Source organism: Hibiscus syriacus, unplaced genomic scaffold, assembly GCF_006381635.1.
Source record: "Hibiscus syriacus cultivar Baekdansim isolate YM2019G1 unplaced genomic scaffold, ASM638163v2 tig00110307_pilon, whole genome shotgun sequence".
Classification (NCBI taxonomy): Eukaryota; Viridiplantae; Streptophyta; class Magnoliopsida; order Malvales; family Malvaceae; genus Hibiscus; species Hibiscus syriacus.
In genome coordinates, this window is record NW_024062674.1 from 1,467,806 (window position 1) to 1,539,894 (window position 72,089).

At 34.2% G+C, this 72,089-nt stretch overlaps 2 protein-coding genes and 1 pseudogene across 2 annotated transcripts; 2 read left to right on the top strand and 1 right to left on the bottom strand.

The window, feature by feature from the left end:
• The first annotated feature begins 23,029 nt into the window (after nucleotides 1–23,029).
• Nucleotides 23,030–32,759, top strand: LOC120116939 (annotated as a pseudogene).
• Nucleotides 32,760–33,451: 692 nt separating this feature from the next.
• LOC120116940 (60S ribosomal protein L3-1-like) lies at nucleotides 33,452–35,721 on the bottom strand. The gene is made up of 3 exons (XM_039137315.1): nucleotides 35,485–35,721; nucleotides 34,822–35,159; nucleotides 33,452–33,523 (listed from the first exon to the last, which is right to left on the bottom strand). The coding sequence occupies exons 1-3, from the start codon at nucleotides 35,633–35,635 to the stop codon at nucleotides 33,452–33,454; spliced, it is 561 nt and encodes a 186-aa protein (XP_038993246.1). The 5' UTR covers nucleotides 35,636–35,721.
• Nucleotides 35,722–37,560: 1,839 nt separating this feature from the next.
• LOC120116909 (NDR1/HIN1-like protein 6) lies at nucleotides 37,561–38,428 on the top strand. The gene has a single exon (XM_039137290.1). It carries the CDS (start codon nucleotides 37,637–37,639, stop codon nucleotides 38,384–38,386), a length of 750 nt encoding a protein of 249 aa, XP_038993221.1. The 5' UTR covers nucleotides 37,561–37,636; the 3' UTR covers nucleotides 38,387–38,428.
• The last annotated feature ends 33,661 nt before the right edge of the window (nucleotides 38,429–72,089 follow it).

Here is a 72,089-nt window from a genome sequence, read left to right on the forward strand (position 1 = left end):
AAAATGTGATGAAATTTTCTAATGCTTCATCTTTAGTACTTAAAAATAGAACCCAAGTATACCTTGAATAGTCATCTATTAATACAAAGGCATATTGTTTTCCACCCAAGCTAGTAGTTCTAATTGGCCCAAAAAGATCTATATAGATCAATTGTAATACTCTACTAGTTGATACACCATTAATGGATTTAAAGGAAACTTTCTTATGTTTTCCTTTTACACATGCATCACAGATTTTATCTTTATCAAATTTTAGCTTTGGCAACCCTCTTACTAAATCGCCTTGAATTAGTTTTTGCAAAACACTCATGCTTGTATGTCCTAGTGTCTTATACCATAACCAACTATCATGCTTATCCTTGGCAACTAGACATAAATTAGTCATATTGATTAAAATCTAAATGCACCATGTATATGTTTCCTATTCTATGACCAATAAGCATAATCCTATTAGATGCAATGTCAACAACTTTACAAACATTTGTTTCAAATAAGACATTGTATCCTTTATCACATAATTGACTAATACTTAGTAGATTATGCTTTAACCCATTCACATATAAAACATTTTCTACTTGTATGGAAGAGGTATTACATATAGTACCTATACCTTCTATTTAACCTTTTGAGTTGTCACCAAAGGTTACCACTCCTCCATTTTTGTCATTAAGCTTAGTAAACCGCTCTTGTCTCTGGTCATATGTCTTGAGCATCCACTATCAAGGTACCACGTATTTTAACTTGCATTTTGTTCCTTGAAGCAATTTCCTTTCCTACAAACATAGATTAATTTCTAATTTTTGGTACCCAAATTCTTTTGGGTTCATATTCATTAGTCCCTAAAAGCCTTATCCCCTTGGGTATCCATTTGTTTAGGATATCCTTATCTTTAGTAGTATTGAGTCGTTTAGGAACCCATATACTCCTAATGATTTTACCAATTGAGGTTCTTTGGGGACCACTATGATTGTAAGATTTAAAATTCTTTAAATATAGTTGGATTTTAAACTTTCTCCTTTTCAAAAGTTTTGGTCCAACTTTATTGAAAGAAGATTTAAGATCACCAATTTCTTTTTAATGATAATCATAAACTCTAGAAAGTAAGTTTTGCAAATCAGAAATTTTCTTTTCAAAATCATCGATTTTGACATGCAAATTTTTAATCTTACTTTCGAGCTCAATGTTGGTCTTGGATATGAGATCTTTTTCATTTTTTAATTTTGAAATATATTTCTTATATTTTGAAAATCGTTTCTCATAATCTGAGGCCAAACCATATATTACTCTAATAAATTATCAAAAGAATAATCTTCTAGATCAAATGAGTTAGAGGTTACCTGAGAATCCTCCCCGAAGGCCATTAAGCACAAGTTAACTACTTCTTGTTCCTCTTCTTCGGATGTATCATCATCGCTCCAAGTAGCTACGTGTTCTTTGTGCTTCTTCTTTGAAAGACTATTCTTCTTCAATTATGGGCAATCATATTTAACATGCCCAGGCTTTTTGCATTCATAGCAAAGTATTTGGTCATTCTTCTTTGATCATTTTTGAAGCCTTCATTTCGTTGGAATTTTCTTCCTCTATTTGGTTCATTAATTTTCTGAGTCTTCTGGCCATTTCTTCATCCTCTTTATCATCAGAATCACTCTCATCTTTGGTGATTTAAGAGCAATACAACATTCTTCTTCTTCTCCATCTCCTTATGTGTGTCATCCTTCTTCTCATGATCTACCTTAACTTGAATCATCATTTCATGAGTGAGGAAAGAACCAATGAGCTCATTGAGAGTTAAAGACTTTAGGCCTTTAGCTTCGATAATTGCATTCTTCTTTGATTGCCAAGTACTTGGAAGAGAATAAATTATCTTCTCATAAGTTTCTCATTAGGGATTATTTCTCCGAATTCCTTGAGATCGTTGACAATTACAGAAAATCAATCCTTCATAGCTTTGATATCTTCATCTGGTTTCATCCTGAAATTTTCATAGCTATGAGTAAGAAGACTAATTTTGGTTTTTTTACATCGTTCCTTCATGTGTAACATGAAGTTTATCCCATATCTCCTTGGCGGTTGAACAAGATGATATTCTCTCGTATTCATCTGGTCTAAGTACACAGAAAAGAATATGGATAGCTTTTGAGTTGAGCTGGAATAATCTTTTCTCTTCTTCACTCCATATGTCTGGATCAGTGGATGGTTCAGAGTATCCTCTCATCATGATTTTTCATGCTCCCATCTCATATTCTTGAATAAAGAACTTCATTTTATTTTTCCAATAGGCATAGTTAGCACCATTGAAGAATGGAGGCTTGTTGACGGACTGAGAATCAAGAGTGAAGTCAAAGTTTGATGCAGAGGCCATTGATGACTTGAATATCGATTGAACTCTTCCCGATCTTATCAAGATGTGGTAAAACCTTCAAATGAGTGTAGCTCTGGTACCAATTATTGAGTTAATCGGTCGGATGAAATAGCCAAGAGGGGGTAAATTGACAATTAAAACTTTGGTGGAAGCTTTGACATAAATTTAAAAAGATTTGCACAGTGATTTAGAGTGGTTCAAATTTCTCAACCAAAGTCTACGTCCACTACCTTAGTTATCCACACTAAGGATTTTCCACAAATTCACTAATTTGTCTTTCTTTGGAGGACAAAAAGTAACCTTACAACTCCTCAATAATTATACCCCAAATTCTTGAGACACTCTCTTCTCAAAGAGAAAATTACAAACTTATAGAAAAACCTAACAAGGTAGAATGTTTGTACAATTCTAGAACAAAGAAAGAACACTCAAGAATGAATAATTAAGAACAAATAGTGTTCTTGAAAGCAAAATGAATATTGAAAGGATTTTGGCTTGAATTGATCAAACAATAAGTTTAAGGCCTCTCTCTTTGAATTCTTTCTCAAAACTTGTTTCTTGTTGTTCATCAATATCTTCAAGACTTATTTAAATACCCCTTGAATGAATTCTGATAATTGGGGATGATTATAAGGTCAATAGAGCCGTTGTTATATGTTTTCCACTTCAAAAATCTATTGGGAGCATATGGGTATTGGTACTCCTTAATAGGGGTATTGATACTACCTGTATAAAATTCAAATATTTCGATTATTGCAAAACTGATGGTATGGTACCTCTCAAGGGGGTATCGATAATACTATGTAAAAGGTATCGATACGGTCATGGTATCGGTACCCTATTTTGCATTCTGTTATTTCTCGGAGTCAAAATCAAAATGAGGGGTATCGGTACCTTTTGGCTAGGTCTCAGCACCTCTATATAAAGGGGTATAGATACCCTCTAGGGTATCAGTACCTTTTTTGCATTCAATGTTAAGGGTATCGATACTCGTTAAAGAGGTATCGGTACTTCCCTATTAAAAACTCAATTTTGACTCGATTATGGTTCGAAATACTTTGTAAAAATTGTTTCAAAAATATTTTAAGAGTAAATCACAATTTTCCATCTAGTAAGGAGTAAAAATTGATATTTGAAGACTTGAAGTATTATTTGTGATATTCGAATAATTGAATCGAATATAATATTTAAATCGAACATAAAATCTTAAAATTCATTAACACTTTATTTGTTATATCGAAACATCAAAATGTTTTCAACAGTAATTCCTCATAGGTAATTGGAATTAGATAAAACTGACTCTCTTCTTGGATCATCCTATAAGGCTTAGCCCAACGACCAGCTGAATAAGCTCACATGCACTGACTTCAGCTTCTTCCTTTAATTGTTCAAATCTTGCTTCTATTCTCAATGTGGTGTCACGTGATTAGAATCACTTCATCGAATCCTCCCCAAATTAATCCTCATGTTTTCATGAATGATGCATGTGAAAATGTTTAAATAAATGTAGTGTAGATGTAAAAAGTATTGATCCAATGATGAATATCATAGAACAATTTTCACTAGAGATAAAAGCCTTTACATTACAAGATATCCATTTTACAAACATGTTTTCGCTTAAATGTTCAGTCTGAAGTGGGTCAATGCTTCATCTCAGATCTTCATACTTGAAAATTATGCCCCTCAAATGCTCTATAACCTAACTAGGTTAATTCCCCTACGGTACTGAATCAATGTGTCATTCCTTGGTGGTTAGCGATGAAACGATAGTAGACAAGACTCTATTGCTGGATTACTTCTCAGATCAATGGGTATTTTTCCAGTTTCGAATATTGCATGATTTTTGAGCAAATCTCATTCTTCTACTCTCTAAACTTCTTTAAGCCCTCGGTGCATGTCTATGTATGAGACTGATTGATTGAAACCTTTTATCTCTTCTTATGAAATTTTCTCTTGAATATCCCCTAACGGATCAACACTTTTGCATTATGTTATGTTGATGAAATACAATGCAAAAAGGATGAAAAATGACACAAACAAAAGAAAAAATATAAATTAGTACGAGCAAGATAATCAATAAGATTAAAAGATGCTATATAAAAATAAATACAACACCTACCCAATCATGATATCTACCTGAGCATGCTTTCATTAGATAGTAATCCTACCAGGACATGCTTTCTACCCACAATGATTTATTTTCAAGAAATTGTTCCTAACCGTATGGTATCTAATTCGTATGCTTTTATTCATCAAAATTTAAAGCAAAAGGTAAAGGTTCAGAAAAGTTCCTCTTTGTGTACACTTATTTTGGGTACCTACCGACGGACAGAGGTTCGGTATGACTATACCTAGGGTGACCGTTCTATATTTCACTATACAGGGTTTCAGCTATATGAGAAAAAGGGTACTCGAATTGTCCTTGATGTCAGTGCCCCCTTGGGCTACCAAACCCTCAATCCTAACCCATTATAGGCTTAAACGGATTGAGTTCAATTCAAGGGGATTCACTTTCTTATACCTATACAAGGAATAAATCCCTACGAAGGTATAAGGTATATGTATCCCAAGGGTTATTTGCTAAAACTCATACGAAGAATAATTTTTACGAGAGTAAAGCATTCACCCCGACTTATTTGGAACAAAGCTCAGGTATAGAGCTTATTTCAATCAAATGCACATGATGTGTGTGAGGTGAACATACAAACCTTTGACTAAAAAAATGGAAAAGTAAAAACTCTCACTAGAAACTTTGACAGAGCTAAAAATAAAAATTAGATCGTTAGTATGAAAAATGAAGAAATTAAAAACTTCAATAAATGGATCATAAGTTAACTATAGACTCAAACCATAATTTCCATCACAACGACAATGTGTAAGCAACTTGCAGCTTGACTCTCTAAAAAATATCCCCAGCGGAGTCGCCAAGCTGTCATAACTATTTTTTGAAAACAATTAAGTTTAAAAAATAATTATGACTTTTATTTGAAAAATTGGGATTTTGAATTAATTTGGATGGGAGTCGCCATCGACCTTTAGGTTAGGAAATCATGAAATCTATGGGTATGGGGACAATTTTTTGGATTTATAGGGATTTTAGGGTATTTTTATGGGTTTTTCATATTTTGGTTGATTTTCTCTGATTTTGGTATTTTTTTGTTATTGTGGATGAAGATAGCGTGGGATGTTGTTAGTACAGCTCACGCGACTGGGGAGACAAATGGTGAAGCCCACGCGCTGGTTGGATGAGCGCGTGCATCACACGCGTTGGGCGGACGGTCCATATCCCTTGATGGCGGCAGTGACAACTTCTCCTATGGGTTAGGGTTTCAGTCGGGTCATATCTTGGGCCTGAAATGGGTCATTCAGGTGGGCTGAGGGATCTCTATTGGGCTTGGGTTGGTACTATTGGGCTTTTGTAATTTGTGGGTTTCAGGTTGGGTCTGTGTCTTGGTCTGCAAAATGGGCCAATTTTGTAACCTGTAAAATAAAAATAAAATAGATAATAATAATAATAATAATAATAAAAATAAATTAATAAATGTAATTAAAACTCGAACAAAAACGGGTCTACAGTGTCAAAAACATTAACCCTATTAGAAATCATGTAATGTTTAAACTTCTTGCCCCCTCTCAATCGTTGTGTATGTAATCTTTTGTGGATTGAAATGGGTTCTAAGCCAGTGCATATATGCTCCAATTTCGGCTATCCCTGTCAAGGCAATCGAACCCCTAAACTTTCGCCGTTGGTTTGATATCAAAAACTTACCCGAGCGCAACTCCCTTTTACTGAATCAGATGATGAACATGAGGATAAGCCCAAAGGAGGCAGTATCAGTGATAGTGATGAAAGTAGGGTGACGACTTTTTCATATCCAAAGTAAGCATCTTGTATTAATGGGTTAGCTACTCTGCTCGACGGCGACCCACAAAAAAATGGGGCAATAACACTACTTGTGTACGACTTTCCTCCACTACAAACCACCTTGTTATATTTCGAAACCAATAGCCATATTATAAAAACAACGTGTTAAGGATTTATAAGTGCTCACCAAGTGGATGCTGGTAAACATATTTTTAGCATTGAGATGTCGTCATTGTTTATGGGAACAAACCTTAGTTTCTTAACAGGGACCTAATGGGGTGGTTATTGAAGAAGTTGTTTAAGAGACCCAAACATCGTGGTTTTAGGTAGACTAAAGTCTCTTCTCGATTCGTAACCATAACTACATCGGAATGGAGCTTCGCATCTCCTTAGGCTCATTCCAATCACGTTTTTTTTGTTGGGGATAAAGGAGAAATATGGGTGTTAGAGTTTAGGTAAGCGAAGGTAGTGCTACGGTGGAAGTGAGAGAAATGAGTATTTTTTACATATTATTTATTTTCTTCTTTTTAATTAATTTTCATTTATTTAGATAATAAAAATTAAAATTAAATGTTGGTGTGTTTTGATTGGCCAGAAGTTTTCTATTTTAATGGAGTTATGATTTGGGACAAACGAGGAACGATTTAAACTTCAAGAGACAAAATGTCCCGAACAATATTTTAGGGTACAACTCAATTCAAATGACATACTTTAAGGGGTTGTTTGAACGGTGAAAAAGATTATTACTAGGGGAAATATTTTACAGAATTTAATACCCATGTTTGAATTGAAAAGATTTCCAATAGGGAGTAATAAATCATTCAAACAATAATATTTTAGGAGTGTTTTAGTGGGAATGTCAATCCCACTCATTGCTTAGGTATTTATCAATTCCTATCAATATGGACTAAAATACCCTTAAAATAATATAATTATTTCAAAAACAGGTCTCCCTTTATTCCTTATCGTTAAATCCATAGTTTTATTATTTGTTTTCTCTTTTAATCGTTGATTTGGCTTCCTTTTAGAAAGAAAGATCAGTTCTCATTTTCAATCCTTTCCTCCTGGTAAGTTTTCTCCTCCCCTCTTTTTTTTTCATTTTGATTAATAATACTTAGTTTCCATATATATATATATTTGCTTTTGTTTCTGTTGGAAAAACCTTTTGATTCTTATCCTGATGGTCCATTCCCATTTAATTTCTTATTTAAGTTTCTTTTAGAAAGAGAAATACTTTTGTTTCTGATCTTTTTGCTTCTGTATAATTTCATGGATGTCATGATAAAAGCGACAAGAAATTTTCTTCTAACAAATTACAACTTTGAAATATCTGAGCAGTAGAGAGCGCGAACCTGTATAATTTTATGATTTAAAAGACATTGAAAATGAAGCGTTTTTATTTATTTTTTTATTTTATTTTGGTGGTAACAAAATTTGACTGTAAATATATTGAAGAGAATAAAATGTTAAATTGGAAACGATTATGAATGAAAGCAAACTATAATTAATTGTAAATAGACTAAAATTTACTATAAATAAACTAAATAAAAAACCCATAAAAGGTTATGAATGAAAACGATCATGACTATAAACCGACTAAAGAAAATAATTTGATTAAAAACGCTAAATTTTGTAGTAACAAATTCCTATTAGGTTAGTGTTTATTTAAAAATTATATTTATCTAAAATACTTCGATTTATTATTAACTGTAAATTTAAATTAATTTAGGATTCAACAGTTTTTTCTTATTATTATATATATTGTTAGAGTTATATGAAACAATTAATTTATATCTAGAACAAGGAACACACCAATTTTACTTTTGGTTAAACTTGATGAAAAAGACTACATTAGGACCCTAAGGATGCAAATGTACAGTTAAAGAAATAGTCAAAACTGCCATAGTTTAGTGACACTAATTCCATATTTCAATACACCAAGCTACTTCATAAGTTTACCATTAGTTGATCTTAGATTTTCTTTAATGTTCTAAGCTTCAGTCAAAATCTTGAATTCACTTTTCAATTACTTTGAGAACTGTTAAATTAGTTTATCATTTGTTTTTATTGTTATATATTGTTAGATATATATTTATTATTTGTCTAAGTCAAATATATGACAAACAATTATTCTTGTTCAATATTATTATTTTTCTAATATTAAAATATTTGTTCATAAAAATAGTTATGGCTCGTTTACTAATACTAACGAAGACGTGTATCGTCATAATTCTTATTTTACAACTGTAGATGATGGAAATTGTATTTTAAATGCTTGTGGTTATTTCACTTATTCTTAGAAAATATATAAATAGCCTCAACTTTGAGATTGTACCTAATTCTTTTTTAAAAAACCAGAACCATTACAAGAGAATTCAACAGACGATGGATGAAAATGGTTTAAGGTATTATATCATAATTCTTAATTTACATATAAATTAATTAGTAAAATTTAATACATGAATAGATACTATAATGTAATTTAAATTCATTTTATGAATATAGGGATGCTTGAGTGCTTTAGATGGAACGTATATTAAGGTCAATGTTGCTTTAGTCGATAAACCTAGGAACAGAACAAGAAAAAATGAAATTACGACAAATATACTTGTTGTTTGCACATCAAACATGTAATTCATTTATGTTCTACCTGGGTGGGAAGGTTCTGTAGCTGATGGTAGAGTACTCAAAGATGTCATTAGTAAGGATGAAAAAAAGTTGATCCGACCTACAAAACTTATTGAAACCGACTTGAGTTAAAATTGTTTGTAACCCGAGTGGTGGTGATCCGAAACCGGTTCGAGTTCGAACCGACGTTGACCTGAACCTGAGTTGGACTTGAAAATTGTGGATCTGAACCCAACCTGATTCCAATATGAGAATGACCTGAACCTGAATTGATCCGATAATTTGATAACAGAACCCAACTTGCATCCAAGTGATATGAACCCGAACCCGAGATTAACCTGGTAAATAACTGGTATTACCCGACCTGTTATCAACTGACCTGTTATGAACCTGACATATAATTGACTCAACATGTAAATGATTTGACTTGTTATTGAATTGATCTGATATTTACCTGACTTATAAGTTAAAATTGATGAAGTTGTGAGATTTTGAATTTATAATAAACTATGAAATTAATATTATTATATATGTATTTATATATATATTTATATGTATAAAATTATATATATACTTTTTTTTTGAAAACTCAATCTTATTATATTAGATCCATTACAATATATACAAATACATATTACAAAAAATAAACTTGTTGCAAATAAATTTATTAAGCTCAAATACAAGCTCAATCTATATTTTGAAATTTGAAAAGTTTGATCCCAATTGTTTTTGGTTTTGTTGCCTATGCCTTCATCTTTGGAGGGAAGCTTTAACTTTCTTTTACTTAAAAGGATAAACAAGCGATTAATGTGATGTAACTTTTGAGGAAAGCATTGATTGCTTTGTCACCTCATCAATCTATGTATAATGTTTTTAAATTTAATTTTTTAATAAGTATAGTTTTTATTATTTTTAATTTTTAAGAAAAATTAATTTGATTAAATTATAATTTGATTAGTCTTATGTATAATGTATATATACATTACATATATACTCATGTACATACATCATATATATACACTTATGTACACACATCATACATATATATACTTATGTATATACTTATAAATATATATAGCCCATATTTCCTTTAGTTTTAAATTCATATTTGTTTAATTTAGTCTTTAAAATTATATTTGTATCTAAAATTGGATCATACTTATTTATATTTTTGTAATTTACTTCAAATCCTATAAATCACATAATAAACTACATTTCAAATTCTATAAATTATATCATAATCTCCAAATCCTATAAACTCTTGTTCAACAACTTTTTAAATGTATGCAATTTAGTCCATTTTATATTAATTTCAACTTCACATTTTAGGATTATTTCGATTTGATCTCTCATATATTGTGTTGTTTAATTTATTTAAATTTTTATTTATAATTTCATGTTTGTTCAATTTAGTACTTCAAATTATATTTTTATCAAAATTGACCAATAAATATTTATATTTCTTGTAATTTATTCTAAATCATATACAATTACAAATTACAATTCGATTTTCATGAAACATTGAAAGAAAAAAAAATAACCCAAAAATGACCTAACCTGAAGTCAATCTATATCTGGTAAGATTCGACCTGAATTTTATTTGTCAATGATATGACTCGATCTGAACGAGATCTGACTGAAGTGCATCTGAACCTGAATTAACCTGGTATTTAAATGCTTCGAACCTGAACCATTTTGACCTAACCTGACAGGATCCGACTGAAACCTGAACGATTACCTTGTTTTACATCCCTAGTCATTAATAGAATAAATGGTTTAAATGTTATACAAGATAAATGCTTAAGTAATGAATATATAAATAAAAGAAAGTAAAGTTTTTGTAAGTTTTGTATATTAATACATTTCTTAAATTAAAATAATATAGGGTGTTACTACTTATGTGATGTTGGATACACAAATGGAGAAGGATTTCTTGCATCGTATAAAGGTCAAAGATATCACTTGAATGATTGGAGACAATGACACCAACCTACCACCCCTCAAGAATATTTCAACATGAAACTTTCTTAAGCTAGGAATTGCATTGAGAGATGTTTTGGCATATTGAAAGCAAGATGGGCTATTTTAAGGGGGAAATCATTTTATCCAATGGAAACACAATGTTGACTCATTTCCACTTGTTATCCTCTCGATAATTTCATTAGAGTTGAGATGCTAATTGATCATATTGAATCTGACTATACAAATGATAATAACCATGTTGAAAAAGGTTAATGAAGTAGAAATGATCAGGCATTATGAGCCAAGCATTGCTTGGACTAAGTAGAGGGGCAAATTAGCACAAGATATGTTTATAGTTGGTTGGCCTCACGTAGTTTAGAATAGATTTTATTTTACGTTATGTATGGATTGTCATCTTGTATTTTATACAATGTTAGTAGTAGTTAATTTCATGTATTTAACTTCTTTATATTTCATGTCATTAACTTTTATTAACTTTTATGTATTTCTCTTCTTTAAAATTTAAATTACCTTTGTTATTGATATTCATTACATATTATGTCATTCACTACATTTTATTTAGTTTATGTTACTACTATGAATTTCATTTATGATTGTTATTGACAATGATGGCATGTTTTATGTTATGTTATACATTTTTTTATATACATTTTCTTTGATTTTTTGGAAGTGCAATATGTCAACATCAAATATGGAATCTCAAAGGGGAAAAAGCGAAACTGGAAGGATTAAGTCTATAGTTACTAAAATGATGTGGACTAAACAAGAGGATGTTGCACTAGTTGAATGCTTACATATTTTTACAGAAGACCCACATTGGAAAGCTGACAATGGAACTTTCAGAGTAGGTTATCTATCTCATCTTGAAAAAATGTTAGAGATCAAGCTTCCTACATCAGAAATTAGGGCCAATTCACATATTGAATTTATAGTGAAGTTACTAAAAAGATAATACAATGCTTTATCGGAAATGCTTAATACTGGAAGTGAATTTGGTTGGAAAGAAAAATGTTTGACTGCACCAAAGGATGTGTTTGATGATTGGGTTAGTGTAAGTATTTTAATTAAATTTATCTTCTTTGTGTGCTCTTTGTTATATATTTATGTAATTGTAAAATTATTTAAGTTTAATATTTTATTATTATCTTATAGAGTCGTCTAATTGCTGCTGAATTGAGAAACAAGCCATTTCCATTCTACAACTTTGTTCAAATATTTGGAAAAGAAAGAACAATAGGAACAATAGTTGATATAACAACTGATCTTAATGTAGATGACAATGCATTTATAGATGCATTTATTGAGGAAGAGGAAGTAAGAGATTTTGAATGAAGAGAGGATGTTGGTGCTTCAACTTACCAAACATATGCTGCTACTGCCTCTACCCCTGCAGAGGAAAAAGTAGCTGGTAAAAAAAGGTCTCGAAGTGATGATGGGTTATCCGATCTTCTAGAGGAGATAAGTAAGTTTGGTGCTGCAAATAAAGAAACTGTCCAAAAATTAAGGATATTACTGCATAATTAAAAAAGAAGAAAGAACAAAATGATCGAAAAATGTTGATTTTCACAAAAATCATGAAAATTGAAGGCCTTTTTGTCCGCGAATTGTGACCACTATATATGGTCGTAAAAAATATGTGCAAGTATACACAATAGAACAAGTAATACAGTGATGAGTGAGTATCGTATCCAAGGGATTGGAGGAAATTTATAAGTTAAGTCAAAGCAATTTACTATTTCACCTAAGTATAGTTAGTAATGGTATGTAAAAATGAGAATGTTGTGGCAAAATGAAATGGATGTTAAGGAAATGGAATTATGGTAATATGGTAGCAAATGGAGATGTCGTGGCAAAATGGATGGAAATGTCGTAACAAATTAAATTGTGTTTAGTGCAATCAAATGAAAATATAAAGGCAAAAACAAAATGTACACACTGGATTTGATTATTAGGACTTTAGATTCCTCACACAACAAGCTATTATGGGAATGAATGATAGGAGTCACTTAGGAAATTTAAGTCTACTTCTCAAGATGGTCTTACTTCTATGCCTTATATGCCTGATAGAGTTTACTAAGCAATATACTAATGAATGACTACTCTCATAGCTCTTACAACCTTAAGCATTAAACACCGTAAACAAAACATATATTAACATACAAAAAACCATCCATTTAAAGTAAAACTTAAATATCTATAAGGAACTCCCACCAAATAAGACTAGTTCATTGTTTGTTAGGTATGACTCATAAATATATTGGTAAGAAAGAAAGCCTCGTAGTGGGGGTTACGATTATGTGGGTTGGGGGTGCGGGGGCTATGGCCCCGTGGTACGCTACAGGGTTATTTTTTGTAAATATGTACCAGGGTTTATTTATTATAAAAGGAGATGTAACCTAAACCTATGAAACATTGAATTGAATAAAATTCTAGCGCCGCCTAAGGCACCGAGGACGTAAGCACATTACTGAACATCGCTAAAATTCTTGTGTTCTTTCTGTTTTCTTTACCCGATTATTTTCAACAATTGGTAGAAGATGTTATGAGCCAAATTCAAAGTTGCGAAATTTGATGGCCAGGGTAACTTCAGATTATGGCAAACAAGGGTGAAGGATCTGTTAACGCAGCAAGTGATCCTGAAGGCTGTGCGACCTACAAAGCTGGCATTGATGGAAGAGAAAGATTGGGAAGAATTATAGCAGCGAATAGTATGAACCATATGATTAAGTTTGGCGGGCGAGGTCATGTATCACGTCATGCATCTGCCGTCTCTAGACGAAATATGGAAGAAGTTGGAAAGTCAGTTTGTGTCCAAATCCTTAACAACTAAACTATATCTAAAGCAGCGACTGTATGGGCTGAAGATGCATGATGGTCATAATTTAGTGCAACACATGAATATCTTCATTCAAATCATTTCTGATTTGGCTTGGCTTGATGCAAAAATTGAGGATGAAGATAAAGCGATGATTTTGTTGTGTTCGTTGCCTCCCTCTTACAAATACATGGTGACTACTCTTACATATACGAAAGAGACTATTAAAGTTGATGAGATTACTGCAACCTTGTTGGCCCACAACCAGTGGAATCAGAATGCAGTGGAAAGCTCTCAAGTTGATAGCTTATATGTCAAGGGTAATTGAGACCGTGGACGGAAGCCAGAGAAGGTAGGGTCTGGGAAGCGAAATTTCAGATCCAAATCTAGGTACAAGAAGACAATTCATTGTTACAAGTGCAAGGAGGCGGGACATATGAAGCAAGACTGTCCGAAGTTGAAAAATCAGACTGATGAGAAGCTTGATGACTCATCCAAGTTTGTGAATGTGGTCGAGGATGACAATTCTGATTGCAGTGAGGGTGATATGCTCTCTATTTCAACAAATCAATTGATAGATGCTTGGATTATTGATTCTAGATGTTCTTATCACATCATGCCAAATAGGGAATGGTTTTCGACATATAGGTCGGTTGATTCTGGTTCTGTTTATTTGGGTGATGATCGACGTCGCAATATTGTTGGTATTGGTGATGTCAGAATTAAGATGTATGATGGTTCTGTTCGGACGTTGTGTGGAGTTTGGCATATCCTAGATTTGAAGAAGAATTTGATTTTTTTTGTCACTTTGCACAATAATGGTTTTATCCCTAAGGCTGATGAGGATAGGGAAACCATTCGGATTGTTAAATGAGCTTTGATTGTGATGAAAGGAAAGATGACTGCAGGGATTATTTACAGATTGTTAGGGAGTACCGTTATAGGTGGAGTTTATTCTGTTTGTCTTGTGATGATACTACCAAACTGTGGCATATGCGTCTTGCTCATCTTAGTGAATGTGGTATGGCTGAATTACATAAAAGAAATCTGTTGCATGGTATTAAAAGCTGTAAGATCAATTTTTGTAAGTATTGTGTTCTTGGTAAACAGACTAAAGTTCGTTTCAAGACAGGGAAGCACACAACTAAAGGGATTCTTGATTAAGGGCATTCTGATGTATGAGGGCCTTCCACGACATCGTCTCTGGGTGGATCTAGGTATTATGTTACTTTTATTGATGATTTTCACAGAAAGTTTGGGTGTATTTTTTGAAACAGAAGTCTGACATTTTTGAGATGTTCAAGTTGTGGAAAGCTGAGGTAGAAAACCAAATAGGATAAAAAAATCAAGTGTTTGTGGTCTGATAATGGTATAGAGTACATAGTTTCAAGGTTTCTAAACTTCTATAAAGAGCATGGGATTAAAAGGCATTTAACAGTGCGCAAGACACCACAACAGAATGGTGTTGCAAAACGGATGAACAGGTCGTTGAATGAAAGAGTCAGATGTTTGCGGTTGAATGCGGGGCTTCCCAAACACTTCTGGGCTGAGGTTGTTAACATGGTGTGTTATCTTATCAATAGATCGCCAACGGCATCATTGGCTGGGAAAGTTGCAGAAGAGATATGGACTGGTCATGATGTTACTTTTGATCACTTATGGATTTTTTATTGTCCTACTTATGTGCATGTACCTGCTGATGAGAGATTAAACTTGATGAAAAATCGAATAAGTGTATTTTTCTAGGTTACAAGAAAGGTTTCAAAGGATTCAAGTTCTGGATCTAGTTGCGAAGAAAATTGTGATCATTAGAGATGTTGTTTTTGATGAACAACCCATGTTGCAGTAGAAGAAAGACACGACAGTGGTGGATTTCGAGCAGTTTCCAGTTGAGAAAATAGAAACTTCTCAACCGAATTCTAGTAGTTCAACTATGGTTGATTTACAGGATTATAGTCTAGCCAATGACAGGGTGAGACAGACGAATATAAATCCTCCGAAAAGATTGGATTTTGAAGACTTGGTCTCTTTTGCAGTTACTGTTAGTAGTGATGACCCGGTTACTTTTCACGATGCTGTTATTTGTCAGGAAAATGACAAGTGGATGGTTGCCATGGTTCAGGAGATAGAGTATTTGAATCACAATCGCACATAGTAGTTAGTTTGCCTTCGTGAGGATAAGAAGCCTATTTGGTTGCAAATGGGTGTATAAGAAGAAACCAACAGTAACAAAAAAAGAGGGGGAGAAGTTCAAGGATCGTTTGGTAGCAAAGAGTTTTTCACAACAGAAAGGAGTTGATTATGATAAATTTTTTTCTCCTATGGTCAGGCACACTTCAATCCGAGCAGTACTTGCATTGGTGGCTAGTTGGGATTTGCATTTAGAGCAAATGGATGTTAAAATTGCTTTTTTGCATAGTGATTTAGAGGAGCATATCTACATGCAGTAGCCTGAAGGTTTTATTCAACATGAAAATGAGTATTTAGTTTGCAGATTGAAGAAATCTTTGTACGGTTTAAAACAGTCTCCGAGACAATGATACAAACGGTTTGACTCTTATATGATCAACATTGGCTACAAGCGATGTGAGTATGATTGTTGTGTTTATGTTAAAAGCCATGATGATGGTTCTTTTATTTTTCTGTTACTGTACGTTAATGATATGTTAATTGCTGCGAAGAACATGGATGATGTTATTAGTTTGAAAACTTTATTGAGTCAAGAATTTGATATGAAAGATTTAGGTGCTACAAAGAAAATTCTTGGAATGGAAATTTACAGGGACAGAGACTCAAGGAAACTGTGGCTATCTTAATGGGGTTATGTTGAGAAAATGCTAGAAAGGTTTGTGATGAGCAGCACAAAACCAGAGAGCACTCCATTGGTGAATCACTTTAAGCTCTCACCAGAACAATGCCCTAAGACAGAAAATGAAGCTGAAGATATGGAAAAGGTTTCGTATTCTAATGATGTTGGTTGCTTGATGTATGTAATGGTATGTACTCGTCCTGATTTAGCTCATGTTGTTAGTAAAGTTTATAAGTACATGTCTAAACCTGGTAAGCAACATTGGGAAGCAGTCAAGTGGATCTTTATTTACTTAAAGGGTATTGTGGGACAGGTTATGTTTTTGGTAGTCAGTAAGATAATCCTTTGGTTGTAGGATATGTGGATTCAGACTATGAGGATGACTTGGATAATAGAAGATCTACGATAGGGTATGTCTTTACTCTTGGTGGAGGGCCTATTTGTTGAAAGTCAATTGTTCAATCTATTATGGCATTATCTACAACTGAAGTTAAATACATGGCAGCGACTGAAGCTACAAAAGAAGCTTTATCGCTTACTGGTTTAGTGAAGGAGTTCGCTGTTCATCAAGGTGGAGTTTAGTTTCTTTGTGACAATCAAAGTGCTATTCACTTGGCTAAGAATCAGGTATATCGTGCTAGAACTAAGCATATTGATGTAAGGTTTCACAAGATCAGAGAGTTGGTTGTATCTAGAGATAATTTGTTTCAGAAGGTACATACTGATGAGAATGTCGGTAATATGTTCACCAAGCCAGTTACGATAGACAAGTTCATGCATTGCTTGGACTTGTTGAATGTTTCGAGTTGTTAAAGAAGTAAGGTAACCTAACCCACATTGAATAATTCTAAGGGGTAGGATATTCACCAAGGTGGAGATTTGTTAGGTATGGCTCATAAATATACCGATAACAAAGAAAGTCTCGTAGTGAGGGTTACGATTATGTGGGTTGGGGGTGTAGGCCCCGTGGTACGGTACATGGTTATTTTTGTAAATATGTACCAAGGTTTATTTATTATAAAAGGAGATGTAACATAAACCTATGAGACATTGAATTGAATAAAATTCTAGCACCGCCTAAGGCACCGATGATGTAAGCACATTGCTAAACCTCGTTAAAATTCTTGTGTTCTTTCTATTTTTTTACCCGATTATTTTCAATATGGGGTTCGAATATTCCAAGCAACAAGACATGAAATTAATTCATTCCATAAAACCCAAATATGATAAATGAAAGTAAACAATAAAGGGATAGAGAAAAACCTTCAACTGGTGCTGTTGAAGCTCCACTCGACCACCACGAACTGCCCTAGCTCGCTAGCTCTTCTCGGACGCCTAGCTCGCCACTCCCTCTATCTTGTTAATAGAGGAATACCACAACAAAAGCGATTGACGAAAAAATGAGGAACCATTTTCTTCCAGTCGTCTCTTCACTCTTTACTCAAAATTCAAGTCTCTTAATCTGCTGGCTTCATCTTCTATTTATAGTGGGGAATAAACCTAAAGGTTTATGTCAAAATTCCTAATATACCTTAGGTTGGTTCCCTTCACATGAGGGATGATACAGAAGTGGCAGTGGTCCCCCTAGGCAGCTGGTAGTGGTTCATCCTGGGAGGCTGGCAACTGGGCATATGTGCAGATAAGATCAGCCGACCAAGGTGGCAGATGTTCCCTCCTAGGTGTCTGGCAGCTGAAGTCACGTGAAGACAAGGACAATTGGCTCTTAAAAAATATCATCTTTCATCTTTTTCGCTTCCAAAATGTTGTCTGATTTTGCATGTGCATTCCGCTCAACAGTCTCATCATGTCACAACAATTCCTTTTTGCTTATCCTTGCTCCTAAATCCTCCACATCATCAAACAAAACACTTTCCCCATAATGCAGCATCGACTTTAAAATAAAATGCCACAAAAAAATATACTTCCACCACATGTAACTAAATGCTCCTAAATGCAACTAGATAATTATACATGGACTTTTAGACAGTCAGTAACTTAAGTGAAAAATCCCTAAATATGGCCTTTTTACGGAGTTATCACACCTTCAAACTTAAGCTATTGTTTTTCCTCAAGCAATGAATAGTATTAAGCAAAATAAAAATACCATGGCAAGTTCAGGTTCAAGCTAGTCATGTGGGATATAATTCCAGCCCTCAGAATATTTGGCTTCAACACGCTAGACTATTTTGAGAAATCAAGTACTTTCCCCCAGGATAAGATCCTTTGTGTAAGTGTGTGCGTGTTTATATCAAGTCCATGCTTAACAAATCTAGAAAATTTTTAAGCAAGCTCTCTTGTTTTGCCATGACATTTATAAGTTTACTCCTACGTTGTTTTATTTCTTTTTTTAACTGTTACAAGGGGAGTCATCTCATCACACCTACCATTCCACACTCTAGGTAAAAGGGAGCATACCTTCCACCCCTGAGCTAGTCCGGTAGAGTCATCCCGTGACTACTTTCATTCACTCATATGTCATGGCTGCCATTTATTTAAATGCAGTTTCCAAGCAATGTCGTTGCATAGTGGAGTGTCACTCTACAGATATGTCAAAGCATTTATTTGTAAATTTTTTTATCATTTTCAATTTTTTTATTCATTTTTTAACATATGGGGTTTTCATCATTCAATGATATTATCGAAGTTTTATGCCAAGACATGCAAGAGTTCTCTTATAAAAAAATTTCTAAGTTCCTTAAGGATAGAAAACATACAATCGTGTATCAAAAGTTACAAAGAAGCAAGTGGTAAAGTTGGTTTTATCATCCTTAACAGTCATGTACATTCAATTCTAACCATACAGAGTTCATCATCATTGGGCATCATTAATTTATTCTAGGAACTAACTCAAACACTTACTAATGTCATGGTATATTCATTTTACTAATACTATCAAGCAATGACTTGGGAACCCTATCTCCCCCAAACTTGAGAGAAGCATTGTCTTCAATGCTAAATAAAAATTAAGTAACAAATAGTCCACATATTATGAAATGCAATGCAATGCAAGGTACCTTGACTATTTATGGTGGTGGTGTTATGGCTATCGTGCGGCTATGCGATGCGGGCGCTTACATAATGGGGGTGGGGCTGAAGTGTTTAGAATCTGATGGTGGTGCAGTAGGGTGTCCTAAGGTCTTCTGGGATCAAGGTGAATTGAGGTTCCTCATATTCAAATACCTTCTTCAAACGGTGTCGACTCCTGTGCAAAGGGAATTGCTACGACATTTCCGATTATGTTGGATTGTGTGGCTTCGTGAGCTGCGGCGGTACTGTCAGAGTTGGTAGTTAGGGCTCAGTCTCTTGTCGCTTGGTTGTAGGCACAGTATGGATTGAGTTAACATCTTTTGGGTTATCCTCATTATCTGGCTATTGATCATATTCTGATGTCATGGCATTTATAGATGTTTATAAAAGTGTATCATTGAAGACTGGAAGATCAAGAGCTACATATGGAAGGAGCTCCATGAAGGCTATTGCTACATCCTCATCCCATTGCTTTATATAAGTAAAGAAGGTCATCAGCTTGCTGGTCATATTCACCACTTGATCTAGGATCTGCTTGGCCAGAAGTGTTACAATTTATCGTGGCATTTGTGTAGATGGGTGGACATCATCAGTAATGTCATCATTTGTGCCAACACCAATTGAGTCTTCTTTCTAAGTAGGTGCAGCTATTTTAGGGCCTTTACCCTTGTCCACATGTTTGGGAGTCTGTTCTTTCCGAAACATCTTAAATTGTTATGGCAGTTTTGTCGCATTTGATCAGAGCATTAGTATAGACCAAAATGCCCCACACATATAACAGTTCCACCTTCAGAATATTTTGGCATGACGTTTCGTGTCTTTCACATCTGAATTATAGGACCTTTGCAGTGGTCCTCTCTCCTTCAAAGTGCTCTTTATATGAAGCTGAATGATAGTGGAATGAGATCTCTTTTCGCTCCTTTTTGCGGAGGTAACTTGTAATCATTTGGGAATCAAATTTTTTAAAGAGGTCAGAGTTATCCCTATGACAATAGTCACCATCGTGTATGACCTTGTTCTTTCCTAGGCTATTCAAGTAAAGAAGCAAAACAACACTAACGAGAAAATTGACAATGTCAGCATACCACAAAATTATCGTGACAAATAATAATTTTTCAATAGGGATTTTTCCTTAATCTCCATTTCATTCCTTAATTCTTTTATAATTTTTAGCCTAGACAGATGGGCAGTTACTTAGGGTTTAGGATGAGTAAATTCAATATAATCCAAATGTTCAAATTTCATACCTGGTCTAGCTATGGGTAAGCTAGATTGACTCATGTCCTTTGGAATATCCTCGAGCTCATCTTTATCTTCTTCATCACGCTTCAAGTGAATATCAGTTCATAAAAATTTGTGTCGGCAAAATTCTAGAGCTTTCCTTTGGTCATCAACTCCAACTGATGGGGGCTTTTCTTTTACCGTGGAAATTTTTTTCTTGTCTTCATTGGCTGCACTCTTTGAACCATTATCCTTATTTTCTAGCGAATGTGAATCTTCTTGCACATTTGGATCTTCATGCACAATCTCGTGGTCGGGCTCTTCGAGTGTCTTCCCCTAAAACTTAGCATCATTATAGAATTTGGTGTCACTTTGTAAGATAAATGTACCACAATGCTCTATGTCTTGAGCCTTAGTGACTTCATTATCACTAGGTAGACTGTCATGTTGGAAAAAAATGTAATGTTGTGGCAATTTGGCCAACCTGGCCCTCCAAGGCCCTCAAAGACGAGTTGTAGCTTTGAAGCAAAGCTTCTTGGCTTTTTATAAAGGTCGTATGGTTATGAACTATGTTCTTCATGGTTGCTAGAAAATCTTGCATTGTGGCCTCCAAAGAACTTGTGTTAGATGAAGATGGCACTCTCTCATTAGAATTATTTCATGGCATATTCATTTGAGAACCTTAGGAGTCACTGAAGTTCTGCTGCCCAACGAGCTGACTAGCATTGCTGGTTCCTTGATTTCCCAAAGAGAAGTTTGGATGATGACACCATCCAGAATTGTAGGTGTTAGAATAGGGGTTGTTATTTCCTCGATTATAGTTCTCTATATATTTGATGGACTCCTGATTGGTCAGACACTCACTCTCATAGTGATACCATGTCATAATAGACATGTTGAGTTGGCTATCTTCACTTCTTTTACCTCACTTGATTTTTGTAAATTCTTTAACATATTGATGATGGCATAATGTTGGCCGAACACGGAAACTGAAATATCTAACTCAAATTTCCCAGGCGATTTTCGCCCGTCTCTAAACCTTGAATATGAAAACTGATAATCATTATTGGCAATCCTATCCAAAATGTCGAATGCCTCTACAGGTGATTTATTGAGCAAAGTCCCATTTGTTGAGGCATCTAGCATCATCCTCGTGGGTGCATTGACTCTATTGTAGAACATCACAACTTGAGTATAGTCATGGAATCCATGATTGGGGCACTTGCGAAGTAAACTTTTGTATTGGTCCCAACACTCATACATATACTCTTCATCGCCTTGACGAAAAGATGATATGACATTCCTAAGATGGTTGTTCATATTCGGTGGATTAAGCAATAGAATTTTTTTTGCACAAACCTCCAAAAATACCCGAACATGTTACCTTACATCCTCATGAGGAGTACCACCAAACTGTCCAATCAAGTCCAACTTGTCGAACGTAACCGATTTGAGCTCTAAGTGGGCTGCCTAAATCTTGGGCACCACAATTCCAGGATTTAGGTCATCTATGATAAGGTTTAAGTTATCTCGAATAGTACGAGGCCTACTTGCATTCCCAGCATTCGAAATTACCTTGGCATTCTGATCTTTCTCTTGACCAATTCCTTGATTTCCGATCTGATACATATTTGCTTGAGCACGTTGAGTACGTAAATTAAAAAACTGAAAAAGACAAGGAAATAACAAGTAAAACTATACCAAAAATGAACAATTAAAATTAAAATGTTATGACAAAACTAATTAACTTCCACTTGCCAATCCCCGACAACGGCGCCAAAAACTTGTCCGCGAATTGTGACTAATATATATGGTCATGAAAATATGTGCAAGTATACACAATCGAATAAGTAATACAGTGATGAGTGAGTATCGTATCCACATAGATTGGAGGAAATTTATAAGTTTAGTTAAAGCAATTTACTATTTCCCCTAAGTATAGTTAGTAATGGTGTATGTACAAATGAGAACGTTGTGGCAAAACGAAATGGATGTTGTGAAAATGTAATGATGTTAATATGGTAGCAAATAGAGATGTCGTGGGAAAATGGATGAAATGTCGTGACAAATTAAATTGTTTTTAGTGCAATCAAATGAAAATGTAAAGGCAAAAACAAAATGTAAACAATGATTTTGATTATCAGGACTTTAGATTCCTCACACAACAAGCTACTATGGGAATGAATGATAGGAGTCACTTAGAAAATTCAAGTATACTTCTGAGGATGGTCTTACATCTATGCCTTATCTGCCCGACAGAGTTTACTAAAGATGCCTTATGCTATCTCTAGTCAAGGGACTCGACAGGTTTCAGAAACCATGGAAAACCTATTGGTGTTAGCTAATGCAGGGATCATATTTGTCCAGATAACAGGATATGTCACGGTAATACCTTTTAGCGGCAGCACTAACATCTAACCTCTCGATCAAGCACTACTCATTTTAATCGACTGAAATCCTAGCCTTATCTCTAAGGTTGGATCAGGCCTAGTTACTACCTAGAACCCCTTGCTTATATAGATTCTCCCTAGTTTCTCTCGTACACTAAGAATATGCTACTTAGCCATTCTCTCGAACACTAAGCAATCTCCTAAGGAATGGCTACTCTCATAGCTCCTACAACCTTAAGGCATTAAACATCATAAACAAAATAGATATTAACATACAAAAACAACCATCCATTAAAGTAAAATTTAAATATCCATAAGGAACTCCCACCAAATAAGACTAGTTCATGGTGGGGTTCAACTATTCCAAGCAACAAGGCATGAAATTAATCTGTTCCATACAACCCAAATAAGATAAATAAAAGTAAACAACAAAAGGATGGAGGAAAAGCCTTCGACGTGCGTTGCCGGAGCTCCCTTCGGCCACCACGAACTGCCCTAGCTCGCTAGCTCCTCTCAGATGCCAGCTCACAACTCCCTCTAGCTTGTTAATGGAGGAATGCCATGGCAAAAGCGATTGACGGAAAAATAAGGAACCTTTTTCTTCCAGTCGCCTCTTCACTCTTTTCTAAAAATTCAAGTCTCTTAATCTGGTGTCTTCATCTTCTTTTTATAGTGGAGAATAAACCTAAAGGTTTGTGTCAGAATTCCTAAGATACCCTAGGTTGGTTCCCTTCACATGAGGGTGATGCAAAAGTGCCAGTGGTTCCCTAGGCAACTGGCAATGGTCCATCTTGGGAGGCTGATAGCTGATCATATATGCATGCCGACCAAGGTGGCAGATGTTCCCTCCTAGGTGTCTGGAAGCTGAAGGCACATGAAGACAAGGACAACTAGCTCTTAAAAATATCATTTTTCATATTTTTCGCTTCCAAAATGACGTCTAATTTGGCATTTGCATTCTGCTGAGCAGTTTCATCATGTCACTGCAATTCATTTTTGCTTATCCTTGCTTCCAAATCCTGCACATCATCACACCTTCCCCATAAAGCAACACCTATTTCAAAATAAAATGCCACAACAAAATATATTTCCACCACATGAAGCTACATGCTCCTAAATGCATCTAGATGATCCTATATGGGCTTTTAGACAGTCAATAACTTAAGTGAAAAGACCCTAAATATGGCCTTTTTTCAAAGTTATCACTTTCCAATGATGAAATGCTTACTGCATGAGAGTATATTAGCAAAGATGCGCACAAGGTATATTTTTTCTTTTCTTGGCCAAAAGAATTTAAAAAAGATTGTGTGATCAAGCAATTACTTGAATGCCATCCCTATCGATCATCCTTTTGACTTTGGCCCTTCTATAGATGTGTAGATCTCTTTTTTATTTTGACTTTGGAATATGGACACAAATGTTTTATCTAGTTTCACTAAGTATATATTAAGATGCTTTTGATTTTGACCATTTTTTGTGTATATAATATAGCCAACATAGATGCTTAACTTTAGATTGTCATATTATCTTTTGTAAGTTTGAACATTATTGTTGCTTTTGAGGGTTAATGTTCTACTTATTTTTGTTTTGTAAGCTAAACAAAATATGTAAGCTTATAAACATTATATGGGGAAATTTTTTTATATAACATGGATAGTTCATATGTTTAGAAGATTTCCATTCAAGTATTTGATGCACATTTTATGTTGAATGTCGACAAATTTAAATGAAATATGGAATGTGCATGTACAAAAGTTATGGTATCTTTACTTTTTCAAATTTGCTATTTTTACTTTTCCAAACATGCTATATTTTTCCTTGTTTTGCTATCGATAATAATGAACTTTGCAATGTGAGGCTTATCAAGTTTTATTAGGTATTTACATTCTATTTATTTATTATCATCACTGTTTAAATAAAAAATAAGTTAAAATCCAAACAAAAAATACCAAAAAAATACATTGGGTATTTTATTTATTATCATCATTAATACTACTATTGTTGCTAACATAAACAAAGACGAAGAACAACACCTCAAATTCAATATACTCTGAAAGATCATGAAAATAAATTGTGTTCATTGTCCAAAATTATTTCAATTTAGTAACGAGAAAAGTGTTTTACATAGTTTCATTCATAAATTATTCAAATAATTAAATTCATCTACATTACATTTCTAAATAAAAATTGTTACTCTCATTAATTCCTAAATAAGAATTGTTACTCTTACTAATTCTTATTAATTACAAAAGCACCTTACTATAAGGATAAACAATCAAGAAAATGAACTTAAAAATTTTAATTTATTTATATCAAATCAAGACCACCATGAAATATCGATAAATTTTTGTATAACTAATAAAAAAATAGTTAAAAATGAAAAGAAAATACAATAAACTAATCAATAAATTATAGTTAAAAATATCGATAAATTTGTTTATATCCATTGCTCTCCTCATATGCTCAAATATTATGATATTAAATTGGTATTGTGTATATAACAGTTTAAAAATTATTTTGAAAGATTAGATAATATAGATATTAAATGATTTTAGATATTAAAATTAAAATTATTGTTATTTTTTAATAATATATTGATGTGTTTTCTAATCAATAAATTTAAAATAATCTCTGGGGAAAAAATAAAGTAACCCTTGTACATTTTGGTAAGAGTAAAATGATTCATCTATTAAAATTTTCGTATTCTTCTTTAATTAAATGTTGATGTAAAATTTTAATATATTTTTAGATAAATAATGTAAATATTAATATTAATTAGAATTAAAAGAATATATGATATATTTACTCTTTTATTCTACACATTTATATTTTAAATTTTGTAAAAAATATATATATATAAATTTAATATATTTAAATTTTATAAAAATATATATAAATTAAAAAAATAATGTATTTCCTATGAATTTTTATATAAATATTTTCATTTGAATATTCAGAATTCAACTTATTAAAAAAATATATTACAAGGACAATTTTGTAAAATATACATTTCAATAAACATGACCAAAGTCATACTTAGCATCTTTGAAAATAAAAAAAATAAAAAATAAAACAAAGAAGAACTTTGAATTCAAAGAAAAGAAATTTTTTTATTAAAAACTAGAGAAAGAATAAGAATGATTTCTAAATGTGTTTCTAGGCTTACCTTGAGAAGGTATTTATAGACTTTAAAATTCTTAAAATAAGGAAAATATAATTCTTAAAATAAAGAGATAAATCCTAATGAAAATACTTAAAACTATTTAAACTAAAATACTAAAAACAAAGATAAAATATAATATAATATTTAAACTAATATTCTAAAACATGAGTTTAACTCAATTTCGAATTGAAAAAACGCGTGGCTGATCCATTCGTTCTTCTAGAAGCGCTGACTGGACCTTCTAGAATGTGCTTACTCATCGCCTCGTCAGATTTGTCATGTCTGGAGTCATGCCCACTAATCCAGCCTTGATTTCGAAAATAAAAAAATTACATAATTTATCCTTTTAATGCAATTTCTAAAATTTAGTGCCTTGTACAAAAAATGAATTAAAACGATAAATAAACCACAAAAATCATCGATTAAGGAACATTTTAAAAGTAAAATAATAACAAAATAAGGCAGCTATCAATTGCTTTTATTATAATGAATAGCGGGTAGGCATGTGACTGGATATTTGCACTTTATTGGTAGAGGAGGCTGTTCATATATTTGTGAACCTTGTTTAGAGGAGATGACTGATTATTAGCTCTAGTAAATTTTTTGTTGAGCAACGAAATCAAGAAAATTAAAAATCAACACGAATTAAGTAAAACGGTTCGGTTCGGATTTACCTTTTACGGTTCGATTTTTGGGTTGATTTAGAAATTCAAGTGTTTTAATTCGGTTCGGTTCGATTCGGATTTTCCATATGGAACCCACTTGTTCCATATTGAACCGAAGTACAAGTTTGAACTTCAAACTAATGTCCAACCGGTTATCCACCTACCCCTAATGGCTTAATATTTAGCCCAATTAAAGTACGTCTAAAATATTTTCGGTTTATCAAAAACCGCATTACCGAACCGAACTGAAAAATTCAATTTCACATATTTCGATTTTTATACCATTCGGTTTCGATTTTAATTTTAAAAATCATTTATTGAGGTTCGGTTCAACTTTTATTAAAAAATCGAACCTAACCGAACCAAACCAAATACACTCCTAATTATTTTCATTAGAGTTTAAGTTAAAGGAAAGACCATGAAGATTGTGGTTTGTAATCTCGTTCCAGATAGATTCATGATGAGAGTTTTGTCTGGTGATATACTGAGATGAAGGTGTCAAGTGTCAAGTGTCAATAAGGAGAATAGTAAATAGAACCACTAAATTGTAGTCAATAGGTTCCTTGCATGAATGCACACTTTTATTTTCTATCTATAAACATGAAATGTGTATTTCTGCTTATTTATTTGGATAGTTTTGTAGTAGGAAGCTTTTGTTTTGGTAAATAGTAATAAGGAAGCTTATTGGCTAGCTCTGATGTTTTTAATCCATTTGTATTTTCATATTCTCGAGCTCTGATGTTTCTAGAAATCTATTTTGTCTTTACAATCTGCCCTTCTCGGTTCACTATTCATCCTCCACACTTAAATAAGTCAACATTACGTGGCCTACTAGTGGCTACCCTTTTTTTCTTCTAAATAATATATAAGCCAACCTTAATCTCTTTTATAAGAGCCACGCACCTCTTTATGAAGCTTCACTATTTCTCCTCTGTTCGGTTCCACAGTTTGACTCGATCCATAACAACTCTAACATTCATAACTTTCCTTATTCACAGTTTTTAGCTCTTCTAGCCCAAAAGCCCCTTATTCCGGGGTCTTAAACCTTTATTTTCAGTCTTTATAAGGCCTAGGAACAGATTATTTGTCTTGATAGTTCTTTGAGTGGATATGTCAATGACCATTTCACAATTGAAAACAGATACCCGATAAGATTTGTTGTCTTTACTCGAGTTTTATGATCCTACTCATTTTAATCATTACAAGCCCTTCTATATTAGGGGTCATTGCATTTGAAATTAGACCTGTAGGGTAACTGAATGAAACTGAAATCACATCATGGATTGAACCTTTGAGTCGAAATCAGCTCTTATGTTCAGAATTGAATCCTTAGTTTTAAAAGGCGTACCGAGACGCAAAGGGTCGTTGGAGCCTAGGCGCATGCCTTTTGTAGGCGAGGTGTACTTTTATACTAAAAAACTTATAAATCAATTATAGAACATATCTTACACTCAAAACTACATGACAATCATGTTATAGATGCTTAAAGATCAAAATATTCAATATCATTATACTAAAAAAATAATATAAACAAAATTATTGATACATTAAAATAAACAACCAAGAACCACAAGTCAAAACAAAGGAAACAACAATTCAAATGTTTTGAGCATCACTGCCATCACATCCATGTATGGCTCTTCTAGATTTTGAATTCCCACCCATCTCTTTCTAGATATAATTTCTAAGTTTTTTGATCTACTTTTACTTCTATAATGAATAATCAGTGGATTTTAGTAAAAAATAAAATCGAGTTTATGATGAATTTAATTCTTGCTTTCGATTTGGGATATTAAAAGAGTACTACATGTTACTTCAAAATTTATCCTTCAATTTTTATTTTTATACTTTTTATAAATAATGAATCAATTAGGAAAGCTGAAGAAATAATCAGCGGAATATACTTCCGATTTGGGACATTAAACTACAAGCGGGCACCAAACAGTCGCAAGACAAGAGTATTTAATAAGGAAAGCTGAAGAAATATCGGGAGGCAGGGTGGCATCTTAACTTTTGCATCCTAAAACAATTTGAAGCACAAGTGGGCACCAAAATGTACCTAGCGGCTGGTGGCTGGCAGTGGCTGTGGTGGTGATGGCTGGGTTAGGGTTTTCTTCTGTTGAAAGTTAAAAGAAATATCGGGAGGCAGGGTGGTGTGGGTAAAGATGGAATGTTGGGTTTTTTACTAAAAAATATATTATTTTTATTAAAATAATTAAAAAATCATTATTATTATTTAATTGAAATCTGTCCCCTAAAGGCGCAGTAAGCGCGCGTCCAATGCTCATGTAGAAAATCCCCAAAAGCGGGGGAAGCGCACGCCTGCCGTTCTGCACTGCACCTGCCATTCCGGAGGCATTTTCTTCCGTGTCCAGCTGTGCCTGGCGCTTTAGGCGCGCTTTTGAAACTAAGATTGAGCCTCCTAAATTTAGATCTGCTCCCATCCCGAACACACTTTTTAGTATAGTAAAATAGTTTTGCAGAGAAGTTGACATATTGCCGCAGCTATTTAATTAATTGTTTTCTAATGTCTTGAACATTTTCTATCAACTATCAGAGCAACATTTAGGAGGTTATATTGATGAACATTACTACTGTTAATGGAGTTGTTTATTTATATGCACTCTGCAGGCAGTTACTGCAATGGTTCAGCAAGCAATGCAATACACTGATGAGAAACCAAATCTTGAAACTCGTATTGAGCTGATCAAGACACTGAACAGTGTGTCTGCTGGAAAGGTGGTTCTGATGTTATCTTTTTTTGGGATATCTTATGTACTGTGTCTATTGTTGTAATGTTCTGGCTAAACAAACTTCTTTATTCTGTAGATTTTTGTTGAAATTGAGAGAGCAAGCTTGATCAAGAAACTTGCAAAGATTAAAGAAGAGCAGGGCCTTATTGCTGAAGCTGCAGATTTAATGCAGGAAGTTGCTGTTGGTTTCCTCTATAATACGATGATAGCTTCTTGGATCTTCGCATTTATCTCCCCTTTTCTTTCTATTTGATTGGTGGGAACTGCAGGTGGAAACTTTCGGTGCCATGGCAAAAACTGAGAAAATCGCCTTCATTCTTTAACAAGTTTGGGCATCTTATTTTGATCATGCCCTTTTTTGTTTTTAACATCATTGTATCTTTTAGATTTAGATTGAATGATAATTCTGTCAAATTGTTTATAATTAATTTTGTAGGTTCGCCTATGCTTAGATTGTCAGGATTATGTTCGTGCTCAGATTCTTTCAAGGAAGATCAGCCCTAGAGTATTTGATGTTGACACCTCAAAGGAGAAAAAGAAATCGAAAGAAGGTGACAATGTTGTAGAGGAGCCTCCTGCTGATATACCTTCACTATTGGAGTTGAAGCGTATATACTATGAAATGATGATACGGTATGTTACTGTTAGAGAAGTCGTTAAATTGGGTCCTTTACTGGGTCCAAGGGTTTCAGTCTCCTTTTGACGAGCTGAATTAGCAATATGAAACGTAACTATTAGGTATCATGAATCAACGGTCCACAACAATGGTAGAGAAGCGAGTAAAAATATGCAAGAAGCTTGACCACATGCAAACAAATATAGAACAGTTTCTTGATCGTATATTGTAGCATGTTAAAGAAATAACTACTAAAACAAAACTTTTTAAGTGTTTGATGAAATACCTGAAGGAATAGATAAATTGATTGTTGGTAAAATGCTTTGTAACTCTACGGTAGATGAACAAAACCGAACCATGAGAGCTTCTATTGATCTCCTTTTCTTATCCTATGCATCAAACCCTCTTAAACCCATTTCGACAAAAACCATGTCAATGACAACCCACTTAATTGGCTTGTCTTATTCATTAACCCCTTAGAAGGACACATCCAACAACTCGTTATTTTCTTTATATTCAATCCAAAAGAAACCTTCAACTTCATATTAGCAAAGTTTAATGGGTCTAAATCTATTGGGTTATTTTTGAAAATACTGAATGCTGGTGAGAATTTTGATTAGATTTATTCAATGGTGTTGATAACTGATAATAAATTTCTGGAGGTCTATGACCCCAATTGGTTTCGACTTTTAGCAATGGAAGGGAACTTTCGTCAAGTTTTTCCTGACTTCAAGCTTGAGGACAAGCTTTTTCTCTAGATGTAACGTTATATGTGACATATATGTCAGAAAGGGTTCGTTATTAAGCCTTAGATTATGCTTTCATTTCTTTCCTTAAGTTTTTTTCATTATGTTTTTATTTCAGTTAAACTATTTCCCTTCTAGAATAGGTTTCTATTTATTTGATAAGATTGATCCTTATTTAAAGGGAGTATGAAATAATAAAACCTTAAGCAGAATTTTTATCAAAAACCTAAAGAGATCTGGGTATTACTTTAATGAGTCCTAAGCTTTCAAACCTCCAATGGAATGCAATGTTATGTGGAAATTATGTTCTCAATTTGGTTTTTCTATGTAGTTATCTTATCAAATATCCAATGCACTTTCAAGTCATTGGAATAATTGAGATTTATTTGTGATAGAAATTTGAAAAATAGATATATCAAATTTAAAGCTGTTATGGGATGTAAATTAGTTCTGTTATTGGATGCAAGAATGAGAACCATAGTTTCTTTATTTCTCTTTAGGGTCTATCTAACTGCAAAGTGGTTGGAGGTGAAATGAATTTGTGAATTACCTCCTCTTTTGATTTGTGGTTGCATTTTACTTACCTTATGTTCTCCTCATCTCTATAGGTATTACTCCCATAACAATGACTACCTTGAAATTTGCCGTTGCTACAAGGCAATATACGAGATTCCTTCCATCAGGGAAAACCCCTCTCAATGGATACCGGTAAAGCACATCTCAATATATCTCCATTTCATGCTCCATTGAGCATTTCTCATACATTTTATTACTTGCAGGTCTTGAGAAAAATCTGTTGGTACTTAATCCTGGCTCAACATGACCCAATGCAGTCAAGCCTTCTTAATTCCACATTGGAGGATAAGAATCTTTCTGAGATTCCGAAATTTAGGTATTTCCTTGGTGAATTTATTGCTCATGAATGTTTCAAGCTGTACGTTTTGTGAAATGAGTTCAATCTGAATACAACAAATTGTTTTCTTCTGTGTTAGGTTGCTATTGAAACAGCTAGTTACGATGGAGGTTGTCCAGTGGACATCCCTTTGGAGTTCTTATAAGGACGAATTTGAAGATGAGAACATGCTTGGAGGCTCTTTGGGTGACAAAGCTGCAGAAGATTTGAGACAACGCATTATTGAGCATGTAATTTGCCTTCCAACTTGGTGTTATATGATTTTGTTCATTTGTGTACTTCTTATCTCATTCTTGATGCCGACCCAATTTGGTTTTCAGAATATCCTTGTTGTTTCAAGGTACTACTCAAGGATTATTGTTTCAAAAAAAAAAAAAACTACTCAAGGATTAGATTGAAGAGACTTGCAGAGTTGTTGTGTCTCACTGTCCAGGTTTGTATGCTTTCAATCCCCCCAAGCTATCTGAGTTTGCTAGAATTAGTCGACAGTTGCATAGGCTTGTGCTCAAAATGCAAAATAAAAAAGATTCACGTGGAATCATGTCGTTTTCATCCTGATTAGTAAACTGATTCCTTTTAATCCAGGAAGCTGAGAAGCATCTGTCTGAAATGGTTGTCTATGGCACTGGTGGCGAAGATTGACCGGCCAATGGGGATTGTGTGCTTCCATGTAGCAAAGGATAGCAATGAAATTCTAAACTCATGGGCTGTGAACTTGGAAAAACTTTTTGATCTTGTTGAGAAGAGTTGCCACCAAATACACAAAGAAACCATGGTTCGCAAAGCTGCTCTGAAAGTGTGAAAAAATGATATTCTTTTTTGTAGGTAGTGGGTTCTCTACTCTGAATGTCATTTTTTACTTGATGCCTTCAAGTTGGCATATGAAAAGTGTTTTCACAAACGTAACATTCGTTTGCATTTTGAAATTCATGTGTGCAGGTTGGGCTGGTTGAACTGTGTTTTCGAATGCAGGTGGTGTAATTGCTGGTTGAATGAGGTGAGTGCCTTAATTCTCACTTTGGTTTCTCGGAAGTTAGATAGCAAGTATAGAGAACCCATGTCATGGCAGGAGGAAAAACAATGAAGTTTAGTTTGGTTATTTTGTATTGTTCAATCTTTGATCCAATTCTGCCATGAATCCTTTTTGAGTTTTCTGTGGTGCTTGGTTTTTTGCCTCAAGAAGAATCTTCATCTGAAATCATTAACACTAAAAAAATACAATATTAGGGTAAGTTTTGCTTTGAATCCAAATTAAACTAACGTTATTCCTTACATTAATATAAAACTAAACTTTTTGAGCTGTTGTATTTTAGAAGTTTTCAATTTAATAATTTGATTTTATACATTGATTTTTCTTGTCACTTGGCCGTTTTCGTACTAACAACCTGATTATGTGGCTTAATTTAATATTAAAGTTAACAAGATTTATAAAAATTAAAATTAAAATAAATTATCATTCAGGACAAAGAAGGCATTCCACTTGACCTGTAACATCTCATCTTCGCCGGGAAGCAGCTCGATGAGGATCCAGAAGGAACCCACTCTCCACCGCTGATATTTCAAACCACTGCCAGCGCCTCCATCATTTTAGTAACATCATCATCATTCACAACTAAGCTCGATGAAACATAAACCACTGCTAAACCCATTTTTCTTAAACCAGAAAAAAGGTTAATTGAAACCCAGTTTCCCGAAACTTATACCAACTCTTATAGCCACAGTTTTGTTTGCAGCCAATCGCAAACACAGCTTGGTCTTGCTCATGCTTTCGATTTCCTCAAGCTTTCAAGCTTTTTGGATTGTATTTTCTTTGAAGACTCAATTGTTACTCCAAGTCTAAGATAGTGCCCACTATTCTACTCTGTTCCGGTTTCGCCTCTCCACTTCAGCCTCTCGTTTCTCCTCACCTAATACTCATGGGCTGTAAGGGTAAGGTCAGTGGGGTTTGAGGTGGGCAATGAGATTTTGAAGTTGGGATACTGAGAGTAATCGTGGGTGTTATAGCTTAGGGATTGAGGGATAGGGGTTTAAGGACTATAAAGGCAATTTTATTATAATAATGTGTTGAAGTGACTGTTTGAGAAAGGGTCCATTTCTTACGCGAATCAAATCTTATCAAAACAAAGGGATGGAATATTATCAAATTGGAGACGCATAGCACGTCGTGTTTCACTCTAGAGACGGCAGGATTACAATGCATCTTAGTCACTCACTTATGCAATTATCCTATTTAAATAAATAATTTTACAACCACATTCTTTTATAATTTTTTTCTGTATAATGCAAACAAATATCCTTAATGTTTGATAGTATATGTAAATTTGTCTCTATTATTTTTTTAGAATATTTGACCCTTTAACATTTAATTTTGATTCAAAAATCATCCCGTTGGATGTAAATCGTTAGTCAACTGACGGTCAACGGTTCAAGCTGACTAAGCAAGCACACGTGAACACAAATAATGATGTGGCGTGTCTACATCACTAATGTATGCTGACGTAGAATTGACACGTCAAAAATTTTTTTGTTAAAAAATTAATATTTTTTTGAAAATTTTGTACCAATGAAAGAGCAACACATGTCACTATCCTATTGGTGCGGATTGAGAAGAACGAATAAAAACCATTTTACATGAAAGGAGACTTGAACTTGGGGAGTGCATGAAATGGAATGTCTCTTGCTATCAGGCCAAGCATACTATTCAATCTTGTAATGAAACAAAATCTTATTTAACTCATAATAATTATTCAGTTTAGTTAAACAAAATAAAACACGGGTTTCAAATATCTCACAACCATTTACGATTAATCTCAAGAATCTCAAAACTAAGCATTTTACAAAAAGAAAAGAAAAAAAAAACGAAACCAAACCCCTGATTAAATGAAACATTGTTAAAACCTGAGTGTGCGCCAAAACCCTGACAACAGTAGCATATTTCTTAATCTTTTCCAATTGAGCCTCAATACTCTTCTTCCCTTCTTCACTCTCGTACTGCTTTGAGTACTTGGTGAAAGCCTTCTTCTTGGACTTGTACCAGTGCTTGTAGAACCTACGCTTGACTTCCTCACTCAGATGCTGAGCCCATACAGTGTTCAAGCTGCGGAGACCACGAGGTGTCTTGACATATCCAACAACACAAGCAATCACCATAGGAGGGGTTTCAATGATCGTGACAGCTTCACACGTCTCTTTCTTGTGAAGCTCTATACGAAATCAAAGAATACAAATTAGGTTGAATATTTGAAAAATTTACAGTAGCTAAAACATGATTAATTTAAATGTTTGAAATCAGAATAACCCAAGGCCTATAGAAACTAGTTCCAGGGAATTTTTTTTACTTACAATGCACTGTTTTCACAAAAGTCAATAAAAGATAATGCATTGATTGTAAATTTCTTCCCTTGTATATCAACATAACCAATGCATTAAAATTTAGCCAAAAAAAGCTCAACACATGTTGAAGCAAGAGTTTATAAAGCTGAAAGAAAGGACAACTGAAATAAATTGCTAGTTACTTAATCAACTTACTTGATCCGGGTTTTTCGACCTCTCGAACAATGTGTGTCATGCCAGCCTTGTAACCCAAAAAGGCAGTGAACTTGCAAGGTTTGCTTGGGTCATCCTTTGGAAATGCATTCACTGTACCAACCCAAAATAACACCAACATATATATAATCATTTAATTACTGCATTTTTAGATAACAAAAAATATAGCTTACAGAAAACTATAGTTTTCTACAGCTACATCACGAACAAATTAACAGAAATAAAAGATAAATAACCTTTTCCTCTGTGACGAGAAGCTCGCTTCCTGGGAAGAAATCTAAGGGTGCTCAAACTTTCTGTGAGACATTCTTCCCCACCTTCACCGCCATAAAAAAAATGAATAAATTCATAAAAAAAGACAAAACGAAAGAAGTTATTTAATCTAAGACAAAAGATAATGATTTTCAAAGTGAAACCAATTCATGTTCTTAAAGAAAACAGAGACGAAAGTTTACATTTTCTCTTATTTTCCACAATTTTCAATGTAAATGTGGCTAAAAAAGCCGAAGATTGAGCGGACACAAAGAAGAGAGAGGGAGAGACCTGAGACTGATCCGCGCGGCGAATGCTGTGGATGGCTGTGAGATATTTGAAATGCGTTTTTTATTTTGTTTAATTAAATTATATATTTATTATGGGTTAAATAAGGTTTTGTTTCGTTACAAAATTGAGTAATATGCTTGATCTGGTAGCAAGAGGAATATCATTTCACGCCCTTACCCCAGGTTGATTCACCTTCCATGCAAAATGGTTTTTATTCATTATTCTCAATATGCACCACACTCTCTCATTGGTACAAATTTTAAAAAAAAATTATTAATTTTTTTAACAAAATAAATCTGGCATATCAATTTCATGTCAGCATACATTAGTGACGTGGGCACCCCACATCATCATTTGTGTCCACATATGCTTGCTTAGTCAGTTGGAGCCGTTGACTGTCAGTTGATTAACAGTTTCCATCCAACGGGAATGACTTTTGAATCAAAATAAAATATTGTGGGGTTAAATGTTTCAAAAAAACAATAGGGACAAATTTGCCTATACTGTCAAACGTTAGATGTATTTATTTGCATTATGCCTTTTTTTTTTCTTCAATCACATTATTCTAATAAAATTCCGATTTTATAAAACAATTATACGATATTCACTCGATGTAAATACCCACGAATAAATATTTAAATGCACAACACTTTAACTGAAATTTAATATATAAGTGTATTTAATAATAAATTGCTTAAAATCTGGATTCGATATTTTAACTCATTTTCCAAATCATCATTTGTTATTAAAAAAATCATTACAATATTTTTAATATAATATAGTTTATAGAATTATTCTAATAATATTTTAAAAGTCGAATTTCATAAAAAATTAACCGAATACTTTAAGACTATAAAAACTCATTTAATATTGACTAAAATAATAATTAATTGAGAAAATCACATTTAAATTTTAAAATTTGAGGTGTTACAATATTACTTCTTCAATGTTTATATTTTTATTTATCAACTTTTTTTGTTCATGATCAACCAAAACACTCCTCCCTCTCCATTCCCATGCCTCGTTCTTTCAAACGAAGATGATATTTTTATTCAAGGTTTTGGTATAAATTTAAACAAAATCTTGCCAACTAAACTTACATATGATGTCATCTTAAACCATCTCCTTGAAATGTCAGCGTTGAATAAAGTAAATGTTTGCAACACGGAAAACTAAGGTGTGTTTTCTTGCAACTTAGCTTAACTACCCTCCTATGCTATATGCTTTAGTACCATGTGATTAGGTTTAAGCTGGTTTGACTTTTCAACAAAATATATTCTTCTCCGATTTGATTTTTTTAAAATTATTTTTTAATACTAGTGTGACATTATCTAGTATATTAGCATTGTCTTTAATTTTTTAATATTGGTGATCAAAACAAAAACTAAGTAATAAATGGATGACCAAGTAAGATAATTTACCTATCATATTAGCAGACAAGTACTCGTCTAGGTTGATAAAGGTAAGTCTAATAAGTAACCTAACTAAAACTGTACCTATTATATTATGATATGATGCTTGGCTCTACCATTTTAGTAGAGTTGAACTCTGGTTTAAGAAGAAAACAGGAAAGAAAAAGCTTGTAGTTATTATGACAGATCACCAGCAGAAAATTCATCCCGTGGTGGATACCGAAGCACCGCCTCCCACGGTGCCTTTGGAGCCTCGTGGCTCCGCTACGTCGGAGAAAGACAACTCGATTCAACAGTGTCCACCGATACATGCTGCTCCGGTTATTCAAACAAGGCCGCCGAAGAAGAGAAGCTGTTGCTGCAAGTGCCTATGTTGGACAATTAGTCTCATTGTGCTCCTCCTTATAATCCTGGGTGCCACTGTTGGGTTTCTCTACCTTGCCTTCCGCCCCAAACTCCCCAATTACTCCGTCGACAGCCTGAGAATAAGCGATTTGAGGCTCAACTTCGACATGACATTGTACGCGAGATTCGACGTCAAGATCACGGCGAATAATCCGAACAAGAAGATCGGAATATACTATGAGAAAGGAGGGCGATTAAGCGTGTGGTATACAAACACAAAGCTTTGTGAAGGGTCATTGCCCAAGTTCTACCAAGGCCACCAAAACATAACCAAGTTGGATGTGGTGTTAACCGGACAAGCCGAGTCGGGAAGCACTTTGATGTCAGCCTTGCAACAGCAGCAGCAAACAGGACAGATACCCTTGGATCTTAAGGTTCATGCCCCTGTCGCTGTTAAACTAGGGAAGTTAAAGATGAGGAAGGTGAAGATATTGGGAGAATGTAAATTGACTGTTGATAGTTTATCTGCAAACAACATCATTAGCATTAAAGCCAGTAACTGCAAATTCAGATTGAAGCTCTAAATTTTTCTTTTATTAGTTTATTTTGTATGTACTCATTGTGTTATTCAGCTTAGTATGGGTCACATTGATTTTGTACTGTTGATATAACATTCAAGTTGTTTGCAGAAATTTATCACTTTATGAAAATAAAATTCTTCTGATAAATAAAAATGGTCTGAAAGATTGCTCTTCTATTTTAGTGGAGTAGGTAAACGAATTGATTTTCCCCTCACAAAGCAACCAGCAGAAGAAGGAAACTTCTGTTGTGCGGCGCCTAAAAAACGGTATGACAGGTTAAACAAGTGACCGGTTAAAATTTAGACTGGTTATGTTATATCATTTAACAGGAAATATTATCAAGTACAATAACATATTAGGTAGCGCTTATATAATAAAATAGGCATTTAACCGGAAATATTATCAAATATAATAACATATTAGGTAGCGCTTATATAATATAATAGGTAGCGCTTATATTGACCTATTTTCTAACTAAACCGGTTTATTTATACCGGTAACATTGCAAATTTACCTATTACATTATAATTATCGGTTTCGATATTTTTGGGATTGATACAATTTTAAATGTATCGACACTTTATGCATGCACCTCGTTGGGCATTCATTCTGGAAAAAAGTATCGACACAAACTTAAAAAGTGTCGATACATTATGCAAAACTATTTTCTCATAAAACGGGTATATTTATATCAGGTACAGTGTAAATTTACCTATTACATTGTAATTATCAGTTTCGATGTTTTTGGGATCGATACTTTTAATAAATGTATCGACATTTTATGCGTGCACCCCGTTTGGCATTCATTCTGGACAAAAGTATCGACACAAGTTCCACAAGTGTCGATACATTATGTAGACCTATTTTTTCATAAAACCGGTAAATTTCTACCGGTTACATGTAAATTTATATATTACATTATAATTATGGGTTTCGATGTTTTTGGGATCGATACATTTTATAAATGTATCGACACTTTATGTGTGCACCATTTTGGGTATTCATTTTGGACAACAAGTATCGACACAAGTTCCACAAGTGTCGATACATTATGCATACCTATTTTCTCATAAAACCGGTAAATTTATACCGGTTACATTGTAAATTTACCAATTACATTATAATTATGGGTTTCGATGTTTTTGGGATCAGTACTTTTTATAAATGTATCGACACATATTTAGGTAGTTATTGTACATACCTAAATATATCTTGCAAATTTAATGTTGTACCCACCCTTCAACTACCACTACCACTACCACATCCTATTGAAAGCACGACTGAAACATGTTGTTCAATGAACCTTTACTTACATCTCCATCAACTCCGGGACCACTGAACTTGCACAACAAAATTTTTGCCATAGATCATACTGATGCAGACAATGTTAAGCCGACCAAGGAATGCCATGAAGTACATAATGTTGATGAATCTAACATATTAGTTGGTCAGCTCTTCTCTTCACGTGATCAAGCTTGGTACTTTTACAAGGGATTCGCATGGGAACATGGGTTTAGTGAACGTAAGGGAATAACACGACTTGACGTGGAAGGGAATGTGAGGACACAAGAATTTTGTTGTTCCAAAGAAGGGTTTCGAGTATCAAAAGTCAATACTGTTGATCGTCAATGTGCTCATATGCCAGTCACAAAAATAAGATGCAAGGCTAGAGTCGTAGTTACAGCAACAAATACAAACGATCACTGGGTTATAATTAAGTCTTATCAGAAACATAATCATGCATTGTGCACACCTAGTATGAACCATTTATGCATTCTAATAGAGCTGTAAGTAAGGCTGATATCGATGAGGTAACAGCATTGAAAGAGGTCAGTGTTGGCACGTCAAAAGTAATGAACTATTTAACAAACAGACAGGGGCCTATCATAATGTTGGATTTACACATAAAGACCTCTACAATGCACTTCAAAGAGGTAAAACAAAGGAAATCATCGATGGGATGTGAATGCTCTTATTGCTTACTTTGATTATAAGAAACATGATGATCCCATGTATTTTATGACATACTCGGTAGAAGAATCAGGGGCATTGTATAATCTTATTTAGTCGGTACATCGAGATCAGATTACACATGCTTCGGTGATGTAATTGCGTTCGACACAACGTACAAAGATAATTTGTATGGTCGAACAATTATGCCTATTGTCGGTGTCAATCATCATCATAACAGAATTGTGTTTGCCACTGCCATAATCACTGACGAGATGTCCCAATCTTTCGAGTGGATGCTACAGAATTTTTTAGAAGCTATGATGAATAAATACCTATTTTAGTTGTCACCGATGGGGATAGGGCAATGCAGATGGCTATCAAATCTGTTATCCCATATGTTAAGCACAAATTATGTTCTTAGCATCTTTCTCGCAATGAACAAACTAACATTGGTAACCCAAAATTTACAAAAGCATTCTCAAAATGCATGGCTTCCTGGTGGACAACCGAGGAATTTGATATTCAATGGCGTTCGGTTGTTTCAGAATTCAACGTCGAAAAGCATCCATGGGTGATTGAGAAGGGAAATACTTGGCACTTATGGGCACAAGCATATCTAACCGGTCATTTCTTTGCCAATATTCGCTCAACACAAAGGTGCGAGTCTATGAATGCTTCACTCGCGATTGCACTGAAACACAAGAAGACATATTTAGATGTTGTTCGTGCAATTGAAGATGTAATTAGTAGAATGCGTATGAACGAGTTGAAATCGGATTACTTAAGTTCCCAGACGAAGCCCTTCCAGATCACAAAACTGGTCAACCTTGAAAACCACACTGATGAGATTTATACACGCAAATCTTTCCGTGCGTTCCAAGATAAACTTCAACGGGAGACATTATACCAGATTCAGGAAGAGATTCTGTCCTTATCAGATGAATGCCAAAATTATATTTTGAAAAAGTACAAAGAAAAAATAGGACATTTGAAATTAGTTTTGATTCTCGTACGAAAACCGTAAATTGCTCCTGCAGAAAATTTGAGACTGTCGGACTTCCGTGTCGCCATCAACTTCAAATCTTGAAGCACTTGGATTACACATATTTGCCTGGGACTTTAATTCAAAGTAGGTGAACTAAGGATGCGAAGGCTTCTATACCCAGTTATGTTGACTTGAATGTGCCTCCAGAAGTAATGCAAATTGCAAGGGTTGCTGCTCTATATGCAATGTCAAGTAGGTTATGTTACATTGCATCAAAGAAAGACGCGTCTTTCAAAACCGCAAGAGATGAGATAAAAGACGAACATAAGAATTTGAAAACTCGTTTGGTTTGAATGATTCAGTCAACCAAAGCAGTGTAGTAAACAACTTTCGCGACCCTCAACGAAAACAACACAAGCGAAAAGAAGTACCAAAGAACAAGGTCGAGAAGCAAATTAGGCGATGTGGGTTCTGCAACGGTGAGGGACATAACAAACTAACATGTCCTCAAGTCGAGCTCAATTTGAATACAAGCACATAACCTACATCAACTGATTTTTTTTGAAGACGGAATGAAATGGCCATTCAGTCCCGTACGTGATGACAACGATCTCCATATATCGTAAGTATCAACATGACTCCTATTGTGTATAAGAAACATGTACAACAACCTATTGCTAACTTTTCTCATCTCATACAACCTATTACATTCATATACAAAATTATAAATCGTATACTAAATTATGAATCATATACAAAATTTCCCTACATTAACAAAATTTTCTCTCTTAGTCTATTTTGATTATGGCTTACGAGACCGTTTAATATTTCATCTGCATAATCACATAAATGCCAAAATTTTTGTAGACTAGAGTCTCCCACAATGAAGGCCGAAATTAGTTCTATAACTGGGATTATCCAGCTTAATCATGTTGACTACATAGTCAATAAAACCTAAGGGTCCAAATGGTAAGCTGGGAATTGGTAAGACAAGCTTTATTTGAGGGTTTATGGTTTAGAGCCTTCCAACGTAAGGAGTGCATGATTGAACATTACGTATAATAGTTGTATTTAGTTGTTAAGGAATTGTTCTTAATTTTATATAAGGATAGTTGTAATGATATACGTTCACGTTTCGTGACCAATTAGTTAGATGCATGCAATACCCTATATCCTCGAGACAGAGAACAAGAAATCTGACACTTAAAGATTTACCAAGAGCAGTAGTTGTTTCTCTGAAAGAAGACCGAACCTATAATCAACTTTGCAATTATGCCTATCATGCTGAAGAGAACATGCTGAATGATAAGATTTGCACACAACTGTAAGCATTTTAAACCCTAAACCCAACTACTCATATGGAAAATTATGCAACAGAGATGCCAATCATTTTATGGGAAATCTTGACATCTCTGTTGCATAATTTTCCATGTGAGTAGTTGGGTTTAGGGTTTAAAATGCTTGCAGTTGTATGCAAATCTTATCATTCAGCATGTTCTCTTCAGCATGATAGGCATAATTGCAAAGTTGATTCTAGGTTTGGTCTTGTTTCAGAGCAATAGCTACCGCTCTCGGTAAATCTTTAAGTGTCAAATTTCTTGTGCTCTGCCTCGAGGATATAGGGTACTGCATGCATCTAACTAATTGGTCCCGAAACGTGAACGTATATCATTACAACTATCCATATATAAAATTAAGAAAAATTCCTCAACAACTGAATACAACTATTATAAGTAATGTTCAATCATGCACTCCTTACGTTGGAGGGCTCTAAACCCTAAACCCTCAAAGGAAGCTTGCCTTACCAATACCTAGCTTACCATTTGGACCCTGCAAGGGGTTTTATTGGCTATGCAATCAACATGATTTTGAGCTTCCTTTATCCTTTCGCATTCAGTCAGACTGTAGAGATTTGAATTAATTAAAAGTTATTAAATACTTTAATCCCATTACCATTTCAATGAATACATTGATACTTACTGGTCGGTTTCGATTTTCTTCAATATTGATACGATGGGGCTCCATTTGATGGTTATCATCGTCGCGAACAAAGATTGAACTTTCAACCTATAACCATTCAAAAACAGCAAACTTTAAAACCTAACCCCTCTTTTCGAAGACTAATATTCTAAAAAAATTAGGGTTTCAACAACTTACCTATCGAAGACATGAAGGGAAAAAGTGTCCAATCTGGAAATCAATCAAAAACTAATTTGAATACCATAAAGTGTCCAGATCGTAACTGTTATGAACGCTGGTATTCATCGGAGTGGAAGAGTTCTCTTTTGCCTTTAGGGTTTGTCGATTTTAAAATGTATAGCGGTTACATATAAATATAATGAAAAAAACACGCGTAATTTAAAAAAAGTATCGACACAACTTTAAAAGTGTCAATACATTATGCAGACCTATTTTCTAGTTAACCGATATATTTCTACCGGTTACATTGGAAATTGACCTATTACATTATACTTATATTATTCGATGTTTGTGGGATCGATACTTTTTATAAATGTATCGACACTTTATTCGTGCACCTCGGTTGGTCATTCATTATGGACAAAAAATATCGACACAATTTAAAACGTGTCGATACATTATGTAGACCTATTTTCGGATCAACCGATATATTTCTACCGGTTATATTGTAAAGTTACATATTACATTATGATTATCGGTTTTGATGTTTATGGGATCGATACAATTTTAAATGTATCGACACTTTATGAGTGCACTCTTTTAGGCATTCATTCTGGACAAAAAATATCGACATAAATTCCACAAGTGTCGATACATGATACAAACCTATTTTCTAATTAACCGATATATTTCTACCGGTTACATTGAAAATTGACCTATTACATTATAATTATATTATTCGATGTTTTGTGGGATCGATACTTTTTATAAATGTATCGACACTTTATTCGTGCACCTCGGTTGGTCATTCATTCTGGACAAAAAATATCGACACAATTTAAAACGTGTCGATACATTATATAGACCTATTTTTGGATTAACCGGTATATTTCTACCGGTTACATTGTAAAGTTACCTATTACATTATAATTATCGGTTTTGATGTTTATGGGATTGATACAATTTTAAATGTATCGACACTTTATGAGTATACTCTTTTAGGCATTCATTCTGGACAAAAAGTATCGACATAAATTTCACAAGTGTCGATACATGATACATACCTATTTTCTAATTAACCTGTATATTTCTACCGGTTACATTGAAAATTTACCTATTACATTATAATTATATTATTCGATGGTTTTGGGATCGATACTTTTTATAAATGTATCAACACTTTATTCCTGCACCTCGGTTGGTCATTCATTCTGAACAAAAAGTATCGACACAATTTAAAAAGTGTCGATATTTATGTAGACCTATTTTCTAATTAACCGATATATATCTACATGTTACATTGTAAATTTACCTATTACATTATAATTATCTTATTTGATGTTATTGGGATCGATATTTTTAATAAATGTATCGGCACTTTATTCGTTTACCTTGGTTGGGCATTCGTTCTGGAGATTACTGAAAACGATTCTTTAATAATTTCAAAATGGGTACATTTGCACGCAGATATAAAATACTTTAATAACTAGTATTGATATTTCAACAATGCTCAAATGTCTCGGTATACAGAGAAACAAATATGGATATAAAAGCCGACCAATCAACCAACAACGATTCAAAGATAAAATGTCGTTATATATTCAGAGCAATCGATCTAAATGAAACGCGAGGGAAATCCCGATAATTATAATTTTGAGTAACAAGCAGGAAGACTGGAAAGGCGAATAATACCTTCCGAATACTATCCATTTCATCCAGCTCACGAAGATAGGATAACCGTAAACCGAAACCGTCTGAGAGAAACATAACTAATGTAGAAGCAGCTGAATATTTAAAATCTCGAAGGCGATCTATTTGGTTCTCAAACATTTAAAGCATCAGAAGCATTTCAAACTTATGATTTGGGTGCTACAGTGTAATGCAACAAAATGCATCCAAAAATTCTCGAGAATTAAACGCTAGATCTTTTAATAATAATGTTAAATAATGGAAGATACACACGTAAAGCATAAACCCCGATTCAATTAACAATGTAAATGAATAAAGGTTCTCTGATATAATGAAAATAATCATAAATGACAAGTTTAGACGCTTGTCATGTATGCCTATTATCATTGCACAAGTAGAATTTTACCGTTTACATTGTTAATTTAGCAAAGTATCGATAGTTTATACACGTGTACCCTTCAATTATTTTTGTTATTATTACAAGTTGTAGCCCTCAATTATCGGGATTTTTAGTTGTCATTTGTTGCATTTTCTGTATACCACCCAGATCATACGTCCGAAATTTACCTATTACATTATAATTATGGGTTTTGATATTTTTGGGATCAATATTTTTTATAAATGTATCGACACTTTATGCGTGTGCCCCTTTGGGCATTGATTCTGGACAAAATGTATCGACAAAAGTTCTACAAGTGTCGATATATTATGTAGACCTGTTTTCTCATAAACCAGTAAATTTCTATCGGTTACATTGTAAATTTACCTATTACATTATAATTATGGGTTTCGATGTTTTTGGGATCGATACTTTTTATAAATGTATCGACACTTTATGCGTGCACCCCTCTGGGCATTCGTTCTGGACGAAAAGTATCGACACAAGTTCAAAAAGTATCGATATATTATGTAGACCAATTTTCTCTTAAACCGATAAATTTCTACCGGTTACATTTTAAATTTACATATTACATTATAATTATGGGTTTCGATGTTTTTTGGATAGATACATTTATAAATGTATCGACACTTTATGCGTGCACCCCTTTTGGCATTCATTATGGACAAAAAGTATCGACACATGTTACACAAGTGTCGATACATTATGCAGACCTATTTTCTCATAAACGGATAAATTTATACTGGTTACATTGAAAAATTGCCTATTACATTATAATTATGGGTTTCGATGTTTTTGGGATCGATACTATTTATAAATGTATCGACACTTTATGTGTGCCTATTCTCTATTAAACTGGAATATTTTACCTATTACATTATAATAATTGGCTTCAATGTTTTTTAGGATCGATACTTACAATAAATGTATCGACAAACTTTACGTTTGGGAACCATACTGGACAAAATGTTGGAAACAAAATCTTTGTGTTTATTAATTATGTTAGTGACATTTGGAATAATGCAGACAACGATCTCCATATATCGTAAGTATCAACATGACTCCTACGGTGTATAAGAAACATGTACAACAATCTACTGCTAACTTTTCTCATCTCATACATAATTACATTCATATACAAAATTATAATTTGTATACAAAATTATAAACCTATATACAAAATTAACCCTACATTTACATCATCGCTTCCTTTTGTTATTCTTGTGTCTCATGGAAACTTTCGTTATCTCATCTCTTAGTTATTTTTTATCGTGGCTTACGAGATCATTTAATATTCGCGATCGATCCCAATGTGTAACACCCCCAACCCGTACCCGACCCAGATACGAATTCGAGATGTCACATTGACTTTTTAAAACACTTTTCTTGTAAAATAACAAAACATTTGAATTCATATTAAGGAAATACAATAATATACTATTTAATTATGTTTATTATAACCAATTTAAGAAAATATATATTTTATGAACAGTAAAATATGGTATGAACAATACCGTAAATAGTAATGAACAATGCATCGATGCATTGCTACAGTGCACCAATGCATAAAACTTCGAATGAAAATTGTGCATCGATGCACTGGTACAGTGATTTTCATAAAATGTACATAAAACTCGTAAAAATTTAACTGTTCATTACCATGCATTTACATTTACATAAACACGTTTAAAACATTACAAAACTTGATCAGAGCATAAATACTTAATTTACCGACTTTGTTTACATGCCAACCTATTTTCACATAATAAGACATGGTATTTAATCTACTTCTGATCTGACCTTCAAGTAGAGATATGTTATTCTGTTGAGCTTATAATGAATCTCTCTGCTTTTCGGTACCTACGTGTAAAACACTTACACGCTAAGTCATATACTTAGTGAGGCATAATAATAATAACAATAAAATATGATGAACATGTCATAATGAAATACAATATCATGAAATCATATATTCAAACCATGTAAGTCATGTAAGCATGTATCTTACCCGTGATCTTATCAAATTATCCATCATGAATTCGTATCAATAAGTTCAATAGATTCAAAAGCCCATGATACAATACTGAGAATCCGAGGTATGTGAGTACTGTGAGGTTGTGAACTATGCTATCACCACAACTCATATAAATTTGCACCAAAGTGCCACGTAGAATTTGTCCCGAAGGACCGCGTAGAAATATACCGAAGTTCCATATAGAATTGCAGTGTAGTGCCATATAATATGTCCCTAAGGACCACATAGAAATTCCTTAAGAATCATACACATATACCAAGGATCAAGTAGGTGTCTTAAAATACCTCATATATGTTCCAAAGAATACATATATGTCCCGAAGGACAACGTAGAATTTGTCCCGAAGGACAACGTAGAATTTGTCCCGAAGGACCGTGTAGACCCTCATATAAAACTCCTTTCATACCATTAAACTCAACTAAAACCATTTTAACTAGCTTTTATCATTCCAATACTTTACAATTTCCCATATCTCATTCAAATTCTTAAAACTAAGAATCATACCAAAATTTCCATGTAATCCAAACTTAATTCTAACACTTATGACTTATTATTCACACCTATGACAAGTCAAATTCAACTTATAAATCCATTTATACATCCTTATTCAAAATTTAACTTATCCACTTCCTATCTTTAATCCTTCATAACTTACAAATCTTTGAGGTTTTATGACCTTTTTCATCTCCATCATCTTTTCTAAAGCTTCATGAATCAAAACCCTACTTTAATTTGAAGGATTAACCAAAAGAAATCAAACTCACCTTGAGCTTGAGGCTACACGTTTGGGAGAAGAGAAGAAGATGTATATGAATGAATTGTTTGAAAACTTTTTGTTTCCCACAACTGTGCTCCACGCGGGTTATAAGATAATCCAAACAATATTTTATTCTTTTATTTGCTCAATGACCCTTTTACCCTTTTAATTCTCCTTCACTTATTAATTCATCCTACACCAACATCTTTTAATTAATTCCTTCATTTTTCAATTTACTTAATTTGGTCATTGAAATTTTAAAATCTTATACTTTATTCACTAACCCGGTATTGAGGATGTTACAAATCTCCCCCTTAAAAAAAATTCGTCCTCGAATTTTCATTGTATGAACAAATGGGGTAACTGATGCCGCATTTCCTTTTCATGTTCCCACGTTGCTTCCTCTACTTTTTTATTTCTCCATAGAACTTTGACCAAAAGAATAGTCTTATTCCTTATTTGTTTCAATTCGTGAGCTAACTTTTGAACAAGTTCTTCCTCATAAGTTAAGTCAGGTTGAAACTCGATATGATAGTCATGATATGATAGGGATCAGATCTATACCTTCGAAACATTGAAACGTGAAAGACATCATGTATCTTTTCCATCTCAGGTGGCAAAGCTAGTTGATATGCCACATGTCCTACTCTCTTTACAATCTCATAAGGTCCAATAACCCGAGGACTAAGCTTTCCTTTACTTCCAAACCGTAATATTTTCTTCCAGGGAGATACTTTCAAGAAAACTTTATCTTCAACTTCAAATTTAATCTCTTTTCTTTTAAGGTCACAATAGGACTTTTGTAAATCAAATGCCACTTTAAGATTATGTTGAATTTCTCAAACTTTCTCTTCCACATCTTGAATCAAATCCGGACCAAGAACACTTCGATCTTTGAGTTCATACCAGTTTAATGGCGTACAACATTTTCTTCCATATAAAGCCTCATAGGGTGCCATTTTAATACTGGACTGATAACTATTGTTGTAAGCGAATTCTGCCAATGGTAAATATTTCTCTCACGACCCTTTGAACTCAATTACACATGCTCTCAACATATCTTCCAAGATTTGAATAATTCTCTCTGATTATCCATCAGTCTGAGGGTGAAAGGTTGTACTAAAGTTTAAGTGAGTTCCCAACGCTCCATGTAGGGATTTCCAAAATCTTGAAGTAAACCGAGGGTCTAGATCATAAACTATAGAAACATGCACTCCATGTAATCTAATAATTTCTCTAATGTACAACACTGCGTTCTTTTCCATAAAGAAATTTGTTCTAACCGGAAGGAAATGCGTTGACTTAGTCAATCGATCAACAATCACCCATATTGAATCTCTTTTGTTCGGAGTCAAGGGTAACACCGAAACAAAATCCATCGTCACATACCAAGCACTTAGACAAAAATTCTGTAATACTTATTTTCATTCCTAACCATCAATACCGATCTTTCAAATCCATATACATCTTCGTTCCACCCGGATGCATCGTCAATGGATTGCAATGAGCCTCTATCAATAGATCATTCTTTAACTCATCATCATCTGGAATCATTAGCCCCCCTTGATAATATAGGTTCCCATCAGCTTTCATCTCATAATCTGTACACTCTCCATTCCTTATTTACCGTAGCTTCTTTGAACACTTTTCATCCCTAACTTGCAATTCTTTAATTCGATCTAGCCATGATGGCTTGAGATTCAATTCAGCACAAATAACACCATTTTCACTTAATGATAGTCTAGCATCCATAGCTCGTAAGGCTGCAAACGTCTTTCGGCTTAAGGCATCCGCTACCACATTTACTTTTCCCGGATGAAAATCAATCACAACATCATAATCCTTGAGAAATTCCACCCATCTTATCTGTCTTAAATTTAACTCTTTCTGAGTTATCAAGTACTTTAAACTCTTGTGATCTGTATATAAAATAACATTTTTTACCATACAAGTAGTGACGCCAAATCTTAAGAGCGAACAATACTGTAGCCATCTCTAGATCTTGCATTGGATAATTCTTTTCGTGCGGTTTTAATTTCCTCGATGCATATGCTACCACCTTGCCATCTTGCATCAACACACATCCCAACCCATTATGGGACACGTCACTGTATACCACAAAATTCTTACCGGATTCAGGTTGAACTAATACAAGAGCTTCTATCAAAATTCTTTTTAAAGTTTTAAAACTTTCTTGGCACTCTAAATTCCAAACATATGGTATGTTCTTTCTCATCAGCTTTGTTAAAGGTAACACTATCATCAAAAAATTCTTAACAAATCTCCGATAATAACCTGCAAGTCTAAGGAAACGCTGAACTTTAGACACATTCTTTGGAACTTCCCAGTCCATTATAGTTTTAATCTTTTGAGGGTCCACCCTAATCCCATATGCAGAGATCACATGTCTCAAGAAAATTACTTCATTTAACCAAAATTAACATTTGGACAATTTGGCATATAACTTCTTATCTCTTAGAATTTGCAAAACGATCCTCATATGTGCGCCATACTCTTCTTGGGATTTCGAATACACTAGTATGTCATCAATAAAAACTGATCCAAGGCGAGACACTTGGTCGAATAAATCCCTTCTCTAGCAACTCTTGTAACTGTATCTTTAATTCCTGCAACTCTTTCGGAGTCATACGATAAGGTTCCATGTCAATAGGAGTTGTTCTCGGTATTACTTCAATTTGAAAATCTAACTCTCTATCTGGAGGTACTCCCGGCAACTCAATAGGGAACACATTAGGAAATTCTCTAACTATCATAATCTCATATATCCATTTCTCTTTAACTCTTGTATCTACTACATTTGCAAGAAAACCCTGACATCCTTGTAGCATTAATTTCTTTGCTGTCATCACTGAGATTACATTTGCCAATGGATTACACCCTTTACTAAACACCACGACTTCTACCCTTTCCGAACTTCTCAACGTTACTCTTTTCAGCCTACAATCGACATTAGCATAATAATATATAACCAATCCATTCCCAGTATCACTTCAAATTCGTCAAAGGGTAGTTACATTAAATTAGCAGGAAATTCAATTCCTTGAATTCTTATGGGATATCCCTTACAGACCTTATTTACCTGAGCATTGTACCCTAAATGGTTAGTTACTATCACCTCATTACTTGTAGCTTCTAATGGATTCTCAATTCTTTCACTAATTTACTGGTAATATAAGAATAATTAGAACCTGGATCAATCAGCACCAATACTAATTTATCATACATATGAAGAGTAGCTGCTATCATATCGGGATCATCACAGTTGTCACTTGTCTTTAAATTGTATACCCGTGCAGTGGAGCAAATTTTAGGTTGTGCAGAGGATTCAGATTGGTTCCTCCCTCTACCTCTTCCTCATCCTCGTTGTGAGATAGAAATATTTCTTTCAGATTGTGCAGACTCACCCACCATTAATGAGCAATCCCGAATAAAATGTCCGGCATCTCCACATCGAAAACAGACTCCAGAAGCCATTCGAAAGGTTCCAAAATGATTCTTTCCACAAGATGACATTGTCTCACTTGACCTTGAGTGGCTCTCCCAGTACCGGATCCCACTGATTGCATCTGTCGATCTCTCATATGACTTGCTCCTCTAGCAGAGGATGCAATTGATTGTGATCTAGCTTGAGGTTGGAATCTTGAACCTCTTTCTCTTTTTGGTGGTGTTGTGCTTAACGATGCACCAATCCTCTTAGATGTCTGAACTCTTGAGTCCCAAATCTCTCATTTTGAGCTCTTTCAAGAGCTTTAGCACGATTAATCACCTCTGGGAATGAGGACACTATTAACATCTCTTTTAATCTAGGGCACAAGCCCTCCACAAACCATTACAAGCATCTTTCTCCATAGTCACAAGCTCCTAAGCAAATCGACTCAACTTATTAAATTCACATTCATATTCGTATACAGAGCGATTCATCTGCTTCAAATTCATAAACTCCTGCTTCATTTGCCTGATGAATTGATCTCCAATATACTTGTGCTTAAACTCTTCCAAGAATAGAGACCAAGTTACTTAATCACTTGACATTCTCATGGTGACACTCGTCCACCATATTCTAGCTTGTCCTCTAAGTAAAGACACAATTCCATCCAACTTCTCCACATCAGAACAGTGGAGACCATCCAATATAATTTTCAAATCATTTAACCAAAGATCCGCCACAACCGGACCATCATCGGCTTCTCCCTTAAATTCTGGAGCTCCTAATCCACTCAACTCCTTTGCTACGTTTACTCTGGGAGTTGACGGAGCAAGAGGTTTAAAATGCGTCAATACTGTATCTAACGTTCTAAAGAACAAATCTTGATCAGCTACATGTACTCCAGAAGGTGCCTGTTCTTCACCTTGCCTGGCCAGGGCAGGTGAATTACTGCTTTCAGCGGCCCGATCATCTCCCACTTCACTTCTAGAACTATCATATCCGGACATCTATTAAGAGTAAATATATAATTCTATTAGCAAAACAACATACTCCATACTACACCAGATCATAAGTTTTCACTATTTTGTTGGCATGTATACCTTATAAAACACTCTAGACTCCGGTTTATGCCGAGAATTGACTAAACCTTAGCTCTGATGCCATTAAATGTAACACCCCAACCCGTACCCGACCCAAATACGAATCCGAGATGTCACATTAACTTTTTAAAACACTTTTATTGCAAAATAACAAAACATTTGAATTCATATTAAGGAAATACGATAATATACTATTTAATTATGTTCATTATAACTAATTTAAGAAAATATACATTTTATGAACAATAAAATACGGTATGAACATTACCGTAAATAGTAATGAACAATACCATAAATAGTACTACAGTACCGTGAACAATGCTACAGTACCGTGAACAGTGCTACAGTACATCGATGCATTGCTACAGTGCACCAATGCATAAACTTCGAATGGAAATTGTGCATCAATGCACTGCTACAGTGAATCGGTGCAATGATTTTTGTAAAATGTACATAACATTCGTAAAAATTTAACCGTTAATTACCATGCATTTACATTTACATAAATATGTTTAAAACATTACAAAACTTGATCAGAGAATAAATACTTAATTTACCGACTTTGTTTACATGCCAACCTATTTTCTCATAATAAGACATGCTATTTAATCTACTTCAGATCTGACCTTCAAGTAGAGATATGTGATTCTGCTGAGCTTATAATGAATCTCTTTGCTTTTCAGTACCTACGTGTAAAACACTTACACACTAAGTCATATACTTAGTGAGGCATAATAATAATGAAAATAAAATATGATGAACATGTCATAATGAAATGCAATATCATGAAATCATATATTCAAACCATGTAAGTCATGTAACCATGTATCTTACCCGTGATCTTATCAAATTATCCATCATGAATTCGTATCAATAAGTTCAATAGATTCAATAGCCCATGATACAAAACTAAGAACCTGAGGTATGTGAGTACTGTGAGGTTGTGCACTATGCTGTCACCACAACTCATATAAATTTGCACCGAAGTGCCACGTAGAATTTGTCCCGAAGAACCGCGTAGAAATACACTGAAGTGCCACGTAGAATTGCACCGTAGTTCCGTATAATATGTCCCTAAGGACCATATAAAAATTCCTTAAGAATCATATACATATACCAATGATCAAGTAGGTGTCTCAAAAGACCTCATACATGTTCCAAAGAATACATATATGTCCCGAAGGACCACGTAGAATTTGTCCCGAAGGACCGCGTAGACGCTCTACTCTTGGCATGCCAACTATACCTATAGTTCTCATCTACATAACTTAGGCTTTTATAATTCACATAGTTTATATTGCGTAGACATATCATTTCCATAACTTTATCACATAGACATATCATTTTCCATACCTTTATCACATAGCTCATATAACTTTTCCTGCATATTCATGTCACATAATGCATATAATATGTATTCATGTCATGTATCATAATATGAAATGTGATCATGTATCAAAATATTGAATCTAGACTTATCACAAGTCTAGAACTGAATATACTACTATATTCATGTTATGCATATGCACTCACCTATATCTCTTTGCTTTTTCCTCGATCGATCTTACTTGTCACTTGTTCCAGAACTTGTTTTGGCTCGATATCTATATAATTATAATTTTCAAGACAATTATAAGAAGCCTAAATCTTATAATTAGATACTAACAACTTAAACGAATTTAATAAACTCATTTTCCTAATTTCCTTTAGCAGTGTACCGATGCACTATGGGTGCATCGTACCCAATTTAGGTTCAAAATTCCTATGCATCGATGCACCCCCTTAATGCATCAATGCACCTTCAAATTTGGTCTTAGAACATCGATGCCCATTCATAGTGCATCGATGTACATGCCAATAATAAACTGGTTTCACCCGAAAATTCCATAATTTTTCATTAAATTTCCTCATATAAAACTCCTTTCATACCATTAAACTCAACTACAACCATTTTAACTAGCTTTTATCATTCCAATACTTTACAATTTCCATATCTCATTCAAATTCTTAAAACTAAGAATCATACAAAAATTTCCATGTAATCCAAACTTAATTCTAACACTTATATATTATTATTCACACCTATGACAAGTCAAATTCAACTTCTAAATCCATTTATACATCCTTATTCAAAATTTCACTTATCCACTTCATATCTTTAGTCCTTTATAACTTACAAATCTTTAAGTTTTTACGACCTTTTTCATCTCCATCATCTTTCCTAAAGCTTCATGAATCAAATCCCTACTTTAATTTGAAGGATTATCCAAAAGAAATCAAACCCACCTTGAGCTTGAGGCTTCACGTTTGGGAGAAGAGAAGAAGATGAAGATGAATGAATTGTCTAGAAACTTTTTGTTTCCCACAATTGTGCTCCACGTGGGTTATAAGATAACCCAAACAATATTTTATTTTTTTATTTGCTTAATGACCCTTTTACCTTTTACTTCTCATTCACTTATTAATTCATCCTACACCAACATCTTTTAATTAATTCCTTCACTTTTCAATTTATTTAATTTGATCATTGAAATTTTAAAATCTTATACTTTATTCACTAACCTGGTATTGAGGATGTTACACAATGCCCAACAACTATATTTAAATTGTCAGTATGTTAAGTATTGTAAACCACAACATTCAATCTATGACTTTTAACAATTTAACCACAAACTAATTTTTAATTCCACTTACAAAATCATCAGTTACCCCTCTAGAACTGATCGATTCCATCCGCATCATCACATAAGTACCGCAATCATATCTGTTATAAAATTTGAATACCACACATGTCAATTATGAAACCTGCATAAATTAAGCTTTCTATTTATGATAACATCTCATACCCATTCAATTGCTCATTCATCTTATGCTCCACAAATTTGAAATTTTTTTAGGGGACCTTTCCTAGAGAGCCAAATGCTTCTACCCAATTACGTTTCTTATTATAACTATATAATATTTTCATCTACATTAAAAAATATGAAGTTATGATTCAAACAAATTATGCATTATAATTTAGATAATTTCCTTTCATACATACCAATCTCTTAGCAGCATTCACTCTCTGTTTAGCTGCTTCAGATGTAAATAAACTATCATATACCGTTGCAACACATTCTACCATATCAAACACTAACATATATCAATGTGAATTGGCGTATTTTATTGTGATCATGATCAGCAACAAATTTCACACCCAATTTGACAAAATTAAACATTATATATCCGAAAACATCATTTGCAATTCGTATGGCGTCTTACCTTCTCACAGTCGGTGAATTTCACATAGTTATTCAATATGGGACCCCAAAAGCTTGCAATTCCCTCAACAATTACTTTGCTTTTGGTATCCAACGCATGTTGCTGTAATTACGTGACAATCATTATTAATTTGCCGCCTATAACACTACTTTTCAAGATTCATTAATTTCACTCATTGCTAAGTGGTATAGAAGGTAGCCAATCCTCCGGTGTAACTTTTTCGAATCATAGTATATTGTCTAGGCGAGCAAATCAATAACCTAACAAAATTTATTATACAATCAGAACATATTCAATAGGTTTTAACATTTTGTACTTTCTACTTACCACACAGCCAATCCATTCCATAGGCTTCAACATTGTAACGTCGATACACTAGCGTATTGATTTCCCATTGAGATTACAGAATATCTGTATGAATCATTAGAATTAATATCTTGTCATGAAATATTTAAATATCACTCACAAATCAATAAATTTCACTTACTCCGATTCTAACTACTCTTCCATAAATAATCACACATTGCAGATTCGAGGTCATCAATTCCGCTTGGAATATCCACTTTTTTAACCTACAATTTTGCATACAAATTTTTGTCACAACAACATGATAAAAATCAAATTAAGTTTTCTTTTATTCAACTTACCTTCTGCTTCTTCTTCTAGGGTGCAGGACATTCCGAATCCAAATATGCATCTATAACACTCTCCGGTGTATAGATCACATCGACATCCTTCCTCCTCATTTCCTCAATCTTCTATTCTTCCTTCATCTTTTCTTCTTCATATTTTTTCAGTTCATCGTATTTTTTCTCTATATAGCTCTTCATCTCTTTTATTTAACCCTTCATTTTTCCCCTTCATCCAAGTTTTTCTCAACCACCCCCTTCACCCCTTTAAGTTCACTCCTCAATTCCACAACCTCCTTAACCACTCCATCAATTTTACCACCCGTCACCATCTTATGTTCACCCCTCAACAACTTAACTTCTTCCACCACTCCATCTATTTTTCTTTCCACTTCCCCCTTATGCCTCTCATGCCTCTCAAGTGTCTCTTTGACTCTTGATTGTCTTTGCAGAATATCAAAAATGATTTTTTTATATCAGCCAATTCAGACATCAAAATATCGAATTTACTCTGTTTTTCCTCACCGTCATCCCCCTGACCGTCATCCACCTCTACAACCATCTCTTATTCCTTATCCTCTGCCTCCACTACCTTCACTACCTCATCTGCCTCCTCTACCTCCTTGCCAATAACCTTCAAAATTAAATTACAATATTAAGACATTGATTATATTCTTAATATTATTTAATTACATTTATTACCCGTTGTTGCTTCCTTGGTCTATCTGACTTCAACTTCACCATCACTCTAACCACCTCTTTCTTCCCTTATGCACGGATGCTTGCAACTCCGGTTATTTCATAAGCCGACAAACTATCACAGTCCGAACAAAAGTCGAACAGTGCAACCTGTAGTTATAATGAAATTTGTCATTTTATATAATAACTATACTATCATTTTATATAAAAAAACAAAAACGTTATTCAACTCACTTACCTCTAAGATTACTATGCATCCTTTGAGGTATCTCTGGCTACCCTTTTGAAAGGTGATTATTCATTCAATCAATCTCGAATAGACATATTCAGCCCAATTGAATTCACCCTTCACGCCTTCATTGCAAATGAGCTTCATATTGTCCTTGTTCGTTGACGTATCACCTGTTGGACAAAGAAAGATCCCGACAAGGTACAATAGAACTCGGGCCTTCAGGTCATCCTCTCGTAAGATCCACTTTTGATATCCTATTCAACTTCAGCATATGTCACCTTCTGCTTTAAAGAATATTTGGAGGCAAGTGCTTTCCAGTTCTTACTCTTACAGACTTCTTCAACACTTTTTCCTTCGTTTCGTACCCCCAAGACGGTTGTAGTACATGGGACCCCCAGGGGAAATGAATAATCACCATATTTACCAATACATTGTTGTACATCAAATTGCTCCATCAAGGATCAACACAATTCCCTCTGAATATATCGATCCTTTACTCCAACCAACAATCCAAACCCCGTTTCTACTAGCACATTCAACTGATCCTTCTCCTTAAGGTGTTCAATTAATGAATTCACCATTTTTATGCTGCACCTTGTCGACACTTCCTAAATTTTTTAACAATATATAATGTTATCGTTCTTATATATTTTGTATCAACGTATGTACAAGTTTAACGAATACATTCTTTTCATGTTCTTTCCTTCATTCTTTGTATTCTTCACTATCCTTCTTTGACTATACGATGAAAGGTTACTTCTCAGTATCACTCATCGAATTCCATTTCTCCAACACATCATCTCTCACCTAAAATTAAGCATAAATGTTTCTTAATCATTAACATTAAATAATACTCAGTGTCAAATTCATTTTACATACCGAACCGATGTGTTTGCCACATTCCTTTATCTTTTGGCATTCGGTCATACTGTCAACTTTTAAAATTTGTAATCAATTTAAGGTTCTTATATACTTTAATCCAATTACCATTTCAACAATAATAAAAAAAATTGATACTTACTAGAAGTACATATATCCACCATTTGGTTGCTTTCGACCCTCGGCCTCAATTTCAAGGTCATATTCACCACCAACAATTCCAATATCCTTTGACTTCATTTTTCCTTCATATATCAGTTTACGCAAATCAAATCAAATACTGGTTACATACACTTTATTCAATATACAAATATCGATAACTACTATTGTAATAAAACGGTTTCCATCAAAAGAATATGAATGGCTACTACAACAAGTGTCAACATGTTTATACAACATACAATAACATTTTCTACCTATAATATTATAAATATGTATCCATATTTATTTTCTACTTATAATATTATATAATCAACCCCAAATCCTTCTTGGCTTCGATTCTTAATCCCCAAACCAACCCCAAAAACTCTAATACCTATTTTCTTCAAACAAATGGGAACACTCAATACTCCAAGTATTGACACATTTATACAACCTATAATATCATTTTCTATCTATAATATTTAATAAAAGTATCGATATTTATATTTTACCTAGAATATCACTTTCTACTTGTAATCGGTCCCAAATGTTCTTTACTTAGAAAACCCCAAACAACACATAAAAACCCTATTTCTGATTACTGTAATAATAAAAAACTAGGGTTTCGACAACGTACTTTTTGATTCGATTACAACAACAAACAAACAAACTTCGCTTTAGAAATGCCTTCTGAAATGCAGCAACAAACAAACAAAAGCTTTAGAAACGCCTTCAATAAAAAACTCGTCTGTCTGTGTTCTCAAATGCCCTTTATATTTTCACCGGATATGCTATTTATATTTAATCAATACAATAACCAAAGTGTCTTTTAAATTCCAAAAGTGTCGATACTTATAATAAAGTCTCGAAACTTTTAACATATCCGATTACTCTTTATCGGTTTTGTCATTTTGAGACATGTTATATTGTTAAGTTTCAATACATTTTTTTAAGTATCGACACTTTATAGGCGCTATTACTGCTTGTCTTTTAAATTCCAAAAGTCTGTCGACATTTATAATAAAGTATCGACACTTTCAATATATCCGGTATCTCTTTACAGTTTTTTCATTTTGAGACCGGTTTTATCATATTTTTACCTGTTATATTGTTAAGTGTCGATACATTTTTTAAAGTATCGACACTTTATAGCCGCTCTTACTGCTTGTCTTTTAAATTCCAAAAGTTTCGATACTTATTATGAAGTATCGACACTATCAACATATCCTGTAGCACTTTACCGGTTTGGTCATTTTGAGACCGATTTTGTCATATTTTTACCTGTTATATTGTTAAGTGTCGATACATTTTTTATTTGTATCGACACAAACCGACAAGCTAGGTTTGTCGGTTACCAAAGTTTTTAATATTTCTTTATGATTTCCACCTACAACATTATTATTACTCAACATTTCCGGTAGAACTAAACCGATTTTTTTAAAATATCTTTTAATGTATCTGGGCACGTCGTATATTAGTCGTATATTAGTTCGCCTTTCCTGAGACAACTCTGCAGAAGAAACCAACCAAATATATATAAAAAATGGACGAGGCCGTTTGAGTAAAGTATTTATTTATTTTTGTTTTTGAATAATTAAGTGATTATAAGATAATATATGTTGAGGTTATTTTTCTTGTGTAGACACTTAATTTCGTCCGGGACTTCAAGGGTCCTTATTACATTATATAAAATATATGATAATATATATATATATTAATTTCAAAGATATATAATATATATAGTCTTTGAAAATATATAGTATGGTTTTTTGAAAACATATTTTTGAAAACATATACTATATAGTTTTTAAAAATGTTTTTTTGAAAATATATATAATATAGTTTTTGAAAACATATTTTTGAAAACATATAATATAGTTATTAAAATGTTTTTTTGAAAAAACATATTTTTGAAAACATATATATAGTTTTTAAAACGGTTTTTGAAAACGTATATAATATATATAATTTTTGAAATCATATTATAGTTTTTGAAAAATATAGATTTTAAATAAATATAGTGTACGTATTATTTATTATACATTATTTATAGCATTATTATTATTTTCATTATTTATTTGTTTCTAATAATGTTTTTATTTTTAAGGTCCAAGTTCAAAAGCCCAATCGGGTCTAAAAACGAAGCCCAACCGGGTAGGCTAGCTTAACCCAACAAGTAAACCCGGAGGCCCAGTTGAGCCCATCTTCCTGACCCTGCAGGGGCTATGGTTTTGTATCAATCTAGGAGCGTCGCACGACTTACGATCGTTAGATCAGGACGATAATTATGGGTCCAAATCGAAGGCAACTAGGGTTACAGAACCCTAAGAAATATATCATACGCACAGCCATATGTAGGCTGTTAGATCTAGCCCTGTGATCTAACGGTCCAAATTACATCAATAGACCCAATGACACTATTCAACAGCGCGTTGTGGATACGCGCCAGCAAAATCACCCACCGACTGAGATTCTAGGCACCCGAAATCGAAAAATCACAGAGTTGGAGCAGAGAGGAGATATTCTCCTCCATTTTCGGTGACGATATCAACGACGGGTTCCTAACGTGCATCAAGGAACCAAAAATCCTAGAAAAATAGGGACTGAACCATCACTGATTTAAAGGGAAACAACCCCGACAAGGGGCTATATATACTTGCAAGCCTATTGGAGGAAGGAACACAACAGAAACCAAAAGCAATACAAGCAACATACATCGAAATACAAAGAGAAAACATAGCAAACAACACGTAAAACAAACAAACAAACAAACAAAAGTCGAATAACCCAGCATCGCATAAAAGAAAAAAAAACCAAAGCACAATTACGGGAAAACCAAAGGTCCCAGAAAAGGAAGGAGCTCATCGAAAAAAGGTAACATGAGGTTATACTTTTATATCTACGTCTATATGGTTGTTTTTAGGACAATTAGATTTCGGTTTTGGTTAGGGGTATTGAGAGCTTTTGAAAAGGGTAGCTTTTAGATTTTGGGCTACCAGAGGCGATAACTAGAGTGGCGGCTGGACAGAGGACGTACTCATCAAGAGGGTGGCCGGCCATAAGCCAGTTGATTTGGGTTGAGAGGATTTTTGTAGTTGGGGAGAGATTCTTTTGGAGGTAAGATTAAATGAATTTTTTTGGGGGATTTTGGCTATTTATAGGGGGATCGAAAGGTAAATAGCAAATATTGTAATTAGTTTTGCAGTCCCTCTAATTCTGATACATAATTCTTTTCAATTTATTGTTTTATTCATTTAATATCCTTTTTTGTTTATTTTATTGCTTAACATTAGTTTGAAGTATTTTTTTAGGACAATTTTAAATTCATCAAAGGTAAGTAATTCGGATCGAACTTTTAAATTTTATTTTAACTTTTAATTTTCACAATTAAGACAACCGAGAAATCAAATTGGTACCGAAAAGGTAGTACAGGGGTGCTAATCCCTCCCTGACTGTAATCGACTCCCGAATCCGACAAATTTATGGTAAAACATAGATCAGATAAGAGTTAAGTTAAGGTGTCCAATCAACCTAATTTAAAATAATTGGTGGCAACTGCAACACACATCAATTCAAGTTGAAACCCGATCCCAGGACCACCCGAAGGATAGTTACGATAGCTTGGTGACTCTGCTGGGTACATGTAAGAGAGTTAGGCAAAAATTGATTTTCGGTTGTATTCCTAACTGAAAATGGTAAGTTTGGATTATAATTTATCCTTTCAATCTTTGTTATTTACCTTTGATTATTATTTTTTTCGAATAAATAGTTGTATTGATGTTTTTTATTGATTTCATATTTTTCAAATAAATCATCTCAGGCTCTATTCCTGAGCTCCAAACCCTTTTTAAGTGGGGGTGAAAGGACACTTTCGTGATAATTTATTCTTCGTATAGGCCTAGCAAGTAACCTTCAAGATTCATATACCTTATGTCTTCGTGTGAATTTATTCTCCGTACAAACATAAAGGAATGTGTCCTCTCGAGTTTAACACGGTCCACATGAGCCAGTAATGGCCTTAGGAATGAGGGTCTAGCAAGCACAAGGGGGCAACAACAAGAAGAACTCGGGTACCTCTTTTTTAACCAAACCATGATGCTGCAAGGAATTAGAGTCCACCCCAAAACTTCATTTCAAAACGTAAGATCTTGATTTATTTACTGCTTTATTTTCTGTTCAGAGCATGTGAATTAGAAATATATGTGGTTAGGATTTGTTCAGGAAAATAACATTTGAGATAGAGATCATGTCCGAGTAAGAATAAAATCATGTGGGGTAGGATTTTTAATTATTGTTTCTATTTTACTAACTTATTTCATTTCATTTTTTTTGTCTTATTTCTTTTATTTTTATTTTTTATCATTTGCATCATTTAAAGAGGTGTTTTTCTACAAAAGTGTCCGCTAAAACCCAAATAGTTGGCATTAATGGACAGAGGGGTTATAATTCAAGAGGTTAAGAATGCATAAGTACGACTATGGTTAGAAAGGACTTAGAAGGAAAAAGAGGACAGTCAAAAAGACAACTATGTGTCAGATCTGGCTGGCTATGCTTCTATCAACCTCAAGCAAAATTATACCCAAGAGTTATAAAACATTTGGGACAGTTGGAAAACTGACAGAAAACAGAAGTTTTGCCAGCGATATGGTGATATTGTACACTTGCTTTATGTCAAGATAGACGAACCCTTAATTCAAGCCTTGGTGCAATTTTGGAATCCTGGGTACAATTATTTTATATTCAACCAAGAAGACATTGTGCCCACCATTAAGGACTAAACTACCTTGTTACATTGCGAATGAATCAAAATGTATCGAGTCTTTATCAAATACATCAAAAGTCAACCTTTTAAAAATGGGTTGGCAAAGGTTGCATGGGTTGATGAAAAGTGTGTAACTGACCGGAACCAAAACAAAGGCAAAGGTAAAGGAATTGCTTGGACTGACGTCAAGCATTTAATGAAGAATCATCCTAATGAATGAAAGGTGATCGATCTTTCTATATTGGGAATGTATGGCTTGGTTATCTTCCCAAAAACTTTGGGATACATGGAGGCAGTTGTGGTGGAATTGTTCGAATAGCTGCCAAAGTGAGTAAATCCTGCACCAACAATCATAGTTGAAACTTTTCTCTCACTAAACCATTGTAGAAGGACTAGTGGAGGACATTTTATAGGATGCACTCAGCTACTTTAGGTTTGGATCCATAGTCATTTTTGGAAAAATGATGGGATTTCTTACCGCTGGTTCAGTAAGACGAATTCACCCTTGGAGGAATTCCTTACAAAAAAATGGCGAGAAGGCGTTCAAAAGGAAATATGAGCGAAGGTGTTTATGCACCTCCAGGACAAAGACATCGTATGAAGAGCCCCTTGGATAATTCAAAGTGACATTCTATATCAGTGTGGAGATTGAGGCATAGTAATGTTACTCGGGCTGTGGGGAGGAGTTGATTATTCTCTGCTTTTAGCACTTCATGAGCTATCTGGATCCGAGTTCGCGTATCAAGAAGATAATTACCAGAAGAGTGTTAAAGATAGAGCCGACTCATGGAAGAAGATATTACGTACATATATTGTAGCTGCTAAAGACATGCTTACTCCATACTATATAAAATGGAGGAAGTCGAGAAAGAATGACATTGTTCCCACACCAGATCACGAGGACACTTGGACCATTGAAGAACATCTTAAACATGTTCCCTCTAAGATGGAAATAATGAAAAAGGAATTTGAAGTTGAAAAAGAGGAACTAAAGCAAAGATTAAGAGATTTAGAAGCTGAAAAGTTCCAATGAAAGTTGGACATTGATACTTAAAAGGATCGAGTAGACAAATTAGAGAAGGCACAAAAGAAAGTCTGCTTTGAGTTAGAATATTTGAGAAAAGGGTATCAAGAGCAGGTTTAAAAAAAATACTATATTGAAAAGATCTTTAGAGTATTGGAAAGGTGAAGTTGGCTGCTTGAAAAGTAACTTTGAAGGACATAATGACAGAGAAGCATTGAAGAACCAACTAAGGAATTCCAAAAGGTAGTTGTCATAAAGTCAACACTAGAACAAGCAGTTGAAGACCAAGGTAATTGATCTCGAAAAGTCTCTTCAAAAGCAGCAGAAACATGATGGTAAAACTACTGGTGAATTAGAGGTCATTGTGGACAAATTCAAGAAGCAGGCAAATGAACTCTAAATAGTTACTTTTGATGGAGGGCTCCAATGGAGTTTTCATTGGGAATATGCTCAGCAAAGGGTAAAAGCCAGAGATGCATTCATTCAGGAGTTGTAACCCCCTCAGACCGATGCAGGTGGCTCGATCCGAATCGGGGTGCCACATTAGGGCCACCGGAGCGACCCACCGTAAAAATCTCAGAAAAATTAATTTTTTTTGTTAAAACATGTAAAATCATAAAATCAATTTATAAAAAAATTAATCAGTATTCATAAACAAAACATATTTTTAGACTCATATATATAACAAAATACAACCTACATGCCCCCTAATCACCTGCACCATACTCCGTAAGCAATGCCAGTGGAACTCCCCTACTGAAGTCGATATCTACACTGGTACAATTCTAATAACTGAAATGGTAAGTCAAAGAGTGAGCTTTGGGAAGTTCAGTAATACAATACTACTAGTTGATGCTACATGACATACAGATAAATGAAGAGCCATAAATGTTTTTATTTAAAGTAGACATATACATGTTTTTGAGATAAGATGGGGTTCTATTGGTAGTTCATTGAGTAGAAGCCATGAAGATCTCAGTTCATAGGAAACATTCATAGTATCAAATTTTCAAGAGATCGAATATGATGTCTAGTGTGTTCTAACCAAAACTAGTGAAAAGATATAATTTTTTTAAAACAATAATTGTTTACAACATGTTTTCAGAACCATAGTAGAACCCTCCAACCAAACACCGTTATGCAGTTCCCCAGAACTCCATCCGTAAGGGCTTACCCTAAGAACACGAAAAAGGAAACTAACCTAAGGGAATGCCTAGGGGCCTATAGGCTTACCCTTAGGTTCGTAAGGATTTACCAGCTGGATCAGGGTTGTACCTCCATACTCCAGAATCCTACCCATATAAAAATCTAGTAGAAATCAATTTTAACCATAACCCATAATATCTGGATCGTGATCTAGTTATATGTCATAACCATGATAATGAAATAAACCGTATAACTGATCTCCACCTGCACACCATAAGTAGTCCCATGATTAACTCAAGGGAGTGCCTTGGGGCCTGATAGTCTACCCAATGATCATCTTAGGTATGTAAGGATTTACCAGCTTGATCAGAGCTGTACCTCCATACTCCATCCTACCCAGATAATGCCCTAATAAACAGTTTAAGTAATAACCAATGAAACATGAAGCCATAGTTCATAGCTCAGTAAATTTCCATGATTCTATAAATCAGGAACAATTCATATTTTTCGGTGAAAACCGAAATAGGAGAATACATACCATGTTATCATGGTCATAAACGAGTAAATCAATAATTTCATTAAAACTCATTTCAAAACATATAAAACCGTCATGTAGTACATGTGGAACATACTAGAGGATCCAAGTATTTTTCTGAAACACTTAATAGTTATCAGAAAAGCATGAAATTTATTTAATTTGATCGGGTTATAGGAATGAAGTCATACTAAAAGGAATTAATTACTAATGGAACTAATCCGATATTTAAAGTTGATACTTTAGAATCCCGCTATGATTTAGGTGAGTCATGAAGGTGTACAGGAACTTTTATATAGAATAATTCTAGATTCAGATTTACAAAGAGTGGTTCCACACTCAAACCATTAGGGGTATTCAGGATTATGCATTGAATTAACAGGATGTTAGTCTAACTAAACCACATGGGGTATTCATAATCCTTTGCTTCTGAGTTACTTGTGTGTTCTGATATGAATGGAATGATTTGAGCTGATAAGGTAGAAACAAATATTCAGGACATTTACAATTTGTATCGATCTATGTGATTATCGAAATAACTCGATCTAAATAATATCCAGAACTAATGCATGTCTATCGATCAATTCGTTGCCCTTCCAAGTTATTCACTCTTTAATACCAACACTTTATGTCCATAGATCACCTTCAGGATCATCACTGAATATATCTTAAGGAGACGAACATATATTCTAATGGTCTTTATTTGATTTCCACGTTGCAACACAATCAGGAAATGTCGACATACTTGATTCGGGATTTACAACTCATGGGGATAGTACAAATGTAAGTTCATCAATGTTTTTAGACTTATCCAAGTCACTCACTTAGTCCTAAGTCATTGGGGTTACTTAGGTCATTTAATATTCGTGGTTGATTTATTCTTTTCTGAGCTGAAAATATTATTTATTATAGTGCTTAGGTGCTTCTTGGGTCATTTTACATTTCAGAGGCATTCCAATATAGATCCAGATTTTATTTCGATGATTCCAAAGTTCAAGTGAATCAGAATATAAATTCTTAGGTCGTCCCCCTTATTATAGCCATCCATTGTACTTTTTACACTTTAAGCATATTATCAACATTCCACTCAATTTTGTCAGTGGCATAATTTCGATACATTAGGCTTGAATGCAATCTAGTTCCTTTAACGTTCAAGGTATTTTGTTCATTTGATTATTGGAGGTTATTATTATAGTTATTACGAAGCTTGAGGACATTTCAGTAATTCTTTTAAATTTAATCATTTGCAGTTTCTCAGATAATTAGTCAAATATGCCCTTTCAGAGTTATTTTTCACCATCTAGGGTAGTCTTGGTCCTTTTCCCATTACAAGGGTATTTTTGTAATTTTATCTTATTGGTCTATTTTTGGTAATGTCTTATCCAAATATTTCTGGTATTTAACCTTAAAAGAATTTAATCAAAATTTACAGATCTTGAAGTCAGGTCATTTATTTTTTAAGCACCGAACTTATTATTATTATTATTATTTCCTATTGATATTCCATTTTCTTAAGCAAGTCATAAAAGTTCTATCCGGTTATCGACTTTTTATAGTATTCTGATCGAGTTTAGGAAGTCATCACTACATACATGAGACCACTTATACTCCTCAATGTAGAAATCAATACTAACATGTTCCATAAAGCATGAAACAGGTAGTAATGTATTACCTTGATTTTTGTGCCATACTGAACGACCATTTAGACTCCATTAGATTGCCCTCGAACTTTAATTCAACGTCCAATAATCCCTCCAATACAAAGCAACCAAATTTACGTTAGAATCTGAACTTAATTTAGAAACCAACTTGAATCTGAAGACAAAACATTGAAAAACGACTTACTGAGTGTGAATTTGGCAAACAGACTTCAAAATCAGACTCGGGACGTCGAAAAACATAAAATAAGGCTTTTTGGAAAATTTAAATTTTTCATTCAAAGTCAACGGTCAACGGTCAGACCGATCAAAGTCAACGATCTCACCGGTCAACTCTGACCAAAGTCAACGGGTCGGGTCAAAGTCAACGGTTTGGGTCAGGTCAACAGTTGGGGTCGGGCAGATGAGTTGACTCAATTTAGTTTAAATCGAATTGACCAGTTTGGGCCAGTCCAGACTGGCTGGACAGGTTCTGGAGACTTCCTTGGAGCCTGGACAAGCCCCACACGCATGTGGTGGCGTGTGGTGGTGCGTGAGACGGCATCAAGGGCTGTTCTAGGCTGTCAATTACTTCCTGGTTCAATAATCACCATAATCAATCCAAAACAAGCTTAATCATCAGCCAAATCAAATCAGAATTTAAAAAATAGAAAGACTCGAACTGCTTACCCACGGTTGCCTCTGATAAAAAGACGGTGAGGCGCTACTACTGGCTGGGTTTTGTTCATGCTTGGATGAGGAGCACGATGGTATTGGTGGTGTGGCTCACCGGCATCTAGAACGGTTGAAAAATGAAGAACTACACGACGACCGGCTTAAGTTCGACGAAGCTTCCCATACCCATTTCCCAGCGAATTGTAGTCGATACGAGGTCAATGTCAGTTGGGGTTTGGTCGGGGTGGGACGTCAGTTCAATCAGTGGTGGTGGAGTATATCAACGATGATCAGACGATGAGGAATAAAAGCCTAGTGAAGCTTTGATTGGGGGAAAATAATTTGGGGGTTAGGGATTTCATTCTAATTTGGGGGAAAATTTGGGAATTTAACCGGGGGAAGGGGGTATATTTTTCACTGCTCCAAAAAATTTGGGTAAATTTAGGACTAGGTCCTTGAATTTACTACACTTTCCAATTCTCTCAATAAATTTTGAAAACTAATAATTTGACCCCCAGATCGGGGTGTTACAGGACTTACTAGAGTAGGTAAAAAAGCGGAACACGACTTGCATGGTTTGGAAAGAGAAACCGAGGTGGTTTGACAAGGTATTCAACCAATGATAGATGAAGTAAGAGGACTTGTTAACTTATTAGAAGTCATTCATGGTCTAGAATATCTTGCTAGAATGTACCTTTGAATTGTTTTTGGTCTCTTAGAAGTAATATTTCTGTCCCAATAAAGACTATTTATAATAACATGCACGTTTTGGATCAATGCCTCATAAATTTCACACATCATGCATTTTTGCATATTTTTTGCATTTTCATTTCTTTACATTCAAATTAACTAACAGAAAATGTCTCATCAAACAAAGGAACAAAAACTGGACAAACCTCATCAAGAACTGAACACACCTCATCCTAACAATACCTGTACAAATAAAAAGAAGATGAAAGCAAAGAGTGCTCAACTTAAAGAAAACATACTGAGAATGCAAAAGGAGCTTGGGGAGAGAATAAGTCAGAATCAACAAAATACCTTGGATTCCATCACTAGGAACCAAGATTCATTGGTTGACCAGATTGTTGCAAGGTTGTGTGGCCTAAATCAAATAAATGCTCCTGGGCAGGGGTATCTGAAGGGGTGGCTGTACCGCCTACTCCACAGTTGGTTATTTCACATGGAATCTTGCTAGGACTTTAAGGGGATTCCTCTATTGCAAAAGCATAAGCCTCTGTAACCAACCCTCAAAATAATTTGGATGATTATCGTATTCCGTATTTTGATGAGGATTCCAAAACAAAGAAAATGGAGGAAAAAATCAAGTAGTTGGAAGATCAAATGAAGATAGTTAGAAGAGATGATAGTTATTATGGAGTTGACACTTTGGAACTTAGTTTGGTACCATATTTGATTCTTCCTCCTATGTTTAAAGTCCTAGGTTTCGAGAAGTTTGATTGGAATATTTGTCCCTTAGCTCACATTACCATTTCTGTCGAAAGATGACAAGATTTGTCGGGAATGACCAGTTACTGATTCACTGCTTCCATGAGAGTCTGACAAGTTCATCCGGTGGTACAATCAACTAAACCGTTATCATATCAGGACATGAAAAGATCTTGCCAAGTCTTTCTTGGAGAAATACATGCATGTAAATGACATGAGACCAAATTGTGTTATGTTGCAAAGTATGGAGAATAAACACAATGAAAGTTTCAGGTAGTACACACAACGATTGAGGGATTTAGCCGTACATGTTCATCCACCTTTGGATACAAAAGGAAACAAGAAAGCTCTTCGTGCATGCTTTGAAGATTCCTTTCTTTGGGCACCTGGTCACGATTGCATCAGGGAACTTTTCTAATATCAATATAGTCGGAGAATGCCATAAGACAAAGAAATATAAGGGGGTGAGTCAAGTAGAAGACCTCCTATGAAGAAGAGAGAATGAGATATCAAAAATATCAACACTTTCAACACCATTAAAAGCGTTATAATCTCTAAATCAAAACCAACTGCAGCTGTACCATTAGGTAATTCTAGATAAGATTCGAGGGAAGCAATGAGAGAATGAGAAAAGAAGCATTTTGATCCTGTTCCCATGACATATAAGGAGATTTACCAACAACTTTTTGACTCACATGTGGTGTCACCATATCTAGTGGAACCTCTAAAGCCTTCATACCTCAGGTGGTACGATAAAAATGCCCATTGTGAATATCATGGTAGTGTCCCAAGCACGTTATTGAAAATTGTATCGCTTTTAAGAGGATTGTCTAAAGAATGTGCAACATGAATTGAATCCACTTTAATAATTCAGAATCACCTAATGTTACATAGAATCCTCTGCCTAATCACCAAGAAAACGGAGTTACCGCAATCATCGAGGAAAAATTCAAGGAAGTTTAAACCAGAGTTTCAGAGGTGAAATCCCCTCCTAATTGGGTATGGAAGCAAATTGTAAAGGTTGAATTTCTTGCACAACATTTTAGCACATCGAAATACGAAGGTGGCAATCATTGCTGCTATCACAATGAATAACATGATGTGCAAAAATGTTCATAATTTAAAACTTTGATCCGTCTAATGATGGACAGAAAGAAGTTGAAATTCTACGAGGAAAATAAGGATACTCCAGAAGTCGATGTTTGTGCTGTTAGAAATTCATCTTAAAAAGGAGATGGGATAGGCCACCCTTTAATAATCACCCCTCAGGCGAGGTTGTCAAGCAAGGCACCGGAAAAAGTGGTGATTGTAGCACCAAGATCTTTCCCTTATAAAGATAGCAAACAAGTGCCTTAGAAGTATGAATGCCAAGTGAGTTCTTTAAGGAAGATTTCAATGAAGGGGGCATACTATTGGGAAGTGCTACTACAAAAAATCTAACTTACCCCAGAAAATGCTTGAACCATTCAAAGGAGATGAACCAGCAGTGATCGAGTCAATAAACGTAGAAGAGGCGGTTGAGTTCCTAAAGTTTCTAAAGCTCAGTGAATACAACGTTATGGAACATTTACATAGCTTACCAACTCGTATCTCAATGTTGGATTTACTACTGAGTTTGGAAGCACACAAGGAGGCACTACTGAAGGTCCTAAATTAAACATTTGTGCAAAAAGATGTACCAGTTAATAAGTTGGACAGACTGGTTAATAATATCCAATTTGATATTCTTATCTCATTTTCTGATGATGAGATCCCGTCCGGAGGAAAAGGTCGGGCCAAAGCGTTACACATTACCACTCTTTGTAAGGGTATGATTTACCAAGTATATTAATTAAAAATGGTTCCGCCCTAAATGTAATGCCTTTGGTCACTTTTAAAAGGCTACCAATTTATACTTCCCACATGAGAATGTGCCAGAGTACGGTTCGAGCATTTGAAGGAACAAAGAGGAAGGTTCTTGGCAAAATTAAAGTACCATTAACCATTGGGCCCTCCACATACAAAATATAGTTCCTAGTGATGGACATTATGCCTTCATACAACTTCTTTTTAGGAAGGCCATAGATTCATCAAGTCAAGGTAGTACCATCAATACTTCATCAGAAGGTTAAATTTGTTATTGACGGGA

Excerpts from the sequence above, each read along its gene's own strand:
- LOC120116940 (XM_039137315.1), bottom strand. The coding sequence starts at position 35,635 with ATGATTATATATATGTTGGTGTTATTTTGGGTTGGTACAGTGAATGCA. Across the intron at positions 35,160-35,484 it reads GGTCGAAAAACCCGGATCAA|AGCTTCACAAGAAAGAGACG; the intron begins GTAAGTTGATTA and ends GATTTCGTATAG. Across the intron at positions 33,524-34,821 it reads TTCATTTAATCAGGGGTTTG|TGGTTTGAAATATCAGCGGT; the intron begins GTTTCGTTTTTT and ends AGGCGCTGGCAG.
- LOC120116909 (XM_039137290.1), top strand. The coding sequence starts at position 37,637 with ATGACAGATCACCAGCAGAAAATTCATCCCGTGGTGGATACCGAAGCA.